Here is a 72089-nt window from a genome sequence, read left to right on the forward strand (position 1 = left end):
ACCATATGAGCCAGAAGATCCACAGCTTCAGGATTGGAGTCACTCCAAGGAGACTTCCCTTAGGCAGAACCCCTAGTGTTAGAAGAAAGTCTTTGAATTACAGCTGAATTGACTGTCTCATGAGAGATCTTCCTTGAGATTTGCCTCAACTGAAGCCAGCCTATAACCTGTTTCCTTCCACCACAGTGAGGTTTATGGGCTGTGACAAAATTTTTCATAATTTATGTGACTGCTTCCTGCTGGGCCTCCATTGGACCCAGTAAGAAAGGGGAGGAAGGTAGGAGGAAGTGAATGGGGACTGCATTTGCAGCACTCACTCCGCTGTAGGATAGGCTTAGCAGGAAATGACCAGATGTCCAAATCAGTGTCCAGAAAAGAACAGCAGCTGAAATCCCATCTAGACTGGCCTTGCTCCAAGTGAGTACATCTGATGGGGAACAATATGGCCCCAGACATTTCTAAGCCGAGAAGGGCAAATCTATGCACGCTGTCCCACATTGCCCACTCTGGCATGTGTGGCAGACATGAAGAATTGATCATGGTGCAATTTTATGATGAGGTTAAGCACAATCTCAGTGCGTTTCTCAACATGGAGCACCAAACAGCTATCGCCAAGTGATCAGAGTTAGGACTCAACTCCCCTCCCCATCCTAGGCTGTATGTATGCTCAGAGTGGTGAGGGTGGCAGGACTGTGGTAGGCAACAAGGTACCATTTATTTATTATTTATTTATTTATTTATTCAATCATCCCGATATAAAAAAGATAAAACCTATTCCTAGCACTGTAGTAGACATTCGAGGATGCAACAGTAAGTAAAACAGGCATGGTCCCTACACATTAAATAAACTGCTAAACAAACATAAATAAATATATTGTAGTGAAAGCTACTGAGAGTTTAGGAAGTTAATAATTAACATGTTCCTCTTCCCCTTATCTTGACTTAGAAACAGCTGAGACAGGCATAGGAGTCAAGGGGATGGAGGTACACTATCACTTTCATTACTAATAAGAAGAATATGGCTTAGGTCTGACCAACTGGGCTTGTTAATGTGCTACAGCTGAATTGTACTTATCACCCTTCTCTGCATAATCCCAGGCCACAGGAACTGATCTGTCCTGTCAGTCTACTTGCAGGTGTAGAAGAGTCCCGACCAGCAATTTCTTCAAGTGGGAAGGGCCAGGCCACACACGGCCAGTTCCTTTCCCCAAACCCACCAATAAGAGAAGTGGTTGCTCCTCCACTAGGGGCAAGGCAAGAGGTGAGGAGTGTTACACCAGTGGAGGGCCCCCTATTTGGAAACACAGGGAAAGGGGAATAAGTGATCCATCCTCCTCAACAAGGGCCATGCCAGGAAAGTAAAGGGCACAATGAGGGAGTATAGGAGGGTACTTTTTTTAGGATCTAGATGTTAGGAAGGCTCCTTTGAGTGAGATATATAAAATGAGCCCTAAGCAATTTGGCTCCAGAATCCAACTTATTTGGGGGGACTAGGTCATGCAGGGTTTGATGTTAAGTTGAGTTTTTTCCTAAGAGCAATGGCACAATTTTGAAGAATTTAAGCAGGGGAGTGAAGTAATCAGCTTTGCATTTTCAAACAGCTATTAACTAGAGGAAGAATTGCCAAAATTAGAAAAAATACATATATAATATGTATTTACACACACACACATATATGTATATATATGGTGCCCAGTTTATACTAAAAAAAAACCTGTCCATTGTTTATCTCTAATTAAAGTTTAACTGAGTGTCCAGTATTTTATTTGGCAACCCCAGAGGAGAAGAAACAGAAAAACCAACTAAGATGTTGTTGCAGGTGTTGGTAATAGAGAAGATGACATGCAGCAGGTTCCAGTTCTATTTGGAAGTAGACTCTTAGAAATAGATTGATGTGGTAGGAGAGAGAGCCTGGGGTCAACGGCCAGGCAGACTCTGGAGAGCCTCTGGATGGACAGAGCTGCCAGTGCATCCAATGCCACTAAATGAAAATAAAATTAGTTTTAACATTTCAGTCTGTTGCTCTCCTCTTGTAAATTTATGCACCCTATGTAGCCATACTCATGACAACAGCTATTTATTAACTGATTTCTATATAATGCGGCATTGAAACTAATACTGAGGGAAAGGGCCTTGTGTGCTGCCAAAAAAAGTAGCAAATAAACCATAGTTCTATTATGGCACATTAGGCAGTGTTGTGCCTAATATGACATTGCTTGTGACTGAGAAAATTATCGAAAGCCTCTGGGATCAGAAGACAATATAAATTAGTTCACAGATGGGAGGGATGCTGTTCTGGTCTTCTGACTGTGTCCCTTAACTTTTCAATTATGTAAAATTTTATCAATATAACCTATCTTATCACATCACTGTTGTGAATATCATGTGAATTACAAATATAAAACATCTTTTATTAATATTCAGGTATTGTTGTGGACTGAATGTTTGTGTACCCCCACCCCAAATTTATATGCTAAAGCCCTAATTCCCAATGTGATATTATTTAGAGATGCGGACTTTGGGAGGTAATTAGGGTTACATAAAGTCATGAGGGTGGGGCCCTCATGGTGGGATTAGCGACCTTGTAAGAAGGGGAGGAAAGATCCTTTGACTGTGCACCCTCTGTTCCCTGCACACATGGGAGAAAGGTGATATGAGGGCATAGTGAGAAGGTGGTCATCTGCAAGACTCCACCAGAAACCAAATTGACTAGAACCTTGATCTTGGACTTCTAGCCTCCAGAACTGTGCATAAATAAATTTCTGTGGTTTAAGCCACTTAATCTATAGTATTTTGTTGTGGTAGCCCTAACTGAATAATATACATACTAATTTTTTTAACAAAAATAATTAGGTATAAGCAGGCAAGAATGTTAACACCAAAGCAAAATCTCTTGCTTTACTTAACTGATTATTTATTTAGAGACAGGTCTCTTGTCTGTTACCCAGGCTGGAGTACAATAGTGCAAGCATGGCTTACTGCACCCAGGAACTCCTGGGCTCAAGTGATCCTCCCACTTCAACCTCCTTAAAGTAGCTGGGACTACAGGCACACACTACCATGATCAACTTTTTTTTTTTTTTTAATTTTTTTTTAATTTTAGAGGCAGGGTCTTGCTATGTTTCTTAGGCTGGTCTTAAACTTTTAACCTCAAGCAATCCTCCCACCTTGGCCTATGAATAGCTGGGATTACAGACCCAAGCTACTGTGCCCGGCTTCTTGCTATTTTCAGTCTGCCAGTGAATTTTCTGAATCTGTAAGCTAGGCCATCTCTAGCATATGTTCTCAAGTCTCCAGTCCTGAAGCAAATTATATTGTGTATATTTCCTTGTCTTTTCCTTTTCTACCTCCCAAACATTCACATTAAGGGCAGCCTTGAGAAGGCAATGTCACAAAAGGTGTGAGTTGCTAGGAAACCAAGGAGCCAGTAGAGCCAAACAGCCTCTAGGTGCTTAGGGATTATGTGGTTTGTGCTGACTGCATGTATGTGAGTAGCTGGGGCCTTTCTCTTTTAGCACCAACTAGAAATCTGCCACATCCAGACTTCTAGTCTGACATCAGATGTAAAAAGATGCTGAATAATGTAATGACTAGTGAGGCTTTCCATTGCGGTGGTCCCCGCTTATTCACAGGGAATACATTCCAAGACTCCCAATGGATGCATGTAACTGAAGGTAGTATCGAATTTAATATATACTGTTTTTTTCCTATACATATGTGTCTGTGATAAAGTTTAATTTATAAATTAGGCACAGTAAGAGGTTAACAACAATAACTAGTAATAAAATGGACCAATTAAAACAATATACTGTAATAAAAGTTATCTGAACATGCTTTCTCTCTCTCTCAAAATATCTTATTGCAGTGTACTCATCTATTTTCAGACTGCTATTGAACGTGGGTAACTGAAACCGTGGAAAGCAAAACCACACAGATAAGGGAGGACTATTGTATGAAAGACAGAAACCCAACTACAGAAAAGAGAATTTGTTATATATAGTAACTGGGAAGTCTAGGAGTGGATACTGCTTCGGTTAGGACTGGATTCAGTAATGTGAATGTCATTAGCTCATTCTTGATCATACCTGTTTTCCTCTGTGCAATAGTCTCATTCTTATCTATTTTATTTTTCTGACTCTAAGTGGGATCCCTTCAGGCAGTAAGGAAGGGATAGTCTGGCTACAGAGCTCTAGGCTCCTATGTTTCCAGGAACCATCACCAAGTAAAGAAAGAGATTTTCTTTGCTAGGATTCGTATGTTAAATCCCAGAGAAGGGATCTGATTACTCGGTTGGGTCACAGGCTCTCCTATTGCACTAATTACTATGGCCAGAGTAGCAGGGTACTCTGATTTGCAGCCCCATTAAGAACTGCATGGAATGTGGGAGGCAATTCTCCAAAGGAAAATGGGATGTGTTACAGGAAGATGAGAGAATTAACTGGGCAGGTCAAAACAGCAGATATCCACTGAAGTACTTGAAAAGACATCTACACAGTTAGCTCTGACTTTTATTCATGTGTAACTTCAATCAAAATTACATATGAAGGATGCCCACTGATGCACTGTTTTTAATAAAGAAAAAATGGAAACAACCCCAGTGTGCATTCATAGAGAAGCAGTAAATAATTGTAAATTCATATAGTATAATACGAAATAGCAATGTAATTACTGACACAGAATGTGGCCTTGACATAAATTAAGGGAAAACAACAAGTTGTAAAGCAGTGTTTAAAGTTTAAATTTTTTGTAAAAATGTTATTTCTGTGAATATTGCCCCAAATTGTTAAGAGTAGCTTTCTTGTAGGAAGTTACTATTGGATTCCCTTTTGGTGGGTTATAAACTCCTAAAATGTGATATTTTAGAATGAGCAATATTAATTTTATAGTTAAACCAATAAAGATTAAATTTTAAAAATTCATTATAAATACTAAAAAAAAGTACAAATATTATCACCCATTTTGTAGGTTGTTTTTCACTTTCTTGATAGTGTCCTTTAAGACACAAATATTTTACATTTCGGTCAAGTCCCATTTATCTATTTTTGCCTTTGTCACTTGTACTTTTGGTGATGTATCTAAGAAACCTCTGCCTACTGGGAGGTCATGAAAATTTACACCTTTGTTTTATTCTGAATTTTATAGTTTTAGCTCTTAAATTTAGGTCTTTGGCCTATTTTGAGTCAATATTTATATATGGTGTGAGGTACAGGTCTGTGTAGTAAAAAATTTGGCCTCACCCAGAGAGAGGACTAGCTTTTGCCCTCAGCTTCTGAGAGTTGATCTATATAATACTTAATGGGAGTGTCCTTGTTTAGGGTGGCAGCTGGCCACATCAGATCTTAGGGTGAGGCTAGCTACACAAGAAAGACCAAATATGTGATTTAGGGTGAGGGCTGGTCATGCTAGAAAGATCAACATGTGATTCAGAGTGTGAGCTTTGGGTCACATGGTGTAAGTCAACTTAGAGACTGAATTCAATCATGTTGGCAGTCTGTCAATCATGTGCACATAATGAAACCCCAATATAAACTCTGGATACTGAAGTTCAGGTGAGCTTCTCTCACTGGCAATACTCTGCATATTGCCACACATTGATGCTGGGAAAGTATACATGCTGACTCCACAGGAAAGGGGACACAGAAGCTTCAGGTTTGGCATCTTCCCAAACTCTGCCCTGTACTTCTTCCTTTGACTAATTTGAATATGCATCCTTTCCCTATAATGAACTGTAACAATCAGTATAACAACTTTCAGTGAAATCCTGTGAGTCCTTATGGAAAATTATGAAAACTGAAAGTGGCTTTGGGAACCTACTAGAATTTGCAGTTGCTGTCAGAAGTGAGGGCCATTTTGTGGATATTGTGCTCTCTAAACTTGTAGTTGGCTCCAAATTATCACAGTTGGTGTCAGAAGAGGGATTCATGGGACCAAACCTGACTCACTGGAGCATGTGGTTTGGGAAGAAAAAGGATGAAAGGGTGGATGTTAATGAACTTTTCATTTCTGGATGGCTACAGAGTCAGCCATGAGATGGAACTATAGCTGTGCTATAATCAGTTACTGAAGGTAAAAGTTACCAACGGAATTTTAAAATGATGGACCCAACTCTAAGAAGTTGTCTCACTGGATGGCTAAGGAAATGCAGAGTAACAAGAAAAAGAAAAAGAAAAATATATGATATTTGGTTACTGTTATCTGTCATATCTAAAATGTGAGTAAGAAGTAATGCAAGAATTTTGGGGTAAATCCTAATGCTGGGCAAAGCTTGGATTCCAGCTGGTTCAAGCTGCAACTATTAGCCTGTAGAGCCTCTACCAATGAATATAGTTAAAATAAAAAGAAAAGAAAGTGTTTGTGTGGACCCCCATCCTGGGTCTAGCTTGGATTCCTTCTGTTCCAAGCTACAGCTGCTAGCCTCAGAACCACTATGAAAGGAAAAATTATGCTGAAACAACAGATAGGGAAATAGGTTAGAATGATTTATAAGAGAATAGGTACAACAAAGGGGAAAGAAAGAGGGGCAAATTGTGCACAAATTTGGCTAAGCAAAGTGGAAAACTTTAAATGGTCGTTAAGAAATGAGGTGAATAAAGCAAATATTAATGTAGCCAAAACTAAGTCCTTAATGTGGTATTCTCAGAGCTTGGGTGGAGAATGGCAGCCCTGCTGCTCTCCCAATATTGAAAGGCCTAAACAAATCAGATATAGCAGGCGTTGGGGGTGGGCTGGGCTGGCTGGGGGAGGTGGTCAGGGAACCACCTGGTCCCAGGAGTGCCAAAGAGAACAGCACAAATCATCAAGCATCGTTGATGATAGCCAGTCATCTTGTGACCAGTAGAAACAAGGAACCAGGTGGTTTTCAGAGGACAGCATGAAAACCTGCACATAGGCCAGCGGGCTTCTCCCCTGGAGATCATGCAATTTTCCTCCCTCTAGATGCTATCTTGGAGAAGAGAGAAAACAGCCAAGTTGCATGATTTGATTTGACTATTTGACTAGATATTTACTCTTTTGTTTTTTTTTTTTAGACGAAGTCTCACTCTGTCGCCCAGGCTGGAGTGCAGTGTCACGATCTGGGCTCACTGCAACCTCCGCCTCCTGGGTTCAAGTGATTCTCCTGCCTTGGCCTCCCGAGTAGCTGAGATTACAGGTGTGCACCACTACACCCAGCTAATTTTTTGTATTTTTAGTAAAGGCAGGGTTTCACCATGTTGGCCAGGCTGGTCTCGAACCCCTGACCTTGTGATTCACCCGCCTCAGCCTCCCAAAGTGCTGGGTTTACAGGCATGAGCCACCGTGCCTGGCTGATATTTACTGTTTTTACTCCATCATGTCTATACTTGGCTTCTATATCATTTGAAGAAGGTATTCTGCTGTTTACTGAAAACTGAACAAAGAAAAAACCCCATAGATAAAAAATTTTTGGTGTTAGTAAACTGAAAAAGGCTGTTTTAAACAGGAAAATATTGAGATAACTTTAATCAGTGAGTTTAAGATTTTACTCTCTCCACTGGAAAGAACACCTAAGAGGACAATGAGATCAATTCTAGAAACAAAGGAACACTGCATATATATAATCTAGCACATATGAATTATACTGCTTATATTTTGACCTATTTCATGTCAAATACATAAAGCATAGGTGATTTGGTGCAGGAGGGTGAAAAGGGGGCAGGCGGATTATTTGTACCCCTCACCAGAAAATCCCTGTGGCACCTCCAGAGGCAGATAGAAGTGTTTGAAACCCAGTGATCCATCTGGGGAAATTGGTCCTTCTGTCTTTAAGTGACTTTACAATAACACAACTGCTTAGTTAGTGCAGGAGCCCATACTGGCAACCAGGGACTTAACTTCTAGGACTTTAACAAGGAATAGACCATGTCAACCTCATTCCTTATCAGCAGGTTGGCATTTTCGTCTGAACAAATACTGTATTACATTTTCAGCCAATTGCTTTTGAAACAAGGGCTTTCTGTTGATCTAATGTTCATTATGAGGTCTAGTTCCAAGATTCTTTTTGCTCATTTTATCATGGTGCCTATTCTCTTTCAACTTCTAGACAGAAATTTTTTACTATGGATATACAGATCTAACGTTGTGTCTCAGGGGTTTTCAACCTTGTTACTCTTGACATTTGGACCAGATATTTCTTTGTGAGGTAAGAGGGCTGTCCTCTGCATTCTAAGATGTTTAGTAACATCCTGGCCTTTACTCACTGCATTCCAGGAGGACTATCACCCCACCTCCACCCCAGTTTAGACAACAAAAAAATCCTCTATATATTGCCAAATGTCCCCTGGGGAGGCAAAATTACCCATATTTGAGAACCACTGCTCTTTCATTATGGTATAAACTGATTCCAAGGTACCCCTCTGGTGTACCCACTCCTGACTGATCTCCAGCCTAATCACTGTGGATGAATACTCTCCAACAATGAGGGGTACTGGAGGAAAGGACTGTGTATTCACGATTCATTACTCCCCTCCCCAACAGTGAATTAGTAACACTCTTGGTTCAGGCTGCTTCACTTCTGTAAGGATGAGTAAATTTGTTGAGAAACAAATTATTCAATGATACTTGTTAAAGCATGGTAAGGAAGACTTCAATTCAAGACCATTACAATAGGTGTGGGGACAATTAAAATGGGATCTTGCAGTCAGGGAGAGAGATTGGACTCCACTCTGAATATGGAAAGGAGAAATTTACAGCCAAGGAGCAGGGTGAGGGTCAGTGGTTGGAAAATTACTAAGGGAGATTCTGGCTAAACTGACCCAACAAGATTCTTGCTGAAGACAGGCCAGGGTGATCAAACATCACCTGGGGATGATGGAGGATGTGTAACATAATCAGATATCAAGGATAATCAGATATTGAAGATGGAGCATTCTGGCTAAACTTACTAAGCAGGGCCCTTTGCTAAAGCTGGATTTTACAAGGAAGTGCACAGATGGGCCCTGGGAGAAGGTTCAGAATCCTGAGTAAAGTTTGACCAAGAGAAGACTCTTTGTCACATTTCAGATGAATCTATCATGAAACAATTAGTGTTTCTGCTGATATTATACAAAATATAAAGAAAGAATATATAGAAAGAGCTGGACATCAGCCTGAGGATATTGTTGAATCTTATTGTTCAAGTCATGTTGATGTGGGTTTTTTTAACTTGGAGTTAAAAGAATACTAACTAATGAAATTAGGCAGCTTAAATGAATTCATTTTGAATAATTAAGGTTTTCACTACTCAATCAAGCCTAATAGCATGATTTTCCAAAGAGTGAATCATACTTAAAGATAATCAGATATGTTCTCACCAGTTCAAGACAGTCTGAGGGGTAAACTTAGCCCAGAGAAGAGATGGAGTTAGAGTCCATAGGGCAAAGTCTTCTTATTCTCAATCTGTTTGTTTGTTCCCTAGATCATATTGTTAATCTTGGAGTTCTGGAAAACACTTACTCTGAACTTACCCATCTCAAATTCTTCTACTGTGTCTCCCTCCTTTAATATACTTTAGCTTTTATTCATTCCTTAATTAAGAAAATATTAATTGAGCGTGTGCAATGGGTCAGCCTCTGCTCTGGGGCCACAGATGCAGAGGTGAGAAAGAAACACATGGCCCCAGCCCTCACAGAGTGTGTGGATGAGATTCAAGAAGATGAAGGCGGAATAGAGGAATGACATTAACAAATTTTTTTATTGTGGTAAAATATACATAACATAAAATTTACAATTTTAACAATTTTTTCTTTTTTTAAATTATACTTTAAGTTCTGGGATACATGTGCAGAATGTCCAGGTTTGTTACATAGGTATACATGTGCCATGGTGGTTTGCTGCACCCATCAACCCGTCATCTACATTAGGTATTTCTCCTAATGCTATCCTTCCCCTAGCCCCCCACCTCACAACAGGCCCCGGTGTGTGATGTTCCACTCCCTGTGCCCATGTGTTCTCCTTGTTCAACTCCCATTTATGAGTGAGAACATGTGGTGTTTGGTTTTCTGTTCTTGTGTTAGTTTGCTGAGGATGATGGTTTCCAGCTTCATCCATGTCCCCGCAAAGGACATGAACTCATTCTTTTTTATGGCTGCATAGTATTCCATGGTGTATATGTACCACATTTTCTTTATCCAGTCTATCACTGATGGGCATTTGGATTCGTTCCAAGTCTTTGCTATTATGAACAGTGCTGCAATAAACATATGCGTGCATGTATCTTTATAGTAGAATGATTTATAATCCTTTGGGTATATACCAAGTAATGGGCTTGCTGGGTCAAATGGTATTTCTGGTTCTAAATCCTTGAGGAATTGCCACATTGTCTTCCACAATGGTTGAACTAATTTACACTCCCACCGCTCCCTTTTTCTCTAGATTCCTCCTCTCTGGGAAGGGCATCTCTGAAAGAAAGGCAGCTGTCCCAGTCAGGGGCTTATAGATAAAACTCCCATCTCCCTGGGACAGAGCACCTGGGGGAAAGGGTGGCTGTGGGTACAGCTTCAGCTGACTTAAATGTTCCTGCCTGCCAGCTCTGAAGAGAGCAGTGGAACTCCTAGCACAGCGCTTGAGCTCTGCGAAGGGACAGACTGCCTCCTCAAGTGGGTCCCTGACCCCTGTGCCTCCTGACTGGGAGACACCTCCCAGGAGGGGTTGACAGACACCTCATACAGGAGAGCTCCAGCTGGCATCTGGCAGGTGCCCCTCTGGAACAAAGCTTCCAGAGGAAGGGACAGGCAGCAATCTTTGCTGTTTTGCAGCCTCCACTGGTGATACCCAGGAAAACAGGGTCTGGAATGAACCTCCAGCAAACTCCAGCAGACCTGCAGCAGAGGGGCCTGACTGTTAGAAGGAAAACTAACAAACAGAAAGGAACAGCATCAACATCAACAAAAAGGATGTCCACACAGAAACCCCATCTGAAGGTCACCAACATCAAAGACCAAAGGTAGATAAATCCATGGAGATGAGAAAAAAACAGCGTAAAAAGGCTGAAAATTCCAAAAACCAGAACACCTCTTCTCCTCCAAAGGATCACGACTCCTTGCCAGCAAGGGAACAAAACTGGATAGAGAATGAGATTGACGAATTGACAGAAGTAGGCTTCAGATGGTGGGTAATAACAAATTCTTCTGAGCTAAAGGAGCATGTTCCAACCCAATGCAAGGAAGCTAAGAACCTTGAAAAAAGGTTAGAGGAATTGCTAACTAGAATAACCAGTTTAGAGAGAACAGAAATGACCTGATGGAGCTGAAAAACACAGCATGAGAACTTTGTGCAGCATATACAAGTATCAATAGCTGAATTGATGAAGCAGAAGAAAGGATATCAGAGACTGAAGATCAACTTAATGAAATAAAGTGTGAAGAAAAGATTAGAGAAAAAAGAATGAAAAGTAACAAACAAAGCCTCTAAGAAATATGGGACTATGTGAAAAGACCAAACCTACATTTGATTGGTTTAACTGAAAGTGACAGGGAGAATGGAGCCAAGTTGGAAAACACTCTTCAGGATATTATCCAGAACTTCCCCAACCCAGCAAGCCAGGTGAACATTCAAATTCAGGGAATACAGAGAACACCACAAAGACACTCCTTAAGAAGACCAACCCCAAGACACATAATCATCAGATTCACCAAGGTTGAAATGAAGGAAAACATGTTAAGGGCAGACAGAGAGAAAGGTCAGGTTACTCACAAAGGGAAACCCATCAGACTAACAGCGGATCTCTCTGCAGAAACCCTACAAGCCAGAAGAGAGTGGGGGCCAATATTCAACATTCTTAAAGAAAAAATTTTCAACCCAGAATTTCATATCCAGCCAAACTAAGCTTTATAAGTGAAGGAGAAATAAAATCCTTTACAGACAACCAAATGCTGAGAAATTTTGTCACCATCAGGCCTGCCTTAAAAGAGCTCCTGAAGGAAGCACTACATATGGAAAGGAAAAACCAGTACCAAGTTGTAAAGACCAACAACCGTATGAAGAAACTGCATCAACTAATGGGCAAAATAACCAGCTAGCATCATAATGACAGAATCAAATTCACACATAACAATATTAACCTTAAATATAAATGGGCTAAATACCCCAATTAAAAGATAAAGACTGGCAAATTTGATAAAGAGTCAAGACTCATTGGTGTGCTGTATTCAGGAGACTCATCTCACATGCAAAGACACAGATAGGCTCAAAATAAAGGGATGGAGGAATATTTACCAAGCAAATGGAAAGCAAAAAAAAAAAAAAAAAAAGAGCAGGGGTTGCAATCCTAGTCCCTGGTAAAATAGACTTTAAACCAACAAAGATCAAAAATGACAAAGAAGGGCATTATATAATGGTAAAGGAATCAATGCAACAAGAAGAGCTAGCTATCCTAAATATATATGCACCCAATGCAGGAGCACCCAGATTCATAAAGCAAGTTCTTAGAGATCTACAAAGAGACTTAGACTCCCACACAATAATAGTGGGAGACTTTAACACCCCATTGTCAATATCAGACAGATCAATGAGACAGAAAATTAACAAGGATATTCAGGAGTTGAACTCAGCTCTGGACCAAGTGGACCTAACAGACATCTACAGAACACTTCACCCCAGATCAACAGAATATACATTCTTCTCAGCACCACATGGCACTTATTCTAAAATTGACCACATAATTGGAAGTAAAACACTCCTCAGCAAATGCAAAAGAACGGAAACCATAACAAAGAGTCCCTTGGACCACAGTGCAATCAAATTAGAACTCAGGGTTAAGAAACTCACTCAAAATCACACAACTACATGAAAACTGAACAACCTGCTTCTGAATGACAGCTGGGTAAATAATGAAATTAGGGAGGAAATAAAGAAGTTCTTTGAAGCCAATGAAAACAAAGAGACAATGTACCAGAATCTCTGGGACACAGCTAAAGCAGTGTTAAGAGGGAAATTTATAGCACTAAATGCCCACATCAGAAAGTGGGAAAGACCTAAAACTGACACCCTGACATGACAATTAAAAGAACTATAGAAGCAAGGCAAACAAATTCAAAAACTAGCAGAAGACAAGAAATAAGATCAGAACAGAACTGAAGGAGATAGAGACACAAAAAACCCTTCAAAAAATCAATGAATCCAAGAGCTGGTTTTTTGAAAAGATTAACAAAATAGATAGACCACTAGCCAGACTAATAAAGGAGAAAAGAGACAAGAATCAAATAGACACAATAAAAAAATGATAAAGGGGATATCACCACTGATCCCACAGAAATACAAACTACTATCAGAGAATACTATAAAAACCTCTCTGCAAATAATCTAGAAAATCTAGAAGAAATGGATAAATTCCTGGACACATACACCCTCCCAAGACTAAACAAGGAAGAAGTCAAATTCCTGAATGAACCAATAACAAGTTCTGAAATTGAGGCAGTAATTAAAAGCCTACCAACCAAAACAAAAAACAAAACAAACAAACAAAAAAACAAAAAACAAACAAACAAAAAAACAACCCAGGAACAGGTGGATTCACAGCCGAATGCTACTAGAGGTACAAAGAGGATCTGATACCATTCCTTCTGAAACTATTCCAAACAATAGAAAAAGAGGGACTTCTCCCTAACTCATTTTATGAGGCCAGTATCATCCTGATACCAAAACCTGGCAGAGATACAATGAAAAAAGAAAACTTCATGCCAATATCCCTGATGAACATTGATGCAAAAATCTTCAATAAAATACTGGCAAACTGAATCCAGCAGCACATCAAAAAGCTTATCTACCATGATCAAGTCGGCTTCATCCTTGGGTTGCAAGGCTGGTTCAACAAATGCAAATCAATAAACGTAATCCCTCACATAAACAGAACAAATGACAAAAACCACATGATTATCTCAATAGATGCAGAAAAGGCCTTTGATAAAATTCAACACCGCTTCATGCTAAAGACACTCAATAAACTAGGTATTGATGGACCATATCTCAAAATAATAAGAGCTATTTATGAAAAACCCACAGCCAATATCATACTGAATGGGCAAAAACTAGAAGCATTCCCTTTGAAAACCAGCACAAGACAAGGATGCCACCTCTCACCACTCCTATTCAACATAGCATTTGAAGTTCTGGCCAGGGCAATCAGGCAAGAGAAAGAAATAAAGGATATTCAAATAGGAACTGAGAAAGTCAAATTGTCTCTGTTTGCAGATGACATGATTGTATATTTAGAAAACCCCATCTTCTCAGCCCCAAAACTCCTTAAGCTGATAAGCAACTTCAACAAAGTCTCAGGATACAAAGTCAGTGTGCAAAAATCACAAGCATTCCTATACACCAATAATAGACAACCATAGAGCCAAATCATGAGTGAACTCTCATTCACCATTGCTACAAAGTAAATAAAATACCTAGGAATACAACTTACAAGGGACGCGTAGAACCTCTTCAAGGAGAACTACAAACTACTACTCAAGGAAATAAGAGAGGACACAAACAAATGGAAAAACATTCCATGCTCATGGATAGGAAGAATCAATATAGTGAAAATGGCCATACTACCCAAAGTAATTTATAGATTCAATGTTATTCTCATCAAGCTACCATTGACTTTCTTTGCAGAATTAGAAAAAACTATAAATTTCATATGGAACTAAAAAAGAGCCCATAGAGCCAAGGCAATCCTAAGCAAAAAGAACAAAGCTGGAAGCATCATGCTACCTGACTTCAAACTATACTACAAGGCTACAGTAACCAAAACAGCATGGTACTGGTACCAAAACAGATATATAGAGCAGTGGAACAGAAGAGAGACCTCAGAAATAACACCACACATCTACTACCATCTGATCTTTGACAAACCTGACAAAAACAAGCAATGGGGAAAGGATTCCCTATGTAATAAATTGTGCTGGGAAAACTGGCTAGCCATATGCAGAAAATAGAAACTGGACACCTTCCTTACACCTTATATAAAAATTAACTCAAGATTGATTAAAGACTTAAACATAAAACCTAAAACCATAAAAACCCTAGAAGAAAACTTAGGGAATACCATTCAGGACATAGGCATGGGCAAAGACTTCATGACTAAAACACCAAAAGCAATTGCGACAAAAGCCAAAATTGACAAATGGGGTCTAATTAAACTAAAGAGATTCTGCACAGCAAAAGAAACTATCATCAGAGTGAACAGGCAACCTACAGAGTGGGAGAAAATTTTGGCAATCTATTCATCTGACAAAGTCTAATATTCAGAATCTACAAGGAACTTAAATAAATTTACAAGAAAAAAACAACCCCACCAAAAAGTGGGCAAAGGATATGAACAGACACTTCTCAAAAAAAGACATTTATGCGCCAACAAACATGAAAAAAAGCTCATCATCACTGGTCATTAGAGAAATGCAAATCTAAACCACAATGAGATACCATCTCACACTAGTTAGAATGGCAATCTTTAAGAAGTCAGGAAACAACGGATGCTGGCAAGGATGGGGAGAAATAGAAACTCTTTTACACTGTTGGTGAGAGTGTAAATTAGTTCAACCATTGTGGAATACAGTGTGGCAATTCCTCAAGGATCTAGAACCAGAAATACAATTTGACCCAGCAATCCCATTACTGGGTATATACCCAAAGGATTAATCATCATTCTACTATAAAGACACATGCACACATATGTTTATTGCAACATCATTTACAATAGCAAAGACTTGGAACCAACCCAAATGCCCATCAATGATGGAGTGGATAAAGAAAATGTGGTACATATACACCATGGAATACTATGCAGCCACAAAAAAGAATGAGTTCATGTCCTTTGCAGGGACATGGATGAAGCTGGAAACCATTATTTTCAGCAAACTAACCCAGAAACAGAAAACCAAGCACCACTGTGTTCTCACTCATAAGTGGGAGTTGAACAATGAGAACACATGGACACAGGGAGGGGAACAGCACACACTGGGGCCTGTCGGGGGGTAGGGGGCAAGGGGAGGGATAGCATTAGGATAAATACCTAATGCATGTGGGGCTTAAAACCTAGATGATGGGTTGATGGGTGCAGCAAACCACCATGGCACATGTATAACTATGTAACAAACCTGCACATTCTACACATGTATCCCAGAACTTAAAATAAAATTAAAAAAAAAGAAATGGAATTTCTGGATTATATGGCAATTCTTTCATTTTTTGAGGAACTACCACACTGTTTTCCATAGCCACTGCACAATGGTTTTACATTCCCACCAGCAAAGCACAAGGGTTCTAATTTCTCCACGTTCTTTTCAACACTTATTTTCCGTGTTTTTACATTATAGCCATCCTGGTGGAAGTGAAGTGGTATTTTATTGTGGTTTTGGTTTACATTTCCCTGGTGAGTAGTGATATTGAGAATCTTTTTGTGTGCTTATTGACCATGTGTATAATTTCTTTGGAGAAATGTCTATTCACATCTTTGGGAGGATCAACATTTTAACTCATGCTTACTCTTAAGCTCTATAACTTTACACACCAGCACCCTGTGTGTTAATTTTAACACAGACTTAGGTTGCCTTTTAGAAAATTTTGGTATAATAGAGAAGTTTCTCTAGCTCTGCATCCTTGATTATTACCATCTTATTCTAGGCTAAGAACAAATGTAACAAGAAATTGTCTGTGCCCACACAAGGACTCAAGTGCAATGGAAACTTTATGGGGCTGATTGTTCTTCAGTTCAGGGAGTTCTTCCAGACCAGGCCCACCTACAGCCACTCTCAACTTCCTGGACTCCTAGCTCCCCTGGGGTCCTCATATGCTTGACCTTGAAGCTTACCTCCCGCCTTTTGTTTGACCCATTAAGATTTATTAATCTGAGGGAGGAGCCAAGATGGCCGAATAGTAACAGCTCCGGTCTACAGCTCCCAGCGTGGGCGACGCAGAAGACGGGTGATTTCTGCATTTCCATCTGAGGTACCAGGTTCATCTCACTAGGGAGTGCCAGACAGTGGGCGCAGGTCAGTGGGTGCGTGCACCGTGCGCGAGCCGAAGCAGGGTGAGGCATTGCCTCACTTGGGAAGCGCAAGGGGTGAGGGAGTTCCCTTTCTGAGTCAAAGAAAGGGGTGATGGATGGCACCTGGAAAATCGGGTCACTCCCACCCGAATACTGCGCTTTTCTGACGGGCTTAAAAAACGGTGCACCACGAGATTATATCCTGCACCTGGCTTGGAGGGTCCTATGCCCACGGAGTCTTGCTGATTGCTAGCACAGCAGTCTGAGATCAAACTGCAAGGCGGCAGCGAGGCTGGGGGAGGGGCACCCGCCATTGCCCAGGCTTGATTAGGTAAACAAAGCAGCTGGGAATCTCGAACTGGGTGGAGCCCAACACAGCTCAAGGAGGCCTGCCTGCCTCTGTAGGCTCCACCTCTGGGGGCAGGGCACAGACAAACAAAAAGAGACCAGAAACCTCTGCAGACTTAAATGTCCCTGTCTGACAGCTTTGAAGAGAGCAGTGGTTCTCCCAGCACTCAGCTGGAGATCTGAGAACAGGCAGACTGCCTCCTCAAGTGGGTCCCTGACCCCTGACCCCTGAGCAGCCTAACTGGGAGGCACCCCCCCGCAGGGGCAAACTGACACCTCACACGGCAGGGTACTCCAACAGACCTGCAGCTGAGGGTCCTGTCTGTTAGAAGGAAAACTAACAAACAGAAAGGACATCCACACCAAAAACCCATCTGTACATCACCATCATCAAAGACCAAAAGTAGATAAAACCACAAAGATGGGGAAAAAACAGAACAGAAAAACTGGAAACTCTAAAAAGCAGAGCGCCTCTCCTCCTCCAAAGGAACGCAGTTCCTCACCAGCAACGGAAAAAAGCTGGATGGAGAATGACTTTGACGAGCTGAGAGAAGAAGGCTTCAGACGATCAAATTACTCTGAGCTACAGGAGGACATTCAAACCAAAGGCAAAGAAGTTGAAAACTTTGAAAAAAATTTAGAAGAATGTATAACTAGAATAACCAATACAGAGAAGTGCTTAAAGGAGCTGATGGAGCTGAAAACCAAGGCTCGAGAACTACGTGAAGAATGCAGAAGCCTCAGGAGCTGATGCAATCAACTGGAATAAAGGGTATCAGCGATGGAAGATGAAATGAATGAAATGAAGCGAGAAGGGAAGTCTAGAGAAAAAAGAAAAAAAAGAAATGAGCAAAGCCTCCAAAAAATATGGGACTATGTGAAAAGACCAAATCTACGTCTGATTGGTGTACCTGAAAGTGATGGGGAGAATGGAACCAAGTTGGAAAACACTCTGCAGGATATTATCCAGGAGAACTTCCCCAATCTAGCAAGGCAGGCCAATGTTCAGATTCAGGAAATACAGAGAATGCCACAAAGATGCTCCTCGAGAAGAGCAACTCCAAGACACATAATTGTCAGATTCACCAAAGCTGAAATGAAGGAAAAAATGTTAAGGGCAGCCAGAGAGAAAGGTCGGGTTACCCTCAAAGGGAAGCCCGTCAGACTAACAGCGGATCTCTCAGCAGAAACCCTACAAGCCAGAAGACAGTGGGGGCCAACATTCAACATTCTTAAAGAAAAGAATTTTCAACCCAGAATTTCATATTGAGCCAAACTAAGCTTCATAAGTGAAGGAGAAATAAAATACTTTACAGACAAGCAAATGCTGAGAGATTTTGTCACCACCAGGCCTGCCCTAAAAGAGCTCCTGAAGGAAGCACTAAACATGGAAAGGAACAACCAGTACCAGCCACTGCAAAATCATGCCAAAATGTAAAGACCATCGAGACTAGGAAGAAACTGCATCAACTAACGAGCAAAATAACCAGCTAACATCATAATGACAGGATCAAATTCACACATAACACTATTAACTTTAAATGTAAATGGACTAAATGCTCCAATTAAAACACACAGACTGGCAAATTGGATAAAGAGTCAAGACCCATCAGTGTGCTGTATTCAGGAAACCCATCTCACATGCAGAGACACACATAGGCTCAAAATAAAAGGATGGAGGAAGATCTACCAAGCCAATGGAAAACAAAAAAAAGGCAGGGGTTGCAATCCTAGTGTCTGATAAAACAGACTTTAAACCAACAAAGATCAAAAGAGACAAAGCCATTACATAATGGTAAAGGGATCAATTCAACAAGAAGAGCTAACTATCCTAAATATATATGCACCCAATACAGGAGCACCAAGATTCATAAAGCAAGTCCTGAGTGACCTACAAGGAGACTTAGACTCCCACACATTAATAATGGGAGACTTTAACACCCCACTGTCAACATTAGACAGATCAACAAGACTGAAAGTCAACAAGGATACCCAGGAATTGAACTCAGCTCTGCACCAAGCAGACCTAATAGACATCTACAGAACTCTACAACCCAAATCAACAGAATATACATTTTTTTCAGCACCACACCACACCTATTCCAAAATTGACCACATACTGGGAAGTAAAGCTCTCCTCAGCAAATGTAAAAGAACAGAAATTATAACAAACTATCTCTCAGACCACAGTGGAATCAAACTAGAACTCAGGATTAAGAATCTCATTCAAAACTGCTCAACTACATGGAAACTGAACAACCTGCTCCTGAATGACTACTGGGTACATAACGAAATGAAGGCAGAAATAAAGATGTTCTTTGAAACCAATGAGAACAAAGACACAACATACCAGAATCTCTGGGATGCATTCAAAGCAGTGTGTAGAGGGAAATTTATAGCACTAAATGCCCACAAGAGAAAGCAGGAAAGATCCAAAATTGACACCCTACCATCACAATTAAAAGAACTAGAAAAGCAAGAGCAAACACATTCAAAAGCTAGCAGAAGGCAAGAAATAAGTAAAATCAGAGCAGAACTGAAGGAAATAGAGACACAAAAAACCCTTCAAAAAATTAATGAATCCAGGAGCTGGTGTTTTGAAAGGATCAACAAAATTGATAGACCGCTAGCAAGACTAATAAAGAAAAAAAGAAGAATCAAATAGACGCAATAAAAAATGATAAAGAGGATATCACCACCGATCCCACAGAAATACAAACTACCATCAGGGAATACTACAAACATCTCTATGCAAATAAACTAGAAAATCTAGAAGAAATGGATAAATTCCTGGACACATACACTCTCCAAAGACTAAACCAGGAAGAAGTTCAATCTCTGAATAGACCAATAACAGGAGCTGAAATTGAGGCAATAATCAATAACTTACCAACCAAAAAGAGTCCAGGACCAGATGGATTCACAGCCGAATTCTACCAGAGGTACAAGGAGGAACTGGTACCATTCCTTCTGAAACTATTCCAATCAATAGAAAAAGAGGGAATCCTCCCTAACTCATTTTATGAGGCCAGCATCATTCTGATACCAAAGCCAGGCAGAGACACAACAAAAAAAGAGAATTTTAGACCAATATCCTTGATGAACATTGATGCAAAAATCCTCAATAAAATACTGGCAAACCGAATCCAGCAGCACATCAAAAAGCTTATCCACCATGATCAAGTGGGCTTCATCCCTGGGATGCAAGGCTGGTTCAATATACGCAAATCCATAAATGTAATCCAGCATATAAACAGAGCCAAAGACAAAAACCACATGATTATCTCAATAGATGCAGAAAAAGCCTTTGACAAAATTCAACAACCCTTCATGCTAAAAGCTCTCAATAAATTAGGTATTGATGGGACGTATTTCAAAATAATGAGAGCTATCTATGACAAACCCACAGCCAATATCATACTGAATGGGCAAAAGCTGGAAGCATTCCCTTTGAAAACTGGCACAAGACAGGGATGCCCTCTCTCACCACTCCTATTCAACATAGTGTTGGAAGTTCTGGCCAGGGCAATTAGGCAGGAGAAAGAAATCAAGGGTATTCAATTAGGAAAAGAGGAAGTCAAATTGTCCCTGTTTGCAGATGACATGATTGTATATCTAGAAAACCCCATTGTCTCAGCCCAAAATCTCCTTAAGCTGATAAGCAACTTCAGCAAAGTCTCAGGATACAAAATCAATGTACAAAAATCACAAGCATTCTTATACACCAACAACAGACAAACAGAGAGCCAAATCATGAGTGAACTCCCATTCACAATTGCTTCAAAGAGAATAAAATACCTAGGAATCCAACTTACAAGGGATGTAAAGGACCTCTTCAAGGAGAACTACAAACCACTGCTCAAGGAAATAAAAGAGGATACAAACAAATGGAAGAACATTCCATGCTCATGGGTAGGAAGAATCAATATCGTGAAAATGGCCATACTGCCCAAGGTAATTTACAGATTCAATGCCATCCCCATCAAGCTACCAATGACTTTCTTCACAGAATTGGAAAAAACTACTTTAAAGTTCATATGGAACCAAAAAAGAGCCCGCATCGCCAAGTCAATCCTAAGCCAAAAGAACAAAGCTGGAGGCATCACACTACCTGACTTCAAACTATACTACAAGGCTACAGTAACCAAAACAGCATGGTACTGGTACCAAAACAGAGATATAGATCAATGGAACAGAACAGAGCCCTCAGAAATAACGCCACATATCTACAAATATCTGATCTTTGACAAGCCTGAGAAAAACAAGCAATGGGGAAAGGATTCCCTATTTAATAAATGGTGCTGGGAAAACTGGCTAGCCATATGTAGAAAGCTGAAACTGGATCCCTTTCTTACACCTTATACAAAAATCAATTCAAGATGGATTAAAGACTTAAACGTTAGACCTAAAACCATCAAAACCCTAGAAGAAAACCTAGGCATTACCATTCAGGACATAGGCATGGGCAAGGACTTCATGTCTAAAACACCAAAAGCAATGGCAACAAAAGACAAAATTGACAAATGGGATCTAAATAAACTAAAGAGCTTCTGCACAGCAAAAGAAACTACCATCAGAGTGAACAGGCAACCTACAAAATGGGAGAAAATTTTCGCAACCTACTCATCTGACAAAGGGCTAATATCCAGAAGCTACAATGAACTCAAACAAATTTACAAGAAAAAAACAAACAACCCCATCAAAAAGTGGGCAAAGGACATGAACAGACACTTCTCAAAAGAAGACATTTATGTAGCCAAAAAACACATGAAAAAATACTCAGCATCACTGGCCATCAGAGAAATGCAAATCAAAACCACAATGAGATACCATCTCACACCAGTTAGAATGGCAATCATTAAAAAGTCAGGAAACAACAGGTGCTGGAGAGGATGTGGAAAAATAGGAACACTTTTACACTGTTGGTGGGACGGTAAACTAGTTCAACCATTGTGGAAGTCAGTGTGGCGATTCCTCAGGGATCTAGAACTGGAAATACCATTTGACCCAGCCATCCCATTACTGGGTATATACCCAAAGGACTATAAATCATGCTGCTATAAAGACACATGCACACGTATGTTTATTGCGGCATTATTCACAATAGCAAAGACTTGGAACCAACCCAAATGTCCAACAATGATAGACTGGATTAAGAAAATGTGGCACATATACACCATGGAATACTATGCAGCCATAAAAAATGATGAGTTCATGTCCTTTGTAGGGACATGGATGAAATTGGAAATCATCATTCTCAGTAAACTATCGCAAGAACAAAAAACCAAACACCGCATATTCTCAGTCATAGCTGGGAATTGAACAATGAGATCACATGGACACAGGAAGGGGAATATCACACTCTGGGGACTGTTGTGGGGTGGGGGGAGGGGGGAGGGATAGCATCGGGAGATATACCTAATGCTAGATGACGAGTTAGTGGGTGCAGCGCACCAGCATGGCACATGTATACATATGTAACTAACCTGTACAATGTGCACATGTACCCTAAAACTTAAAGTATAATAATAATAAAAAAAAGATATATTAATCTGACTCCAAATATTTTCCTCATTTTCATTGAGGTAGAAACTCTATCAGATCCAGTTAGTGGGAAATATTCTTGGACTCTAAATATCATACTGCAGCCAGGAGTTGTTGAACTCCTGTGTCCAGCATGGGGCCCTGGAAGGCCACTTGCACAGATAAAGTGTGATTAAAATGGTTGGAGTGGTGGGTGGCGGATGGGACAGATGACTTAGACAGGGTTGCTGTAGACTTTTCTGTGGACTCTTACTCCATTTGGGGAGAAAGATTGAGCAGAAATGTCACATCTACTCAGACTAGTCAACTACCCAGCATTTGTGGCTCAATATTCTTTCTTTTGCCATATCTGTTCTTATTACAGCATTATGCTCAAATATTAAAGATATTTCCAAAGCATCTTAAATTTCTTTTAATAAATTACTTGATTTTCTAAGTGCTTTTGCAATGTTGTGTTATTTTTAGCAAATATGTCCTCTTGGGTTTTTTCATACATGTTGACAATATGCTTTGAAAAGAAAGATAAAAATTCCTTGCTTAATGAGCATTACATTTGTTTTTCCAGGATTGCCTCTTGCAAGAATTTTTACCCATATTTGCAATTTTCTTCAATAATAGGGAAACAGTACTTGAACTCTTTAGCTCATCTTAATGTGGGTACATGTTCTAAAAAAAAAATATATTGATGGTGCCCAGCATAAGCCATTGGATGTTTCCTTTCTCACTTTGTGAAAGCTTGTATGGCAGTCATTCAGCTTTTCTAGCTAATAGACCCAGCTGGGGTCCCTGCCTACAGAGCCAGCATCAACTCCCAGACATGAGAAAGAGCCAGCTTTCATGTGATTCCACTCCCAGCCTTTAGGCCACCCAGGTGATGACCTGAGGCAGAATTGAGGTGTTTCCATTGAACCCAGCCTTAACTGTAGATTTATGAGGTAAATAGTGATTGTTGTTGTTTTAAGCCACTAAGTTCTGGGTACTTTGCTACACAAAAATAAATAACCAATGAAGTGATACATATGACTTCTGCTCACTGTTCATTGCCTGTGACTAGTCACATTGCCCTGCCTAATTGCAGGAGTCTGAGAAGTACACATTTCTTAGTGCTTAGGGAGGAGAGGACAACCTGACATTGGTGAGCATTAGTAATGCGTGCAACAATGACTTTGTTTTCAATTATTTAGAACAGTTTTTTCTGATTATTAGACAATATGTGGTCACAATGGAAAATTTGGAAAATATAAAATGGTATAAAGAACTAAGTGCAAATCACCCAAATGCCACTATCTAGAATTGATGATCGCTGCTTCCTGTCATTTTCCTCTGTTTACATTTAAAAAACAAAATTGGAATCATTCACTTAAATTTTGACTTTTTTACATTAAAAGCACTTATGTGTTCCTGACATTAAACATTTGTTTTGTGCTAAAATATGTATAATAGCCAGGTGCAGTGGTGCATGCCTGTAGTCTCAGCTATTCAGGAGGCTGAGGTGAGACAACCACTTGAGCCCAAGAGTTCAAGGCCAGCCTAGGCAACATAGTGAGACCCATTTGTTTCTTTCTTTCTCTCTCTCTCTTTTTTTTTTCAAGACAGGGACTTAATCTGTCACCCAGGCTGGAGTGCAGTGGCACAATTATAGCTCATTGCAACCTTGGACTCCTGGGCTCAAGTGATCCTTCCTCTTCTGCCTCCACATACCACCACACCTGGCTAATTTTTAAAAATTTATAGTAGAGACGAAGTCTTGCTATGTTGCCCAGGCTGGCCATCTCTTTAAAAATAAATAAATAAATAAATAAATAAATAATTTTTAAATGTACAACATAAGATTCACCATTTTAAAGTGTACAATTCAAAGCCATCTAACACACTCATAATGTTATACAACCATCATCACTATCTACTTCCAAACATTTTCATCACCCCTAAAGGAAATTCTGTGCCCATTAAACCTTATTCCCCAATTTTTCCCCTTTTCTGTAGCAACCACAAAATTTATTTATGTCTCTATGGATTTACCTACGGGAGACATTGCATATGAATGAATCATATAATATGTGGCCTTTTTGTGACTGGATTATTTCATTAGCATACTGTTTTCAAGGGATATCTATGTCGTAACCTGTATCATACTTCATTCCATTTTAAGGCTGAATAATATTTCATTGTATGGTTGTACCACATTTTGTTTATCCACTCATTATTTGATGGACATTTGGGTTGTTCCTACTTTTTGACTATTGTGGATACTGCTGCTGTGAACATTTATGTGTAAGTTTTTGTCTGAACATCTGTTTTCAATTCTTTTAGATATACGGCTAGGAGCAGAATTGCTGAATCATCTGGTAATTCTATGTTTAACTTATTGAAGAACTGCCAAATTGTTTTCTACAGTGAGTCCACCATTTTACATTTCCACTAGCAATGTGTGAGTGTTCCAATTTCTCCACATCCTTTCCAACACTTGTTATTGTCTACGTTTTTGAATATAGTTATCTTGGTAGAGATGACATGATAACTCTTTGTGGTTTTAATTTGCATTTTCCTAACCACTAATGGCATTGAATGTCTTTCCATGTGTTTGTTGGCCATTTGTATATCTTCTTTAGAGAAATGTCAATTCAAGTCTTTTGCCTTTTTTAAAATTGGGTGGTTTTGTTGTTGCTGTTGAGTTATATAAATCATTTACATATTCTGGATATTAAACCCTTATCAGATATAGGATTTATAAATATTTTTTCCTATTCTATGGGCTGTCTTTTCACTCTCTTGACAGTGTGCTTTGATACACAAAAGCTTTTAATTTTATGAAGCCCAACTTACCTATTTTTTCTTTTGTTGCTTATCATTTGGTCTCATATCTAAGAAATCATTGCCAAATCTAAGGTCATGGAGATGTACAACTAAGTTTTCTTCTAAGAGTTTTATAGTTTTAACTGTTGTATTTAGCTCTTTGATCCATTTGCAGTTGATTTTTGTACATGGCATGAGGTGAGTCCAACTCCATTCCTTTGCATGTGGCAATCCCGTTGTCCCTGCATCATTTGTTGAATAATGTTAAGTGCTTTTTGAAAACATGTTTTGGGTGACTGCATATGTTACATACTGCATCACCATTTGCTTACTTATTCCTCCTTTGTTTTGTGGTGTTCTAGAGATGCAGATAATTTACTCCTTGACCACATCTTTCTTTAGAAAACATGTTCAGCTCACAGCTTCAAAAAAGAGAACCCCTAGAGACATCATAAATATTGATTTTGGACATGGTAGACACTTGGCCAAAGCTGGGCCCGTCAGATCTTTACTCTGGGAATTTAGCACTGGGATACTGATACTATGTGATCTAGATGTGTGGGAAACAAGTTTAAAGGTAACATAAAGTCTGGGTTCCATAATTTTTTTTTACTTTATGAACCATCTGGTTTACAACATCTGGTTATCATAATAACTGAGATTATTATGATAATTTCTGTATTAAAAGGACAGAAGAACCAGCTATAAAGCAGAAAAAAAGGATGCAGACACATTTAAAATAGAAACTACAAAAAATGGAGAGATTTGCAGTTTGTTAAATTTCTAATTCTCGTGAATTCCATAAGAATCTCTGCTTCCTTTACTTTCCCTGGTTTTCTGGAATTAGTTTGGGTGAATGTCTTTTCCTTTGCAAACAAACTTTCCCTGACTTAGACAGACCTTATACTGGTTAGGAATCTTGATTGCAAGAGACAGAAAACCCAACTTAACTGGCTTAAGCCAAAGGACTCATACTGGCTTATATACCCGAAAGTCCATGGTATAGCTTGATGTAGGGACTAAAAGATGTCATGTAGACATGGTTCTCTGCATCCCCCAGTTCTACCTTCTGTGGTGTTCACTTAATTCCCAACCTTAGGAACTCTCATCTTCAATCATTCTGGCTACGAACAGTCTAAAAAGAAAGAACACTTTCCTACAACTCCTGAGCAAGTCTTGGATTCACTCTGATTGTGACCACATTGCGTGAGTCATGGCCCATCCTTGAACTAACCCCAAGGGGTCTTTTGCCAAGTCTGAGTCATATGTTCACTCCTGGGTAGGGAAAAACCTCATTGGAACCACATTGACTGAAAATGAGGAGGGAGGTTTTCTTAAATTCTGGATTCTGTTACAAAATAGAAATGATGCTGAGTAAACAAAGAAACAATAGACGCCAACACAGGCATTTAGATACATTCTAATTTTTTATTATTGCCCGTAATACTTATGTGCAGCCTTGTCCATAAGTATTTGTTCACATCTCTCATTATGTCTTTAGGATATTGTTTAGCTCTGTTGTTGCATTGCAAATCACCCCTAAACTTAGTGGCTTAAAACAAAGACAATGATTTATTTCTCACTATTCTGTGGGCTGGCTGGGCTCAGCTGGGAAGTTCTGCTCCTTGTGGTATAGTTGAGGTTGCTCATGGAGCTGCATTCAGCTGATGAGTGGCTGGGGCTGTCCCATCCAAGACAGTCTCTTCTCCTCCGGGGCCTCTCTCCGTGTGGCTTTTCATCATTCTGCAGTGTAGCCTGAGCTTATTTATAGCGTGGTGACTGGCTTCCAGGATGTAGAGAGTGGAAATTCCCAGACAGTCCTCTTAAGGCCTAGGCCTGGAAGTCCCAGTGCCTTACTTCTGCTTCACCTTGTCAGTCAAAGCAAGTCACGGGGCCTTCCCAGATTCAGAGGGAGAAGGATATAAATATACTCCCAGAAATAGAAATGCCAGATGAAAGAGTATGCATATTTTAAGGTTCATGATACACGTTGTGAGATTTGTTCCCCAGACAGCTTCTACCAATGTCCAACACCCCCACCAGCAGTGTATAAGATCATGTGTTTCACCACACAAATGCAAACACTTAGTAATTTCACAGGTTTAAAAATAACAATGTGATTATTGTCTTATTAATATTTGAGGGGTTAAACTTTTTCATATGCTTCTTAGCCATTAAAATAATTTTAATTATTTAATAACATATGTCTATGTTATTAGATTATGATACAGCATACCAATGTGTGCCATCATCTAGTTTAATAAAAAGCATCTTACTGTGAAATGTTCTGTGGGTTCCTCCCTAATTCTATTCCATTCTCTCCCTCTCAAAGGTAACCATTATTATAAATTTTTGTTTATACACCCATGCCCTTATTTTATCTTTTATAACAGCTTTTTTGCAATATCATTCACATATCATACAATGGACCCATTTAAAGTGTACAATTAATGTTTTTTGTACATTAACAGAGTTGTACAACCATCACCACGATACATTTTAGAACATTTTCATTATCCCCTAAAGAAACCCTATACTTCTTAGCAGTTATATTCATTCTCCCCTTTCCCCTAACTCCCACCCTAGGCAATCACTAATCAATTTTATTTCTATTTAGATTTCCTATTTGGGATATTTCATAGAAATAAAATTATAGAATATGTGGTCTTTTGTGTCTGGCTCCTTCACTTAACATGTTTTCAAGGGTCATCTATGTTACAGACTGTATCAATATGCCATTCCTTTTTATTGCTGAGTAATATTCCATTGTGTGAATACATCACATTTTATTTGTTCATTTGTCTGTTGATGGACATTTAGGTTGTTTACATTTTTGACTATTATGAATAATGCTGTTATGAACATTCAAGTACAAGTTTGTGTAGTCTTATATTTTCAGTTCTTTTGGAGTATTTCAATACCTTGGAGTGGAATTGCTGGGTTATATGGTAACTCTGTATTTAAACTTTTGAGTAACTGTCTTTCAGAGTGTTTCACACTTTGCCAGACTGTTTTCCAAAGTGATGACAGAATTTTACATTTCCAATAGAAGTATGAGGGTTCCAGTTTCTCCACATCCTTATCAACCCTTTGTATTATCTGTCTTTTTGATTATAGCCATCCTAGTGGGTATGAAATGGTGACTCACTGTGGTTTTCATTTACATTTCCCTAATGACTAATGATACTGAGTATCTTTTCCTGTGCTTAATTTCCCTTCTTTTGTGATAGTTTAATCATGTGTTTGTATTTTTAGATAATATGTTAATTAGTTTTACATGTTTTAATGTAATTTTTAAATTGATATATAATAGTTGTACATAATTTGGAGGTACATGTGATATTTTGATACCTGTATGCAATGCGTAGTGATCATGTTTTGAAATTAATATTAAAGGAATTATTTATGCAAGTATAATGTATGCAGTTGTACATCCTTCTGTAAGATACTTATTTAACTAAATTTAACACTTCTGGGGTTCTCCATATTGAGGCATGTGACTGTAGTTTATTTCACTTATGTGTATATTCCATTATGTGAATACAGCAAAATTTATTTAGTCATTCTTTTATTAATGAACTTTTAGGTTAGTTCCAATTTGTCATTATTATACATGAGGCTACTGTGAATATCTTTGCATACAGACACACGGGTGCAATAATTTTTCTAGGGCATAAATTGAAGTGAAATTCCTGGGCCATAAGACATACAAAAGTTCACCTCTACTAGGTAAAGCTAAATAGTCTTCCAACATGGTTGTACAAATTCACACTCCCCCAGTAGTGTGTGAGCATTTCTGTTACTCCATCATCTCTCCAACATTAGACATTGTCAGGCCTCTGAGCCCAAGCCAAGCCATCGCATCCCCTGTGACTTGCACGTATACGCCCAGATGGCCTGAAGTAACTGAAGAATCACAAAAGAAGTGAATATGCCCTGCCCCACCTTAACTGATGACATTCCACCACAAAGGAAGTATAAATGGCCGGTTCTTGCCTTAAATGATGATATTCCACCACAAAAGAAGTGAAAATGGCTGGTCCTTGCCTTAAGTGATGACATTACCTTGTAAAAGTCCTTTTCCTGGCTCATCCTGGCTCAAAAGCTCCCCCACTGAGCACTTTGTGACCCCCACTCTGCCCGCCAGAGAACAACCCCCTTTGACTGTAATTTTCCTTTATTTACCCAAATCCTATAAAATGGCCCCATCCTTATCTCCCTTCGCTGACTCTCTTTTCAGACTCAGCCTGCCTGCACCCAGGTGATTAAAAGCTTTATTGCTCACACAAAGCCTGTTTGGTGGTCTCTTTACACGGATGTGCATGAAATTTTGTGCTGTGACTCGGATCGGGGGACCTCCCTTGGGAGATCAATCCCCTGTCCTCCTGCTCTTTGCTCTGTGAGAAAGATCCACCTACGACCTCAGGTCCTCAGATGACCAGCCCAAGAAACATCTCACCAATTTCATATCCGGTAAGTGGCCTCTTTTTACTCTCTTCTCCAGCCTCCCTCACTATCCCTCAACCTCTTTCTCCTTTCAATCTTGGCACCACACTTCAATGTCTCTCTTCTCTTAATTTCAATTCCTTTCATTTTCTGGTAGAGACAAAGGAGACATGTTTTATCCGTGGACCCAAAACTCTAGTGCCGGTCACGGACTAGGGAGGGCAGCCTTCCCTTGGTGTTTAATCATTGCAGGGACGCCTCTCTGATTATTCACCCAGGTTTCAGAGGTGTCAGACTATGCAGGGATGCCTGCCTTGGTCCTTCACCCTTAGTGGCAAGTCCTGCTTTTCTGGGGAAGAGGCAAGTACCCCAACCCCTTCTCTCTGTGTCTCTACCCCTTCTCCACCTTTCTGGGGGGCAAGAAACCCCCAACCCCTTCTCCTTCACCCTTAGCGGCAAGTCCCACTTTTCTGGGGGAGGGGCAAGTACCCCAACCTCATATCTCTGCACCCCAATCCCTTATTTCCATGCCCCACCCTCTTATCTCTGTGCCCCAATCCCTTATTTCCACCCCCCGACCTCTTATATCTCTGCACCCTGATCCCTTATTTCCATGCCCTGACCTCGTATCTCTGCACCCCAACCCCTTCTCTCCTTTTCTGGAGGGCAACAACCCTCCACCCCTTCTCCGTGTCTCTACTCTTTTCTCTGGGCTTGCCTCCTTCACTATGGGCAAGCTTCCACCTTCCAGTCCTCCTTCTTCTCCCTTAGCATGTGTTCTTAAGAACTTAAAACCTCTTCAACTCTCACCTGACCTAAAATCTAAGCATCTTATTTTCTTCTGCAATGCTGCTTGACCCCAATACAAACTCGACAGTAGTTCCAAATAGCGATAAAATGGCATTTTCAATTTTTCCATCCTACAAGATCTAAATAATTCTTGTCATAAAATGGGCAAATGGTCTGAGGTGCCTGACTTCCAGGCATTCTTTTACACATGAATCCCTCTCTAGTCTCTGTTCCCAGTGCAACTCATCCCAAATCTTCCTTCTTTCCCTCCCACCTGTCCCCTCAGTCCCAACCCCAAGTGTTGCTGAGTCTTTCTAATCTTCCTTTTCTACAGACCCATCTGACCTCTCCCCTCCTCCCCAGGCTGCTTCTCGCCAGGCTGAGCTAGGTCCCAATTCTTCCTCAGCCTCTGCTCCTCCATCTTATAATCCTTTCATCACCTCCCCTCCTCACACCCGGTCCTGCTTACAGTTTCGTTCCGTGACTAGCCCTCCCCCACCTGCCCAGCAATTTACTCTTAAAAAGGTGGCTGGAGCTAAAGGCATAGTCAAGGTTAATGCTCCTTTTTCTTTATCCCAGATCAGATAGCGTTTAGGCTCTTCTTCATCAAATATAAAAATCCAGCCCAGTTCATGACTCATTTGGCAGCAACCCTGAGACACTTTACAGCCCTAGACCCTAAAAGGTCAAAAGGCCGTCTTATTCTCAATATACATTTTATTACCCAATCTGCTCCCGACATTAAATAAAACTCCAAAAATTAAATTCCAGCCCTCAAACCCCACAACAGGATTTAATTAACCTCACCTTCAAGGTGTACAATAATAGAAAAAAGTTGCAATTCCTTGCCTCCACTGTGAGACAAACCCCAGCCACATCTCCAGCACACAAGAACTTCCAAATGCCTGAACCGCAGCTGCCAGGCGTTCCTCCAGAACCTCCTCCCCCAGGAGCTTGCTACAAGTGCCAGAAATCTGGCCACCAGGCCAAGGAATGCCTGCAGCCCAGGATTCCTCCTAAGCCGCATCTCATCTGTGCGGGGTCCCACTGGAAATTGGACTGTCCAACTCACCTGGCAGCCACTCCCAGAGCCCCTGGAACTCTGGCCTAAGGCTCTCTGACTCCTTCCCAGATCTTCTTGGCTTAGCGGCTGAAGACTGACACTGCCCAATTGCCTCGGAATCCCCCTAGACCATCACAGACGCCGAGCTTCGGGTAACTCTCACAGTGGAAGGTAAGCCCGTCCCCTTCTTAATCAATACGGAGGTTACCCACTCCACATTACCTTATTTTCAAGGGCCTGTTTCCTTTGCCTCCATAACTGTTGTGGGTATTGACGGCCAGGCTTCTAAACCTCTTAGAACTCCCCAACTCTGGTGCCAACTTAGACAATACTCTTTTAAGCACTCCTTTTAGTTATCCCCACCTGCCAGTTCCCTTATTAGGCTGAGACACCTTAACTAAATTATCTGCTTCCCTGACTATTCCTGGATTACAGCTACATCTCATTGCTGCCCTTCTTCCCAATCCAAAGCCTCCTTTGCGTCCTCCTCTTGTATTCCCCCACTTTAACCCACAAGTATAAGATACCTCTACTCCCTCCTTGGCGACCGATCATGCACCCCTTACCATCTCATTAAAACCTAATCACCCTTACCCTGATCAATGCCAATATCCCATCCCACAGCATGCTTTGAAAGGATTAAAGCCTGTTATCACTTGCCTGCTACAGCATGGCCTTTTAAAGCCTATAAACTCTCCTTACAATTCGCCCATTTTACCTGTCCTAAAACCAGACAAGCCTTACAAGTTAGTTCAGGATCTATGCCTTATCAACAAAATTGTTTTGCCTATCCACCCCATGGTGCCAAACCCATATACTATCCTATCCTCACTACCTCCCTCCACAATCCATTATTCTGTTCTGGATCTCAAACATGCTTTTTTCACTATTCCTTTGCATCTGTCATCCCAGCCTCTCTTTGCTTTCACTTGGACTGACCCTGACACCCATCAGGCTCAGCAAATTACCTGGGCTGTACTGGCACAAAGCTTCACAGACAGCCCCCATTACTTCAGTCAAGCCCAAATTTCTTCCTTATCTGTTACCTATCTCAGCATAATTCTCATAAAAACACACGTGTTTTCCCTGCTGATCGTGTCCGATTAATCTCCCAAACCTCAATCCCTTACAAAACAACAACTCCTTTCCTTCCTAGGCATGGTTAGTGCGGTCAGAATTCTTACACAAGAGCCAGGACGGCACCCTGTAGCCTTTCTTTGCAAACAACTTGACCTTACTGTTTTAGCCTAGCCCTCATGTCTGTGTGCAGCGGCTGCCGCTGCTTTAATACTTTTAGAGGCCCTGAAAATCACAAACTACGCTCAACTCACTCTCTACATTTCTCATAACTTCCAAAATCTATTTTCTTCCTCATACCTGATGCATATACTTTCTGCTCCCCGGCTCCTTCAGCTGTACTCACTCTTTGTTAAGTCCCACAATTACCATTGTTCCCAGCCCCGACTTCAATCCGGCCTCCCACATTATTCCTGATACCACACCTGACCCCCATGACTGTATCTTTCTGATCCACCTGGCATTCACCCCATTTCCCCATATTTCCTTCTTTCCTGTTCCTCACCCTGATCACGCTTGATTTACTGATGGCGGTTCCACCAGGCCTAATCGCTACACACCAGCAAAGGCAGGCTATGCTATAGCACAAGCCACTAGCCTGCCTCTTAGAACCTCTCACTTCCTTTCCATCGTGGAAATCTATCCTCAAGGAAATAACTTCTCAGTGTTTCATCTGCTATTCTACTACTCCTCAGGGATTATTCAGGCCCCCTCCCTTCCCTACACATCAAGCTCAAGGATTTGCCCCCACCCAGGACTGGCAAATTAGCTTTACTCAACATGCCCCGCGTCAGATAAGTAAAATACCTCTTAGTCTAGGTAGACACTTTCACTGGATAGGTACAGACCTTTCCTACAGGGTCTGAGAAGGCCACCACAGTCATTTCTTCCCTTCCATCCGACATAATTCCTTAGTTTAGCCTTCCCACCTCTATACAGTCTGATAACAGACGAGCCTTTATTAGTCAAATCAGCCAAGCAGTTTCTCAGGCTCTTAGTATTCAGTGAAACCTTTGTATCCCTTACGGTCCTCCGTCTTCAGGAAAAGTAGAACGGACTAAAGGTCTTTTAAAAACACACCTCACCAAGCTCAGCCACCAACTTAAAAAGGACTGGACAATACTTTTACCACTTTCCCTTCTCAGAAGTCAGACCTGTCCTCAGAATGCTACAAGGTATAGCCCATTTGAGCTCCTGTATAGATGCTCCTTTTTATTAGGCCCCAGTCTCATTCCAGACACCAGACTAACTTAGACTGTGCCCCAGAAAAACTTGTCATCCCTACTATCTTCTATCTAGTCATACTGCTATTCACCATTCTCAACTACTCACACATGCCCTGCTCTTGTTTACACTGCCGGTTTCCACTGTTTCTCCAAGCCATCACAGCTGATATCTCTTGGTGCTATCCCCAAACTGCCACTCTTAACTCTTGAAGTAAATAAATAATCTTTGCTGGCAGGACTATGCTGAATCTCCTTAAGCACTCTCTAATCAGGTATCTTGGGTCGTCCCAATTCTTAGACCTTTTATACCTGTTTTTCTCCTTCTGTTATTCCATTTAGTTTTTCAATTCATACAAAACCGTATCCAGGCCATCACCAATAATTCTACACAACAAGTGTTTCTTCTAACATCCCCACAATATCACCCCTTACCACAAAATCTCCCTTCAGCTTAATCTCTCCCACTCTAGGTTCCCACGCCACCCCTAATCCCACTTGAAGCAGCCCTGAGAAACTTCGCCCATTCTCTCTCTCCATACCACCCCCCCAAAAATTTTCACCACCCCAACACTTCAAAACTATTTTGTTTTATTTTTCTTATTAATATAAGAAGGCAGGAATGTCAGGCCTCTGAGCCCAAGCCAAGCCATCGCAACCCCTGTGACTTGCACGTATATGCCCAGATGGCCTGAAGTAACTGAAGAATCACAAAAGAAGTGAATATGCCCTGCCCCACCTTAACTGATGACATTCCACCACAAAAGAAGTGAAAATGGCCACTCCTTGCCTTAAGTGATGACATTACCTTGTGAAAGTCCTTTTCCTGGCTCATCCTGGCTCAAAAGCTCCCCCACTGACCACCTTGTGACCCCCCACTCTGCCGGCCAGAGAACAACCCCCTTTGACTGTAATTTTCCTTTATTTACCCAAATCCTATAAAACAGCCCCACCCTTATCTCCCTTCCCTGACTCTCTTTTCGGACTCAGCCTGCCTGCACCCAGGTGATTAAAAACTTTATTGCTCACACAAAGCCTGTTTGGTGGTCTCTTTACAAGGACGCATATGAAAGACATTATCACATTTCTTAAATTAGTCTAACTTGTGTGAATAAAATTGTATCTCAATCTGGTTTTAATGTACATGTACCTGATTACTAATGAGATTGAGCATCTTTTCACATTTCTGTGGACCATTCGTATTTTTTCTTTTCTGAAGTGCCTAAGTGTTTCGTCCATTCTTCTGTTGTGTTGTCTTTTAAAAATTGATTTGTAGTTCATTTTATAGTGTGAATACCGACACTTTGTCAATCGTATATGTTACAAGATTTCCAAACACTGTCCTCTCCTTTTATTCTCTTTATTATATATTTTGGCGAGCAAAAGTTCTTAATTTTAATGGAACTAAGTCTGTAATCATGTTATGTGATTTTGTGTTTTTTTTCTTAAATAAATTTTTTCCTTCAAGTTCATAAAGCTATACTCTCAAATTATCTTCTAAGTGCTTTATATCTCTGCTTTTCATATTTAAAGATGTGCTTGAACTGAAATTGATTTTAATGTATGGTGTAACCTAAAGTAACCTAAGGATGAAACTGAATTGTTTGTAACTCAAAGGATAAATTCTTGAGGGGGTGGATACTCCATTTTCCATGATGTGCTTATTTGCAATTGCAAGCCTGCATCAAAGCATTTCATGTACCCCATAAATATACATACTTACTATGTACCCACAAAATTTTTAAAAGTAATAAAATAAAAGCCTATTACAATTTTTGTTAAAATTAATTTGACTCTACAGATTAGGGAAGAATTGACATCTCTATAAAATTGAATTTTCTGACAAATCAACATAGCATATTAAGTACTCCTTTATTTTTGTCTTTTTGAATATATTTCACAGATGTATCATTCTCCCCATTCAGCTTTGCACGTCTTTATTATATTATCTCTTTTTTTTTGTCTTATAGACAGAGTCTCACTATGTTGCCCAGGCTGGCCTTGAACTCCTGGGCTCAAGTGATTGCTCCACCTCTGCCTCCTGAGTAGCTGAAACTACAGGTACATACCACTGTGACCAACTAACACCTCATGTGTTTTATGCTATTATAAGTTATGTTTCTTTAAAATTATATATTCTGATTGTACTAATGTTTTAGTTTTATATATTGCATTTTTGTCAAAATTGTTCAGCTCTTTAATTGGCTTGTATTTTTGTGTAGATTCTCTGCGAAAGACTACGTAGACATCACATCAACTGTGAATAATGACTATTTTGTTTTATCATATCCCATCTATACTCTTCAACTTCCTTCTATTGTATTGGTTAAAACCTCCAGTACAAGATTAAATACAAAAGTTGATGGCAAGTGCCCTGTATTTTTTTTTCTCTCCTGAATTTAAAGGGAATTTTTTCAACATTTCACCATTTAAATATAACATAACATTTGCGGTAGGTTTTTAGTATATGCCATTTATCAGAAAAGGAAATGTCTTTGTATTACTAGTTTGATAAGAATGTTTATCAGGAATTCATGTTGAATTTTATACAACATGTTTTTCTGTATTTTCTTAAGATGATCGTATTATATTTATTCTTTAAATTAAGATTGTAGGCAGAGCTTGCAGTGAGCTGAGATAGTGCCACTGCAGTCCCGCCTGGGTGAAAGAGCGAGACTCCATCTAAAAAAAAAAAAAAAAAATATATATATATATATATATATATATGGTAGTTAATTGTAATACTTGGTTTCTATTGTCAAGCCAAACTCTCATTCCTGAAATGAAATTAATTTGGCCATATGTTATCATCTTTTCCTACTATGTTATTAAATTTAGTTTGCTTATATTTTGTTTAGGATTTTTGTATCTGTATTTATGATTTAAATTGGGTTTTAATTTTTGTTTCTCACATTATCTTTGTCAGTTTTTACTGTGCAATTATGCTGCCCTCATCAAATGAGTTGGGAAATGCTCTGTCTTTTTCATACTTCAGGATATCTTGCATAGTTTTAAAATGTTTGTTCTTTAATGTTTGCTATAAATCACTAAAAAAATCCACATAGGCCTGATGTGTTTTGTGGGAAGATTTTTTGGGGTAAATTTTTAGAGACAGAGTCTTGCTATGTTGCCCAGGCTGGAATGCAGTGGCTATGTACAGACACAGTCATAGCACAATACAGCCTCAAACTCCTGGTCTCAAGGGAATCTCCTGCCTCAGCCTCCCAAGTAACTGAGGCTGCGGGAGTATACCATCACACCCAGCCTATGGGAAGATTTAAAAGTTTCTATTCAATTTACTTCATACTTTTAAGACTATTGAAGTTCTCTGGGTTTTTTCTTTTGAGTCAGTTTTGTTGGTTTATATTTTTCTAGGAATTTGTACATTTCATTTAAATTTTCAAGTGTATTGATACTCTTTATAATATTCTCTAATTTTCTTTTGGTATCAGAAGTATCTGAAGTTACATCTTCATTTTTATTCCTTAGATTTATTTTACGTCTTCTCTTTTTTCTTCCTTGATCAATCTAGCCAGTTTTGTTTTTGTTGATTATTTTGATTATATTTTCATTTTATATTGACCGTGAGTGATATAAGTACTGTGACAATCAAGACACAGAATATTTTTATTACTGTAAAATGGCCTTATGCTGTCCTTTGTAGTCAAACCCTACCCCATCTCTAACCCCTGATATTACTACTGAGCTATTTTCTCTCCCTATAGTTTTGCCTGTTTCAAAATGCTATTTATTGTTTATTATTTACTTATTTTTAAATTTTTTCTGAGTACATAATAGGTATATTTATGGGGTATGTGAGATATTTTGATACAGGCATGCAGTGCCTAATAATCACACCATGGAAAATAGGGCATCCATCCCCTCAAGCATTATCCATTGTGTTACAAACAATCCAATTGTACTCTTCTAGTTATTTTTAAATGTACAGTTAAATTTTTATTGACTAGAGTCACCCCGATGGGCTATCAAATACTAGGCCTTATTCATTCATTTGAACTATTTTTTCTTACCCATTAATCATCCCCAACTCCTCCCCACCCTCGTATAACTATCACGTTTTCTTTATCCATTAATCTGTTGATGGACCCTTAGGATGCTTCTAAATCTTGGCCATTGTGAACAGTGCTGCAACAAATATGGGAACTCAGGTATCTCTTTGATCTGCTGATTTTCTTTCTTTTGGAAAATATATATATACTCAGTGGAATGCTGGATCATATGGTAGCTCTATTTTCAGTTTTTTGAGGAACCTCCAAATAGTTCTCCATAGTGGTTGTACTAATTTACATTCCCACCAAAGGTGTACAAGGGTTCCCTTTTATCCGCATCCTTGCCAGCATTTGCTATTGCCTGTCTTTTGAATATAAGCCATTTAATCTGGGATGAGATGATATCTCATTGTAGTTTTGATTTGTACTTCTTTGATGATCAATGATGGTGAGCACTTTTTATATGTCTGTTGCCATCTGTATGCCTTCTTGTGAGAAATGTATATTTAAATCTTTTGCCTATTTTTAATTGGATTACTAGATTTTTTCCTATAGAGTTACTTGAACTCCTTATATGTTCTGGTTATTTATCCCTGTCAGTTGGTGTATTAGTCTGTTCTTGTACTGCTATAAAGAAATACCTGAGACTGGGTTATTTACAAAGAAAAGAGGTTTAACTGGCTCATGCTTCTGCAGGCTGCCCAGGAAGCATGGCTGGGGAGGCCTCAGGAAACTTACAATCATGGCAGAAGGTGAAGGGGAAGAAGACACATCTCACATGGTCACAGCTGAAGGAAGAGAGAGCGGGGAGGTGCTACAGACTTTTAAGCAATCTGATCTTGTGAGAATTCCATCGTGAGAACAGCAGCAAAGTGGGATATCTGCCCCCGTGATCCAGTAACCTCCCACTAGGCCCCACCTCCAACATTGGGGATTACAATTCAACACGAGATTTGGGTGGGGACATAAATCCAAACCACATCAGATGGGTAGTTTGCAAATGTTTTCTCCCATTGTGTGGGTTGTCTCTTCAGTTTGTTGATTGTATCCTTTGCTGCACAGGAGCTTTTTTTTTTAACTTGATGTGATCCCATTTGTCCATTTTTGCTTTGGTTGCCTGTACCTGTGGGGTGTTGCTCAAGAAATCTTTGTGCAGACTGATGTCCTGGAGAGTTTATCTAACACTTTCTTGTAGTAGTTTCATTGTTTGAGGTCTTAGATTTAATTCCTTAATCCATTTTGATTTGATGTTTCTATATGATGAGAGATAGGGGTCTAGTTTCGTTCTTCTGCCTATGGGTATCCAGTTTTCTTAGCACTATTTATTGAAGAAACTGTCTTTTTCCCAATTGCATGTACATGGTACCCGATATGGTTTGGATCTGTGTTCCTGCTCAAATCTCATGTCAAATTGAAATCCCCAGTGTTAGAGGTGGGACCTAGTGTAGCAGGAGGTGATTGGATCATGGGGGCCAAGTTCTCATGAATGATTTAGCACCATCTCCCTTGGTACTGTATACTGAGTGAGTTTTCACAAGATCTTGTTGTTTAAAAGCATGTGGCACTTTCCCTCTCTCTCTCAGTCCTGCTGCTGCCATGTACAATGCTTGCTCCCACTTTGCCCTCCACTACGAGTAGAAGTTCCCTCAGGCCTCCCCAGAAGCAGTGGCTGCCATGCTTCCTGTACAGCCTGAAGAATTGTAAGCCAATTAAATCTCTTTTCTTTATAAGATACCCAGTCTCAGGTATTTCCTTATAGCAGTGCAAGAATGAACTAATACAATAACTTCATCGAAAATGAGTTCACTGTAGGTGTGTGGATTTGTTTCTGGGTTCTCTATTCTGCTCCATTGGTCTGTGTGTTTGTTTTTATTCCACTACCATGCTGTTTGGCTATTAGAGATCTGTAGTGCAATTTGAAGTCAGGTAATATGATTTTTCCAGTTTTGTTCTTTTTGCTTAGGATAGCTTTGACTATTCTGGGTCTTTTGTTGTTCCGTATAAATTTTAGGATAGTTTTTTTCTATTTCTGTGAAGAATAACATTGGTATTTTAATAGGAATTGCATTGAATCTATAGATTGTTTTGGGTAGTATAGACATTTTAACAATATTGATTCTTCCAATCCATGAACATGAAATATCTTTTCATGTTCTTTGGTGTTCTCTTCAATTTCTTTCATTGGTGTTTTATAGTTTTCATTATAGAGATCTTTCACTTCTTTGGATAATTTCTAGGTATTTAATTTTATTTGTGGCTATTGTAAATGGGATTACTTTTTAAATATCTTTTTCAGATTATTCACTGTGGGTATATAGAAATGCTACCGATTTTTTAATGTGGATTTTGTATCCTGCAACTTTACTGAATTTATCAGTTCTGATAATTTTTTGGTGGAGTCTTTAGGTTTTTCCAAATATAAGATCATATCATTTTCAAACAAGAGTAATTCGACTTCTTCCTTTTCAATTTGGATGCCTTTTATATCTTTCTCTTGCTTGATTGCTGTAGATAGGACTTCCAGTACTATGTTGAATAACAGTGGTGAAAGTGGGCATCCTTATCTTTGTTGTGTTCCAGATTTCAGAGGAAAGGCTTCCAGTATTTCCCCATTCAGTATGATACTAGCTGCGGGTCTGTTAAATATGGCTTTTAATCTGTTGAGGCATGTTCCTTCTATACAAACTTTTTGAAGGCTTTTATCATGAAGGGATGTTGAACTTTATCAAATGCTTTTTCAGGATCAGTTGAAATGATCATATGGTTTTTGTCCTTCGTTCTGTTGATATGATATATCACATTGATTGATTTGCATATGTTACATCTGAGGGATATATCCCACTTGGTCACGATGAATGATCTTTTTAAGTGTTGTTAAACTCAGTTTGCTAGTATTTTGTTGAGGATTTTTGCATTAATGTTCATCAGGGATATTGGCCTGTAGTTTGGATTTTTGGTGTGTCTTTGTCTAGTTTCGGTGTCAGAGTAATACTGGCCTTATAGAATGAGTTTGGAAGTATTCTTTCCTCTTCTATTTTTCAGAATAGTTTGAGTAGGATTGGTCTTAGTTCTTCTTTAGATGGTTGGCAGAATTCAGCAGTGAAGCCATTGGGTCCTGAGCTTTTCTTTACTGGGAGACTTTTTATTATGGCTTCAATCTCATTACTTGTTCTTGGTCTGGTCAGAGTTTAGATTTATTCATGTTTCATTCTTGGTAGGCTGTATGTGTCTAGGAATTTGTCAATTTCTTCTAGATTTTCCAATTTATTGGCATATAGTTGCACATAGTAGCCTCTAATGACCCTTGGAATTTCTGTGGTGTCTGTCAGTTGTAAAGTCTCCCCTTTCATCTCAGATTTTACTTACTTGGATCTTCTCTGTTTTTTTCTTAGTCTGACTAAAGGTTAAACAACTTTTTGTGTCATTGATCTTTTGTAATTTTTTTTTTTTTGAGATGGAATCTCGCTCTGTTGCCCAGGTTGGAGTGCAGTGGCGTGATCTTGGCTCACTGCAAGCTATGCCTCCCAGGTTCACGCCATTCTTCTGCCTCAGCCTCCCAAGTAGCTAGGACTATAGGTGCCTGCCACTACGCCTGGCTAATTTTTTTTGTATTTTTAGTAGAGACAGAGTTTCACTGTGTTAGCCAGGATGGTCTCGATCTCCTGACCTCATCATTTGCCCACCTTGGCCTCCCAAAGTGCTGGGATTACAGGCGTGAGCCACTGTGCCCAGCCATCTTTTGTAATTTTTAAAATTTCAATTTTATTTATATCTGCTCTGATCTTTATTATTTATTTTTTTTCTACTAATTTTGGTTTGGTTTGCTCTTGCTTTTCTTGTGCTTTAAGATGCATTGTTAGATTATTTATTTGAAGTTTTTCTTCTTTTTTGATGTAGGTATTTATAGCTATAAACTTCCCTCTTAGTGCTGCTGCTCTTGCTGTGTCCCATAGCTTTTGGCATGTTGTGTTTCCATTTTCACTTGTTTCAAGAAATTTTTCAATATCTATCTTAATTTCTTCATTGAACCACTGGTCTTTCAGAGCATATTGCTTAATTCCCATGTATTTGTATAGTTTCCAAAATTCCTCTGTTATTGATTTCCAGTTTTATTCCATTGTTGTAGACAAGATGCTTGATATTATTTCAATTTTTGGAATGTTTTAAGACATGTTTAGTGGCCAGACATATGGTCTGTCCTTGAGAATGATCTGTGTGCTGAGGCAAAGAATGTGTATACTGCATCCATTGGATGAAATGCTCTATAAATAGCTATTAGATCTATCTGTTCTATAGTGCAGATTAAGTTTGATGTTTCTTTGTTGATTTTCTTTCTAGAAGATCTGCCCAATGCTGAACGTGGGATGTTGAAGTCAAGCTATTATTTTATTGGGGCCTATTCCTCTCTTTAGCGCTGATAATATATGTTTTATATATCTGAGTGCTCCACTGTTAGGTGCATATATATTTACAATGGTTCTATCCTCTTGCTGAATTGACCCTTTTATTATCATATAATGATCTTCTTTGTCTCTTCTTATAGTCTTTGTCTTGAAATCTATTTTATCTGATATATGTGTAGTGACTCCTGCTCTTTTTTGGTTTCCATTGGCATGGAATATATTTTTTCATCCATTTATTTTCAGTCTATGTGTGTTGTTATAGGTGAAGAGTGTTTCTTGTAGGAAACAGATCTTTGAGTCTTCTTTTTTAAATCCATTCAGACACTGTATGTCTTTTGGTTGGAGTGTTTAGTCCATTTACATTCAATGTTGTTATTGATAAGTAAGGACTTACTCATGCCACTTTGTTATTGGTTTTGTGGTTTTCTCTTCCTTCCTTCTTTTCTTTCTGTCTTCATTTTAGTGAAGGTGATTTTCCCTGGTGATATGATTTAGTTTCTTGCTTTAAATTTTTTGTATATTCATTGTATTTTATTTTTGGTTTGAGGTTACCATGAGGCTTGCAAATACTATCTTATAACCTATTATTTTAAGGTGATAACAACTTAACACTGTTTGCATAAACAAACAAGCAAGCAAGCAAAAAGAAAACTAATAAAGACTCGATGGCTTAAATTAATACTATGGCCTTTTAAGTTTTTGTTGCTACTATTTATATCTTATCCCTCAGCTTTTGTTTGTCTGGGAAAGTATTTATCCTTCATGTTTGGAGGTTAATTTTGCCAGATATACCATTCTAGAGTAAAATATATTTTTTTGTCCTTCAGTACTTTAAATATGTCATGACACTCTCTTCTGGCCTGCAAGGTTTCCACCATAAAGTCTGCTGCTGGATGTATTGGAGCTCCATTGTATGTTATTTGTTTCTTTTCGGCATGTTATTTGCGGCAAGTTAGGCAAATGCCAGGCCATTTTTAAATGACCCCACAGTGAAATTACAAACCACCAGAGCCCTGAACCCAGCTACTTTACTTCTTCCTACCAAAGAACCAAAATAACCTATGCATAATTGTTTAGAAGTTATTGATCAAGTATTTTCCAGCCATCCTGATTTAAAGAATATAGCCACGCTGCATGTAGATTGGACATTTTTCATAGACGGGAGCAGCCTGGTAACCAATGGAAGAAAGAATGCTGTATATGCTATGGTGACCTCTTAAGAGGTAGCAGAGGCAAGGACTTTACGTAGGAACCTCTGCACAGAAGGCAGAGCAAATCACCCTTATAAGAGCCTGCAGTTGTCCCAAGGTAAAAACACCAACATCTATGCTGACTCTAACTCTAAATATGCATTCATGATAGTCCATGCTCATGGGGACATTTGGAAGGAGAGGGGATCACTGAAGGCTGTCAATACTGAAATTAAATATGCCACACAAGTACTGGAATTACTAGAAGCAATAAAGGCTCCACAGGTGGTTGCCGTAATGCATTGTCTTGGCCATCAACACAGCAATTCCAAAATAGCAAAGGGAATGCCTTTGCAGACCACACTGCCTGGCACTTAGCCAGCATTGAATTCCAGACACCTCTAATTCCTCAAATAGATTTAACAGGCTTTAGGCCCCAATATAGTCCTTGAATGAGAAAAGTGCAGAAAGCAAGGGAGTTGCTTTAAATAAGGAAGGCTTGAAAGTAAATAACAAGGGCCTAATTTGGATACCGGCTCAACTTGTCCATCCAATGTTAAAGTGTATCCATGATAGCACACACTATGGGTGAGAGTGTTTGTTAGCCTTCATTCAGTGGTATTAGAGAGGGAAAGGGCTAAAAGCTAATTTGGAAAATACAGTCCAGTGCTGTTATCTGTGTGCTAGAAATGAACCTAACAATCACAGTTGAGGACAACCCAGACATCAAAACAGAGGAAAATACCCACTGGAAAATTGGCAAATAGACTTTCCTCAAATGCCACCCTCCCGTGGAGGATACAAATACCTCTTAGTTCTAGTAGACACCTTCTCTGGCTGGGTAGAGGCTCACAGAATGAGCAACTGAAGTAATTAAAGTTTTCTTAAAGGAAATCATACCTCAGTATGGGCTTCTGGACATAATTCAAAGCGATAATGGGCCCTCATTCACATCTGACATAACTCAATAAGTAAATAAGGCACTTGGAATAAAATGGAAACTACATTCGGTGTGGAGACCTCAATCTTCCGGACAGATGGAAAGAATGAATCTAACACTGAAAACAATCATTGCCAAACTGTGCTGGGAAACCCAGTTAAAGGGAATTCAGGTACTCGGCATTGCACTGCTCCGGGTAAGGGTAACCCCCAAAGTGGGATTAAGTCTCGTCTCTACAAAATTATATTTGGGAGACCCTTTGCTGCTAATCCATCTCGGGTTACTGAGGCACCCCTTAACAGGGAGTTAACTATTAAAAACTGTGTTACTCACTTGGGACAAACTCTTAACCTTTTGCATAAATTTGCTTTCAACAGGAGCATTGTGAACTCTGAAGAACTGTGCCACACATTCCAGCCCGGTGATCAAGTGCTATTAAAAGAATGGAAAGAAACAGACCCTGCTTCCCAGCTGCAGGAGAAATACAAAGGGTCCTATGATGTGCTGCTAAGCACCAGTTCAGCACTGAAACTGGTGGACATCAAGCCATGGATCCACTACACATGATTTAAAAAGTTCCTGCAAGAAGAAACATCCACGACAGAGGACACCAAGGCCACTGAATGGGAGATGGAACCCCTGGAAGGCCCAAGATTTCTGTTCAACAAATGACAAGATTTTCCCTTATAATATTTTTCCTTTCTGCTCCTTTTGTTGTTAATGCCTCTACCTCTAACGTTTTCCTACAATGGGCACACAGTTATGCAGATGGCTTACAACAAGGAGACCCTTGCTGGGTCTGTGGTTCGTTACCTGTCACTAACACCATGGAGCTACCTTGGTGGGTCTCCCCGCTACAAGGGAAAGACTGGGGTTTTTTTACAAAGCTTTATAGGGGATCTTAAACAATGGACAGGGGCACAGATGACTGGGGTAACTAGAAAAAACATTTCAGAATGGCCTATAAATAAAACTTTAAATGAGCCGGGGCATGATAAACCATTCTCAGTAAATGAGACAAGGGATAAAGTAATAGCCTTTGCCATCCCCTTGTTGGATACCAAGGTGTTTGTCCAGACTTCCAGACCTCAGAACACTCAATATAGAAATGGGTTTCTCCAGATATGGAATGGGTTCATTTGGCTGACAGCCACTAAGGGACACTTAAGCCAGGTAGCTCCCTTATGCTGGGAGCAAAGAAATCACTCCCTTGATAACTGGCCAAACACAACTCGTGTTATGGGATGGATTCCACCTGGACAGTGCCGACATACTATACTGTTACAACAAAGGGACCTATTTGCCACAGACTGGTCTCAGCGACCTGGCTTGAATTGGTATGCTCCCAACGGAACCCAGTGGCTCTGCAGCCCAAACTTATGGCCTTGGCTTCCCTCAGGTTGGTTAGGACGCTGCACTCTAGGTATTCCCTGGGCACAAGGACGCTGGGTAAAAACCATGGAAGTCTATCCTTATCTTCCACATGTGGTTAACCAAGGGACTAGGGCCATTGTTCACAGGAATGATCACCTACCCACAATCTTTATGCCCTCAGTAGGTTTAGGAACTGTAATACAGCACATAGAGGCTCTAGCCAATTTTACCCAACGGGCCCTAAATGACAGCCTCCAAAGTATTTCTCTCATGAATGCTGAAGTGTATTATATGCACAAGGACATCTTACAAAACCGAATGGCCCTAGATATGTTAACTGTGGCTGAAGGAGGAACCTGTGCCCTCATCAAAACTGAATGTTGTGTGTATATTCCCAATAACTCTAGAAACATTTCCTTGGCCTTAGAGGATATGTGTCGGCAAATCCAAGCCATCTCCAGCTCTGCACCGTCACTCCATGACTGGATAGCATCTCGGTTTAGTGGAAGACCTTCCTGGTGGCAGAAAATCCTCATTGTCCTTGCCACCCTCTGGAGCGTAGGCATAGCACTGTGTTGTGGACTGTATTTTTGTCGCATGTTTTTCCAACACATTCCCAAAACTCATTCGATTATATTTCAACAGGAACTTCCTTTGAGCCCCCCAAGTCAGGAGCATTACCAGAGCCAAAGAGACATCTTCCACTCTAACGCCCCCTGACAACAACCCTATTCAGCAGGAAGTAGCCAGAGAGACTACGTCGCCCATTTCTCTTTAGTCTGCTATGTTACAGTTTACACTTTTGTACTAATCTTTAATGAATTAATGCTTAAAAAAAGTAACTGACATGATAGGAATCATGCACAAATTGTGGGGACTGTGGCAGGCCAGGTCTCCGTTAGCAACCAGAACAGTCAGTTTCCACTAACCCTCTACTGTAATTCTGATGAATGTGTAAATTAAACATTAGTAGTTGGAGAAACTGGTGCCTTAATACAAGGGCTGAAATGTGAAGACAAACCCATTAAGACCCCACCTGGGTTTTCTCAGACCTTAAACCCTGATAAAATAATGAAGGCATTTTTACACACACCTTGTACAAGGGCCCATTTAAGATTAAGTAATCTTTCCAAGGTTCTAAAGAAACTTTCCAGACCCCAGACCCTAGTTAAAGATTAGATTGGGTGAAACACTCCTAATGGCAGGTGCACATCCACATGTAGGCATATAGCTTGAATGTATATAAGGCCTGAAGAAAAACTTGTAATTTTGAGTGGTCTGGTGAACTTCCCTGACCTTCTCCCTGTGGCCGGTTACAGAAGTAAACCCTCTTCTTTACCAGTCTGTCCACATCTCATTAATTAGACCATGAGACCAAGCAGCCAGACCCGTTTTGTCCAGGTACAGGTGGAGCAGTCAGAACATACACATTTATCAATTAAGTTCACCATCCTGTATAGACATGATTCGTGGTGTCCCAAAACAATTATGATAGTAACATGAAAGATCACTGATTACAGATCATCATAATAGGTGTAACAATAATGAAAGCTTGGAATATTACAGGAAGCACCAAAACATGACAGAGACAGGAAGTGAGCACATGCTGTTAGAAAAATGGTGCTGAATGCAGGTTGCCTCAAACCTCCCTTTTTTTTTTTTTAAATGCAGTGTCTGTGAAATGCAATATAGCAAAGCGCAATAAAAAAGGCATGCCTGCATATATCCTCTTCTTCATATGTAACAAGATAATATAGAAACTTCACTGTCCCTTTTTTACTTACTGGCAGAGACTGCTGGTTATTACCAGTATCTATTCTCTACCTCTTCCTTCATAATAAAGCCTCAGACTTACAGCAGAGTATATGGCTGCCCAGAATAAAGAATATATTTCATAGTTTGTGTGGCAGGAACACTTAGTCCTGTGACTAAATTCTGGCCAATGAGATGTAAACACCAGTACAATATGGCTGCTGGTACACGTTCTTTTCTTCTTTTTCTGTCATCCTCATGCCTGGGATGCAGATATTATTTCTGAAGTTCTATTCCCTATCTTTGCCTATGAAGACAAGGGCCACATCACAGGGAAGATAGAGCACTGACCTAGGTGGGTCTCAGGCCCTCAAGAGCTTCATGGAGCAGAGCTGCTACACTAACTCCCTACATCCACCATTATAAACAAGACAGAAATGACTCATCATCAAATAAAATCATGGAATCAAAACTTTTAAGTGTTGATCTTGTAATTTTTTTCATTTTGTTCTTCTTCATAAAGTGTGCAACATTGTGTTTGAGAGTGCCAGTTTCAAATCACATGTGTTTTCAAATGACATGAAGAATAGCTATAAAGACAGTTGGTTTATTATACTAAATTTGTAAATTTAGTACAAAGGAAAGAGTGTACTATTGAGAGGTGACAGCATGCTGGCAGCCCTTACAGCCCTTGCTTGCTCTCGGCGCCTCCTCTGCCTGGGCTCCCACTTTGGTGGCATTTGAGGAGCCCTTCAGCCCACTGCTGCACTGTGGGAGCCCCTTTCTGGGCTGGCCAAGGCCGGAGCTGGCTCCCTCAGCTTGCAGGGAGGTGTGGAGTGAGAGGCGCGAGCAGGAACCGGGGCTGCAGGCGGAGCTTGTGGGCCAGCTGGATTTCTGGGTGGGCGTGGGCTTGGCGGGCCCCCACTTGGAGCAGCCAGCCGGCCCTGCCGGCCCTGGCAATAAGGGACTTAGCACCCGGGCCAGCGGCTGCGGAGGGTGTAATGGGTCCCCCAGCAGTGCCAGCCCACCAGCACTGTGCTCGATTTCTCACTGGGCCTTAGCTGCCTTCCCGCGGGACAGGGCTCGGGACCTGCAGCCCGCCATGCCTGAGCCTCCCACCCACTCCATGGGCTCCCGTGTGGCCCCAGTCTCCCCGATGAGTGCCGCCCCCTGCTCCACGGCACCCAGTCCCATCGACCACCCAAGGGCTGAGGAGTGCGGGCGCACGGCGTGGGACTGGCAGGCACCTCCACCTGCGGCCCCAGTGTGGCATCCACTGGGTGAAGCCAGCTGGGCTCCCGAGTCTGGTAGGGAGGTGGAGAACCTTTATGTCTAGCTCAGGGATTGTAAATACACCAATCAGCACCCTGTGTCTACCTCAGGGTTTGTGAATGCACCAATCAACACTCTGTATCTAGCTACTCTGGTGGGGCCTTGGACAACCTTTATGTCTAGCTCAGGGATTGTAAATACACCAATCGGCACTCTGTATCTAGCTCAGGGTTTATAAACACACCAATCAGCACCCTGTGTCTAGCTCAGGGTTTGTGAAAGCACCAATCGACACTCTGTATCTAGCTACTCTGGTGGGGCCTTGGAGAACCTTTGTGTCCACACTCTGTATCTAGCTAATCTGGTGGGAGGTGGAGAACCTTTGTATCTAGCTCAGGGATTGTAAATGCACCAATCAGCTCCCTGTCAAAACAGACCACTGGGCTCTACCAATCAGCAGGATGTGGGTGGGGCCAGATAAGAGAATAAAAGCAGGCTGCCTGAGTCAGCGGTGGCAACCCGCTTGGGTCCCCTTCTACACTGTGGAAGCTTTGTTGTTTCACTCTTTGCAATAAGTCTTACTACTGCTCACTCTTTGAGTCCACACTGCTTTTATGAGCTGTAACACTCACCACGAAGGTCTGCAGCTTCACTCCTGAAGCCAGCGAGACCACAAGCCCACCGGGAGGAAAGAACAATTCCAGACGCGCTGCCTTAAGAGCTGTTAACACTCACCGCGAAGGTCTGCAGCTTCACTCCTGAGCCAGCGAGACCACAAACCTACCAGAAGGAAGAAACTCCCAACACATCCGAACATCAGAAGGAACAAAACTCCAGACGCGCCACCTTAAGAGCTGTAACACTCACCGTGAGGGTCCGCGGCTTCATTCTTGAAGTCAGTGAGACCAAGAACCCACCAATTCCGGACACACTATTACTGGGACTGGAAGGTTCCCCCAAGACACAGCAACGGGTTTGTTGGCTGTCAGGTAGAGACCCATAGCTGGGCTTTTATGAGGGAAATACTCTTGGAGACCATCGGCTAACACCCCTCACCTCCAATTTACAAATGAAGACACCGTATCCCACAGAGTTTCAGGTAGCCTGCCTTAAACGGCAGAACCTGTTTTACAGTCTAGCTGCAGCTTCATTCCATGATTGGGTCAAATCATGTCTTCTTTAGCCTCAGTTTCTTTACCTGTGATAGGAGATACATGACAATCTTGCAGAGATGTTATAAATATTAAATAGGCATTTTCATATCCCTACACAATCCCTAGCACAGAGGTGCTCAAAAATAGCCCTTTCCTCCCTTGACTGCCCTGCCCCAAGATTTTGTGGCACCCAAACTTCCACATGCCTCCTTCTTCAGCTGTTATGTCCTCCTAAATAGTCTCAAAGGATTGTTTGCTGAGGGATTTGGCTCTTCAACTTCTAGACACAGGATCAAATTCCTCCCATGTAAATCTGCAGCATTAATTCTTAAGTAAGATCTCCACAAACGTGATAAACTCATGATTAAGGACTAGCTTCAGCAACAACAGTGGTAAAGCTGATATCAGCAGGTGTTTGAAGCCCAGTGCTTGGCTGAGTGTTCTTCGTTAATCCCTGATTTCAAAGAAAGAAATTATCTTTGCCTATTTACTTTGCCTGAGTGGTTTGCTCAGGTCAGCAGAATCCTATTAATTATAGAATTGGACAAATATTAGCTCTCTCTAAAGCTTCTTGCTGTGCTGAAACTTTATGTCTTAGAGTGTTAGTTTAGATAGTTTCTGAATTGGATTGGAGGCATTATACAGGCTTAGGCTATATGGTAGTTTTATACGCTCTCTTAAACTCAATGTATTATGGTTTATTACCTCCATAAATTTTCCTAACATCAGCTTTTCCTTAACCATCTTCTTTGGCCATTTGCATCTTACTAATGACTACTTTCTTTGTTTCTAAATAGTGAGTCCGTTTAGGGTAGGCCTCAAATTGTGAGCTTTGTCCTCTGCAATACTTAAAACAAGTGCTTTGCTTATAGTAGGTGCTGAATGAATAAGTGATTGGATAAAGAAACAAATTAACAACACATGGACACAGGGAGGGGAACAACACACACTGGGGCCTGTCAGGGGAGGGTGGGGGAAGGGAGGAGAGCATTAGGGAAAAGAGCTAATGCATGCTGGGCTTAATACCTAGGTGATGGGTGATAGGTGCAGCAAACCACCATGGCACACGTTTACCTATGTAACAAACCCGCACATCCTGCACATGTACCCCAGAACTTAAAAAAATAAAATATAAGCACATAAATATTCAAAAAAGGAACACTGAAAATAAATATCCATTAAATCTTAAAAAAAACAAATGAACAAGCAAATAGGTTTTTCTCAGGGTTTTGTTTCATATATTAAATATATTCAGCCATGTCACAAAAGAAATTTGTGGATTTAAGAGATCATAATCCCATCATGAAAGACCTTTCTTTAAACTCTATTTTTAAGAACTGAGTTCAATATTAATTAAGAATAAGCTTAGCAGAGACTGAGAGGAAGCTTAAAATAATAGTGACTTGAACAAAAGTGTAATTCAGTATAATTTTTTCTCATATTGAGGAAGCTCAGAGGTCTATCTCCAGGACTGGTATGGCCCCATGATGACAGGCACTCAGGCTTCTTTCACCTTCTAGTACTGCTAGCCTCAAAATGTGGCTTCTACTTCATGGTCTAAAGTGGTTGCTCAAACTCCTGCCATCATGTCAGAATTCTCACCTGATGGAAAAATGAAGAATACACTCTCTTCTTTAAAAATACTTCCTATTCTACCAGAGGTACAAAGAGGAGCTGATACCATTCCTTCTGAAACTATTCCAATCAATAGAAAAAGAGGGAATCCTCCCTAACTCATTTTAAGAGGCCACCATCTTCCTGATACCAAAGCCTGGCAGAGACACAACAAAAAAAGAGAATTTTAGACCAATATCCCTGATGAACATTGATGCAAAAATTCTCAATAAAATACTGGCAAACCAAATCCAGCAACACATCAAAAAGCTTATCCACCATGATCAAGTGGGCTTCATCCCTGGGATGCAAGGCTGGTTCAACATACACAAATCGATAAATGTAATCCAGCATATAAACAGAACCAATGACAAAAACCACATGATTATCTCAATAGATGCAGTAAAGGCCTTCGACAAAATTCAACAGCCTTTCATGCTAAAAACTCTCAATAAATTAGGTATTGATGGGACGTATCTCAAAACAATAAGAGCTATTTATGACAAACCCACAGCCTATATCATGCTGAATGGGCAAAAACTGGAAGCATTCCCTTTGAAAATGGGCACAAGACAGGGATGCCCTTTCTCACCACTCCTATTCAACATAGAGTTGGAAGTTCTGGCCAGGGCCATCAGGCAGGAGAAAGAAATAAAGGGTATTCAGTTAGGAAAAGAGGAAGTCAAATTGTCCCTGTTTGCAGATGACATGGTTATATATTTAGAAAACCCCATCGTCTCAGCCCAAAATCTCCTTAAGCTGATAAGCAACTTCAGCAAAGTCTCAGGATACAAAATCAATTTGCAAAAATCACAAGCATTCCTATACACCAATAACAGACAAACAGAGAGCCAAATCATGAGTGAACTCTCATTCACAATTGCTTCAAAGAGAATAAAATACCTAGGAATCCAACTTACAAGGGATGTGAAGGACCACTTCAAGGAGAACTACAAACCACTGCTCAACAAAATAAAAGAGGACACAAACAAATGGAAGAACATTCCATGCTCATGGATAGGAAGAATCAGTATCGTGAAAATGGCCATACTGCCCAAGGTAATTTATAGATTCAATGCCATCCTCATCAAGCTACCAATGACTTTCTTCACAGAATTGGAAAAAACTACTTTAAACTTCATGTGGAACCAAAAAAGACTCCACATTGCCAAGACAATCCTAAGCCAAAAGAACAAACCTGGAGGCATCATGCTACCTGACTTCAAACTATACTACAAGGCTACAGTAACCAAAACAGCATGGTACTGGTACCAAAACAGAGATATAGACCAATGGAACAGAACAGAGCCCTCAGAAATAATACCACACATCTACAACCATCTGATCTTTGACAAACCTGACAAAAAACAAGAAATAGGGGAAGGATTCCCTATTTAATAAACGGTGCTGGGAAAACTGGCTAGCCATATGTAGAAAGCTGAAACTGAATCCCTTCCTTACGCCTTATACAAAAATTAATTCAAGATGGATTAAAGACTTAAATGTCAGATCTAAAATCATAAAAACCCTGAAGAAAACCTAGGCAATACCATTCAGGACATAGGCATGGGCAAGGACTTCATGTCTAAAACACCAAAAGCAATGGCAACAAAAGCCAAAATTGGCAAATGGAATCTAATTAAACTAAAGAGCTTCTGCACAGCAAAAGAAACGACCATCAGAGTGAACAGGCAACCTACAGAATGAGAGAAAATTTTTGCAATCTACTCATCTGACAAAGGGCTAATATCCAGAATCTACAAAGAACTTAAATTTATGAGAAAAAATCAAACAACCCCATCAAAAAGTGGGTGAAGGATATGAACAGACACTTCTCAAAAGAAGACATTTATGCAGCCAACAGACACATGAAAAAATGCTCATTGCTGGCCATCAGAGAAATGCAAATCAAAACCACAATGAAATACCATCTCACACCAGTCAGAATGGTGATCATTAAAAAGTCAGGAAACAACAGGTGCTGGAGAGGATGTGGAGAAATAGGAACACTTTTACACTGTCAGTGGGACTGTAAACTAGTTCAACCATTGTGGAAGACAGTGTGGCAATTCCTCAAGGATCTAGAACTAGAAATACCATTTGACCAGCCATCCTGTTACTGGGTATATACCCAAAGGATTATAAATCATGCTGCTATAAAGACACATGCACACGTATGTTTATTGCGGCACTATTCACAATAGCAAAGACTTGGAACCAACCCAAATGTCCATCAATGATAGACTGGATTAAGAAAATGTGGCACATATACACCATGGAATACTATGCAGCCATAAAAAAGGATGAGTTCATGTCCTTTGTAGGCACATGGATGAAGCTAGAAACCATCATTCTGAGCAAACTATCGCAAGGACAGAAAACCAAACACCACATGTTCTCACTTATGTGTGGGAATTGAACAATGAGAACACTTGGACACAGGGTGGGGAACACCACACATCAGATCCTGTTGTGCAGTGGCGGGAGTGAGGAGGGTTAGCATTAGGAGATATACCTAATGTAAATGATGAGTTAATGGGTGCAGCACACCAACATGGCACATGTATACATATGTAACAAACCTGCATGTTGTGCACATGTACCCTAAAACTTAAAGTATCATTAAAAAAAAGAAAGTTCCCTTAAACAAATGTGCTCAACATTAGCTAGTTTTCTTTTCAATTGCCTCTTTCTTCTAAAAGTAGTGTGTTAAAAATTAGAGGGATTGTGTTTCCCAGTTGACAGAGGATTAATTTTATGTAGGAATTGTCACACTTGTGTTTTGAAAGAAAAAAATAACTTCTTAAAAAGTGTCAGTTACACATTGGGGCTGTGCAATGACAATCATGTCTGGGTTCAACAATTCATTTTTTAAAAACAGCTGGGGGAAAACAGTGTTATTTCTTGTCCTAATATTTAAATATCAGCTGCTAGAATCAATAGGAAGGAGGGAGGCCAGGAAGAAGGAGGACAATCTTTGGAATACCCTGAATTCCAATGATGACCCAGAATCTTATAGCATGTCATGCTTTGGGGACTTAAGTTGTCTGGAAAGCTGTGAGTCTCAGTTTTCCTGGGATATGGGACTTCGATGGATTTAGGAAACAGAATCTTTATATTTGTCAGACTTCTCAAACCACAATACTTTTTTGGCATTTGCCCAACATTTTAATTTAATAAGAATGTCTTGAATCTTTAAAAGTTTAGTATTTTTAATCTTTAAAAACATTATCTTTAACTAAAATATCTTTCCAAGTATTTGAAATAACATTTACATGATAATGTATTTCCTCCAGTTTGGAAGTTCCTTCCCTTTCCCCAGTGCCTCTCTGCCTTTGTCAAGGTTGGCACCTCTTGCCTTTGAAATATAGGAAAATTAACAAATCATGGAGCTAAAAGTAGGAGATGAAAGGGTATAGAGACAAAATATCTGATGGTGACAATCTTTAATTTCAACTGAAGCCAGTTCTATTCCCAAACTGTTCCCAAAATACTTTGTCTTCTGGAGAAATGTAGTCATCAAAGTCTAAACACAAACTGGGAGTAAAGGCTAAAATTTTATTCATTTAAAAATGCTACTTCACAGTGTATTTCAGCAACTAACACTTCAGATTAAATTGGTATATAGTTTAAAATATGCACCTATCTCTTCTTGTTAAAAAAATGCCTATGCACCTATTCTTAGTAGCTTTAAGGGAGGTTTGAATCAATGAGAACGACTAGGCTTTCTGGCAAGGCAGCTGTCATTCAATGAATCTTCTAGTTACTCGGTATTCAGTATGATGTGATCAACTAGAAATGAAATCAGTCAAGTAGGGCTTTGTATCTGGAGGCAAGGGACAGCAGTGAGGAGAAGTAGTTCCCAGGGGGATGATGATACGGACATGGAGGCAGGAGAGCAGGGTCCCTGGTGAGGGCTCCACCCTCATGCCTGGACCTGCGGCCCTAAATGAGAACAGGCATTCCTGTTTTTCACCCAAATGCTGCCTTTTGGCCTGCCACACTACCCTATCCTGTGTCCATATAAACCCCAAACCCCAGGTTCCACAAGCAGAAGGGTGGCAGAGTGGAAGAGCAGCAGAGCAGTACAGCAGAGAAGGAGAGAAGAGAGGAAGCATATGAACGTTGAGAGGAGTCTGGCTGTGGACAGTCAGAGAGATCAGCCGCAAGATGGCCAAACTCCAGGGGAAGATCATCTTCCCACTCCATCCCCTCTCCAGCTACCCATCCTGCTGAGAGTCACCTCTAACACTCAATAAAATCCTCGTATTCGCCATCCTTCAAGTCCATGTGGACTTGATTCTTCCTGGACACTGGACAAGAATTTGAGACATACTGGGTGCAGGAACCCAGAAAGGCCGTCACACTGAGCTGTTTAATACTTAAGTCATCCCCAGACAGCAGGGCTAAAAGAGCATTGTAACATCCCTAGACACTGCCATGAGGCTGGAGCCCAAAAGCACTTGCCCTGGCTCCTGCACCTGCTCACCTGCCTACTCCAATCCCGTAAGGGGTTTGAGCACATGATGGCAAATGTGTCACACACCTGTCACAAGTCCCATGAAGGGGTCCAGAAAACTCTCCTGTCTCAATGACAGGATGCAGGTAGTGTCTACCCTGCTTCTGCCCAGTGGGGAAATCCATTTTCAGCTTAGATCCCAGTGAGGAAGTGACACTCCTGTCACAAAGATGGTAAACAGACTCTCCCTTTGCTCTGGTTAAGTGACAGATGCCACCCAAATGTAGGCAGAGTGCACAGAGAAGAAGAGAGAGAGCCTGGCACAGGGCAGCCATTCCTGAGAGAATAGGTAGAGAGCCAGCATTTTTGGTAGGCAGAGCTTATGGAGGTAATGAGAACCTTAACAATGCTACAATGAAGTCTCAATTCTGCTTTACACATAGAAATACAGAAGAAATCAGGGCCAGTACTGAGAGGGTGGAGAGGAACAGAGCATGGAGCATACAAAAGGAAACCAGCACACTGAAAAATAAAGAAGGGGTATCTCTTGTAGTGCCACTCAAGGTGTGGATTGGTGTGGGGCCACAGATTGCTAGTTACTAGTCTGCAATAAGAGAAATACAGAAATTTAGAGAAAGCATTTAGAAAACATTATAGGAATCTGACACTGTTGCAGAACCTAAGCATGGTCCCGAATTCTTATAATTTATCTTGTAGAGCTATCTGTTTGGGTCGAAGGTAAAAAGAAAATATAAGAGACATATATCTAATATTATTCAAGCCGTACAGAAAGTCATGAGTCTGTTGAACAAGGTGCTTGGCAGAATGGGTATTTCAAAACAACTCGAACCATGTATTTCCTCTGCTCTCACACTGCAACAATCAACACAGAAGAGTTTTGTGGCTAAATGTGGGGATTTTGGCCCACACATCAAGCAGCAGACAACAACTGGGTGTCCTCCAATTCAATTCCCACATAATCTACCTGGAGACAGTGTCAGATCCCACAGGGTTGTGGCTCATTCTTGCCCCTGCAAGATGGCTTCAAGTCGGGATTCCCATGACCCTCTCTCTGGGTTTGATTAATTTGCTTGAGCAGCTCACAGAACTCAGGGAAACATTTACTTACATTTACTGATTTATTATAAAGGATATTACAAAGAATACAAATGAAGAGACACGTAAGGTGAGGTACAGGTAAAGGAGTGCAGAGCTTTCATACCCTCCCAGGGTGTGCCACCCTCCAGGAGGAACCTCCACATGTTCAGCTGTCTGGAAGCTGCCTTCAATTCCTGTTTTCTTAGGTTTTTATGGAAGCCTCATGACGTCAACATTCCTTCTCCCAGGGTATGGGGCAGGACCCTTTCTGGAATGAGGGTCTTATGATTCACACTCAGAAAGATCAGGGAAGATTATTAGAGTCCTCACTAGGGGAAGGTGAAAAAAGGTCAGAAATATTCTGTTTCCTGAGGCCTAACATACCCAACATTATAACAAAAGACTATAACAAAGGTTATGGGAGTCATAAGCCAGGAACCCTGGATGAAAAAGTATATGTAAAACACCACAGTGGGTAGTTAGGAGTTAAAATAAGAGAAGGCATGACCCCAAGGGATAATAGTCAGGGTAGAAAAATAGTGGACTCCTCCCACTGAACAGGATATAAATCACTATCTGGCCCTTTACAGAAAATGTTTGCCCTGTTCTAGGCTGTTGTTTATCCTATTATTCCCCAATTTATCTCACGTTACACACAGTCACAATGTCCTCTCACATACAGTCTCTCTCCTTTAGACTTCACAGTGACCCATAAAAGTAGGCAGTTTTCCCCATTTTATAGATGAGGAAACCAAGGTATAGAAAGGTTAAATGAATTGCCCAAGATTATGCAACTGACTAAGAGGCAGAGATGAGACTCCAGTTCACATTTTCTGACTTCAAGTCTAGTGTTTTCCCACCTAGCCTCCACTCCTCAGGCTCCAACATGAAAGATATACACCTAAAATTACCCACTCCTTACAGAAAGCCATGCAACTATTGAGGGATGTCCTTGCTTGAATGGATGGGTATTTAGAAGTTAAAGTAAGGACAGGCATGATGTCTTTCAGAGCATTGAAGAAACCTGGAAAGGTCTAACGGTGATAGAGAAACTGAGGCGCAGGTACTGGAAGACTTTTTTGACACTACAATGTCTCTGTTGCAACTACTGCATTCTGCCAACGCAGTGTCAAAAAAAATCTCCTATAATATGTAACAAATGCCTTAATCAAACTTTCATTAACAAAACCAGGAAGTGGGCTGGTTTTGGCCCAAGCACCATAGTTGGTCAACCTCTGAACTAGAAGCCTAGAGACTTGAATTGTAATCCTAGCTCTGTTTTAATCTTGGTAGGTAACCTAGTCTAAGTTATTTCCAGTACCTGAGCCTCAGTTTCTCTATCACCGTTAGACCTTTCCAGGTCTCATCAATGCTCTAAAGACAGAAGAGTGAGGCAGAAGACAAGGAACTTTGCAAAAGGATTTTAATGAACAACATTTTGATTAAAAGCAAACATTATAGCAACACATAGGATAACAAGAAGAATTAATTGAGGTGTAATACACGGGTATGGATAGGATAAAGCTCAAAAACCTGCAAGGAATTGTGTAGCCTCCATAGTTCCCAAATGGATCAAACAGAGTGAAGGTGACACAGGATTGACTTCAACCTCTTTTGTTATCAGGAAATATCCCTCAGCCCAAAATCAGAGAGTGTCCTGAAACTCAGGGGCCTGAGCGTCTCTGGCTCCAAACCACATGAGCAGGGCTTAAGGCCTATGTGGAAGGGAGCCTGTGGTGGAAGTTGTCAGTGTCCTGCTGGTAAGCCCTCAGTACTCACTTTGCCTGTAGATGGATAGCTTCATGCCCCTAGCTCTCACAACTCTCCTTTTTTGGCCTCAGGTACATTTTTGCCTGCATGTGGGCAGATCACACATGCTAGCAGTTGACCTTCTCATGAGGTTAACCCTCACCCAGTGAAAGATGGGTGCTGGTGGATAAATACTCCAGCTCTCTTGCTTTTTGGACGAGCCAACTCTGAGATGTCTTCTACACTATTTCCCAGATATTCACACAAGGATTGAGTACAGTTTCCCAAGCAGTAAACTCATTAATGCATCTTTCATTGGCCCCTGTCTCTTGCCTGTCTTACTTTTTCCCTCCTTTACCAGCACTTCCTGAGATCAACTCTCCAATAGGTTACTTGCAGATGCCTGTGTTTTGGCTTCTGCTTCTTGGAGAATTAAAAAAAAAAAAAGACAAAGCTCTTTAGGTATGTTATCATTAAGAGATAACCAAAAGCTTTAAAAAATAGATTTCCTTCAGTTTCAGGACCATAAGAAAGTCACCTAAGTGCCAGAATAACAAGTCCATGCTTGTATGGTAGGCTTGCCAGCCTTCAAGATCCAAGAGGAATTATCATCCATCCATCAATTATTTATTATCTATTCATCATTTATCCACTAAGCTAGCCAGCCAACCAGTTATTTTCTCTATCTACCTATTCATCAGACAAATATTGAGTTGCTGCTCTCTTTCAGATATTATGTTAATCACTGGGAACATGAAGATATTTGATCTTCACTCTTTGGAAGTTAAAAGTCAGTCCAATTGAACAAAGAATTAAAAGTTACACAACAAATGGATCAATCGAGATATAATGCACCATTTGGAGAGCATAGAGCAAGAGTTGTGACTTTACGCTGGTTGTCTTTACCCTTATTTTCCAATAATGTATAATTTGTTCCACAAACATTACCCAGGAATTGGAGTTACCTCTTCCCTCTGACTAAGTTCTTGGCTGAGGTGTCACCTGCTCCTCATATGGTCTCTCTTGTTTCTCACCTCCTCTCATTGTTATCAGGAACTTATTCCCTGAGCTCTAAACATCACACTGTAAAAATATATGAAATAGAATATATATTGGTATGAATGTCTTTAGAAAATATGGTCTGTCATATCCTTCTAGTGCTCCAGTGCCCAGGGGCTCTCATTCTATTCCCTGCTTCAAGGGAAGCCCCATGGCCTGCTATGTTAGCCCATTTTCTATTATGATAGCTGAATACTGCAGACTGGGTAATTTACAGAGAAAAGAAAGTTTTTTTCAGCTCATAGTTCTGGAGCTGCTAAGTTCAAGAGCGTGGCACTGGCATCTGGTGAGGGTCATCCCATGGCAGAAGGCTGGAAGGTAGAAGTTGGTGAATGAGACAGAGAGAGCAAATAGGTACTTAACTTACCCTTTTATGAGGAGCTCATTCCTGTGATAACTAGCCCACCCTCCAATAATGATATTAGTCCAACTCTTAAAGGATCTACCTCTTAGTACTCTTATAATGGGAATTACTTTTTTTTTTTTTTTTTGAGACAGAGTCTCACTCTGTCACCCAGGCTGGAGTGCAGTGGCGCAATCTTGGCTCACTGCAAGCTCCACCTCCTGGGTTCATGCCATTCTCCAGCCTCAGCGTCCCAAGTAGCTGGGACTACAGGCACCTGCCACCACGCCCGGCTAATTTTTTGTGTTTTTTCAGTACAGACAGGGTTTCACCGTGTTAGCCAGGATGGTCTCGATCTCCTGACCTCATGATCTGCCCACCTCCGCCTCCCAAAGTGCTGGGATTATAGGCATGAGCCACTGCGCCCTGCTGGGAATTAAATTTTAACATGAGTTTTGGTGGGAACATTCAGACCCTAGCATTCTATCCCTGGTGCTGTAAAACTCATGTCCTTCTCATATGCAAAATACATCCACTCCATCCCAACAGCCCCCAAATTGTTAACTTGTTCCAGCATCAGCTCAAAAGTCCAAACTCCAGAGTCTCACCTAAATCAAATATAGGTGAGACTCTGACATAGTTTGGCTCTGTTTCCCCACCCAAATCTCATCTCAAATTGCAATCCCCATGTGTCAAGAGAGGAACCAGGGGGAGGTAATTGGATCACGGGGGTGATTTCCTCCATGCTGTTCTCAAGATAGTGAGTGAGTTCTTACAAGAGCTGATGGTTTTAAAGTGTAGCACTTCCTCATTCTTGCACTCACTCCGTCTTGCAGCCTTGGGAAGTAGGTGTTTGCTTCCCCTTTGCCTTCCACCATGATTGTAAGTTTCTTGAGGCTTCCCCAGCCATGCAGAACTGTGAGTCAATTAAACATCTTTCCTTTATAAATCTTAGGTATTTATTTGTAGCAGTGTGAAACAGACTAATACAGACTCAAAGCATGATTTGTCCCAAGGTAAATTCCTCCAGCTATTGAGCCTGTGAAATCAAAACAATTTATCTACTTCCAAAATACAATGGTGGGACAGACATGGGATAGACCTTTCCATTCCAAGAGGAAGAAATAGGCAAAAAGAAAAGAGTAACAGGCCCTAAGTTAGTGTAAAACCCAAAAGGGCAGACATTAATTTTTAAAGCTGGAGAATATGATCACATGGGGCAAGAAAAAAAAAAAGCTGGAGTCTTTGACTCCATGTCCTGCTTCCTGGGCACACTGGAGGGGTTGAAGTCTTGTGCCTGCAGCTATCCCAGGCTGGCATTGCATGCAAGTAGCTCTACAGTTCTGGGGTCTTTAGGGTTGCCTTAACCACATGCTTTCACTGAGTATTGCTCCACTAAGGGCTCTCTGTTTTGACTCTCCACTCCCACACTCGACTGTGGCAGGTGTCTGCCTAGGTTTTCACACATGGTTTGCAGCATCCTTTGCCATCCAGATAGAGGAAGCCATGCCTTCACAGCTGTTGCATTCTGCACACTTGCAGAATTAGCACCACGTGAACAGTACCAAGGCTTACCATTTGTATCTTTCAGAGCAGTGGGTTGAGCAATATTTGAGCCCATCTGAGCCACAGCTGGGGCAGACAAGGGGTGCTACACCAGAGCGCAGGGAGCAGAGTAGCAAGGTGGCCCTGGACATTGAGCCTGCAGAGGGTACCCTGTTCCCATTCCCCAAAACCATTCTGCCTTACTAGAGCTTTGGAACTGTGATGCAAAAAAAGGCAGCCTTGAAGATCTCTGAAATGCCTTCAGAGTCTTTCTCCCATTGTCTTGTTGAATAGCATCTGCCTTCCTTCTATCCATGCTAATCTCTTTAGCAAACAGTCATTTGGCCATACCCATGCATACTTTTCTGTTCCTTACATAGCCACGCTGTGAATTTTCCAAGTCTTTTCACTCTGCTTCCCTTTTAGTCATAAATTCTGTCTTTAAATTATTTCTCTCTTCTAGCATCTTACTTGAAGCAGTTAAAAGTAGCCAGGCAGCAGCAGCAGCCTAAATGCTTTGCAATTTAGACATTTCTTCTGCCATATATAATAGTTCATCACTCTTAAATTCCAAACCTTCCATAAAGCAATTTTAGGCTTGGATAAAGTTCAGCCAAGTTCTTTGCTACTTTACAACAAGAATGACCTTTGCTCTAATTTTTAATATCCTGTTCTTCAGTTCCATCTGAGACTTTGTCAAAGAGACTTTTACTGTCCCTATTTCTATCAACATTTTGGTCACGACCACTCAAGTCATCTCTAAGAAGATTCAGACTTTCCCTAGTCTTCTTCTGATCCCTCTTTATAATCGCTCTTAATGCTCCATTCACAGCAATGAAGGTTTTTCTAGCCTGCTTCCCCAAATTCTTACAGCCTCTGCCCATTACCTAGTTCCAAAGCTGCTTCCACATTTTTAGGTATTGTTATAGCAATGGTCCCACTTCTATGTATCATGCTGATACATGATTGAAGGTTCCTGAGGCCTCCCCAGCTATGTGAAACTGTGAGTCAATTAAACCTCTTTTCTCCATAAATTACCCAGTCTCAGGTAGCATCTTTATAGCAGTGTGAAAACAGACTAATACAGCCTCCATGCCAGTCAAAGTCAAGGTGAATCTAGAATGGGGCTGAGTAAATAGCATGACCAACTGATATAGTTTGCCTGGAATGGTCCTGGATTTAGCCCTGAAAGTCATGGGAAAACATGAGGATTAGTCATCCTGTCAGTGCGATAGCGTAGCACTCTGTTCTCTAGTTTCCTTTTTAATGCTGTAGTGGTTTAAGATGCCACAAATTCTTTGATACTCCTCCATTGACAAGTGGGGTCCAGATTCCCTCCTCTTGAGTATGGGCAGCTCTATGAGTGTATAGAATACAGGGGAAGTGATACTGTAGCAGTATCTTGGCTCAGGCTTTAAGGCACTGTCATTGTCCCCTTGCCAGGTCTTGGGATACTTTCATTTGGAGCCCTCAGCCACCATGTAAGAAGCCCAATTACTCTGAGACTGCAGTGCTGAAGTAGTCACACATGGGTACTCCTGTTCACAGTCCCAGCTGGGCACAGCCTTCCATCCATCACTGTGGCACCAGACATAGTGAAACTGTCATGGATATTCCAGATCAGAATCACATGAATACCACTAGTGAGGTCACCAAGTGATCTCAGTTGAGGTCATATGAAATAAGAGAATTGCCCCACTGAGTCTTAGTCAAATTTTTGGCCACTAAATTATCTTATAAGGTATAATAAAATGGTTGTTTTTTTTTTTTAAGCCATCAGGTTTGGGAATGGTTTGTTATGCCATAGAAGATATCTGAGGCAAATGCTAAAACTGGCCTAAATAAACCATATGTATTTTTTCTACTTGCTATTATAAGCAATAGCCTGTCTTCAGATAATGTTCTGCATAAGATCTATGCCATCTTTGACTGACTTCAGCAAGCCTTTTCTGAATGGGCAAATAGTATAAGGGGAGATGAGATGCTGGCTTTGACTACCTACATCCATTCTTCCTGTGTCCTTAGCACACCACCTTGGCACACTTCCTTCCCTGTGAATTGGCTCATCTCTGTGCCGTGTGCTTCAAGGTCTACTTCTTGGTGAGATGCACATCTTTCATTCGTCTTTGGCAGTTTTTTGGCAGTAACAAAGGGCACCCCTCTAGGCTGCAGTCTCCACCAGTGAAATCTCATACACCCTCACATTCATCTAGAGGAGAAACACTTGACTGCTCCTTTCCAATTTGGCCCCATGATTGGAAATATGATTGATGAATCTGTAGATTTCTGGAGAACAAGGGCTGTGTTTTAAATGTTCTTGGGTTCTGGTAGCTTCTCTTTGGATGAATGAATATATTCTCACTATTGTGGCAGTATCAGGCAGCTTTGCTTCTGCTACTTCCCTTGCCTGATCTTTTCACTTTTAGTGTCTTTTTGTTTCTAGGAAAGGTAGTGTTGGGGTTCAGAAAATGACTCCCCAAAGTATCTGCCTTGGCATGCTGAGTACTTTGAACTAAAGGAGATTGGAAGGCCTCAGAAGCAAAGTCTCTCTTTGACCTTCTTCTGCTCTCCTTGTCTCCTGCCCCTCTTTCTCCTCCAAAGCAAGTCATAGCGAGTCAAAACTTAGAAATGTCACTGTTTTTCTTCTCTCTTGTCCTTTGAGGACCCTCATTCCAGGGGGTCCTGCCCCATACCTGGGAGGAAGAAATGCTACAGAGAGAGATCAAGAAGAACATAAACAGAAAGGTCTTGCTGGGTCCCCACTGACCTGACAGTCTATTACCATTAGATAATATCCTTTTTATCCAATCACATTTTATATGATTGTCCATTCTTCATAAAAATCTAACCGTAAAAACAGACAGTTTTCCATGTGTCTTTGGGTCTTCATTTCTGAAGTCTCCTGTATCATGTACAATTTTGATAAAATAAATTTGCTATGTTTTTCTCTTATTAACCTGTTTTTTGTTACAGGAGTGTTGGCCATGATCCTTATAATGCATGAGGAAAGGTAGCGCCCCTTTTCATCTTTACAGTAGGTCTCAAGAAAGAGCAGAGTCTACTGTTGTTAGCAGAGGATTTTAAGGTAAAAAGGGGGTGAAAGGATTTTGCATCATTTTGAGACTCCTCAGTTCTCACTGAATAATTAGCTTCTGATTCTCTTCCTACTTAAAACTTTTGAATGTTCATGGATTGTGGAAAAGGAGAAGGTGACACAAATGCTCATTTGTGATGCATAGAGGTGGCAGAAGGAAATGTCAGGGATCAGGCTCACAGAAGCAGCTGATGGGTGTCAGCTCTGTGGGAACATTCTACCTAAAGAATCTCAGAATGTTGGAGCTGTAAGGGACTGGTGGGGAAAAGAAGTATAAGAACACGGTGATATTGATGGTTGATGGAATTAGGATAAGTACTCTACATCCCAGTCAAATGCCCTTGAACTATACCATCTTATAACAATGTGGCTTTCTCGGTCAGGATGGTGGTCCACATGCATTTGTCTTCCCATTCTCTCTCTGAACTCTATTGAAATTATGACACAGAAGTTCCAGAGGAAATAAGCCCCCAAGAGTGTGGAGCGTGGGAGTGAGTTATTAATGAATGTCTGGATGGCAGACAGTGAATGGGAGCACACTGACAGGTAAACAGATGGAGGAACCCACCACTGCCAGAATGAAGGCTGCAGCTCAGCCTGGAGCTCATCTCCCCCAGGGTCCCAGTAATATTGGAAGTGGAGAGTCACCAGGTAGAAAGAGCTAGTGTGGTAGGTGGGATGGTAAACTGTGGAGAAAGTGTAAATTGGAAGATTGCCTGTGGCAAAGCTATGCAAGTTTCCCTGCCCCCACGACTCACATGCATAAATGCTCCCCTCGCCCACCCATGGAGCTGCAGGAGAACTAGCAGCTAGGGGTTCATCTCCAGGACAAACGTGGGAGCACTGTCAGCTAAAGATATCACAAGAGCTCCTTGGGGAGAGAGCAGGAGCTTCCAAAGTGGGGGGCTGGTGTCTCACTGCAAAGCCCTTCTGATTCTCAGAGGGGGTTTTCATGATCTCATATCCTAAAGTGAAGCTGCCGTCAGATGACTATATGCGCTCACATTTACCGTGAAGCCTCTTAGAAAAGGACGGACACAACTGAGGAAGGAGTCACCAGCCATTTGCATTAGTCTGCATGAGCCTTTATATTTTAAGATGAATGGGTGACCAAAAACTCTTAGCCCTTTGCAAGCAACCATTTGCACAAGAAAGGGAAACAAAGAGGAAATGATAGAAAAACTGAGTATGGAGAAGTAAACATTTAAAAGCAATCCCTATTTCAGCCAGGAGAATATTTACAAAAAGAGAAAGGAATCAGGAAGTGAGAGTTCTTGGATATTAAAAATGCTTGCTATACATCAAAATAAATAATGATGGTAATGAAGTATAACTCACTGAATGAAATAAGAGTCCATGAGTCTGCACAGACTTTAAACAGATGGACAAGTAGAGAGATATAGAGAGAGACAGAGAGATAGAGAGTTATAGAGAGAAGGAAAAGAACTTCCTAACAGTGGAATGACAATGAATAACTATAGAATAAATGATGGAATTAGAAAATCCTTATTTTGCAAACACTGTAGTATTAATTCATTCAGGCAAGAATCATTTATGGATATTAAAACTCATGTGTAAAAGTGTGATAAGGAATAAGATTTTTATCACCCCACAAATTACTTACAAAATTACAAAAGGGAAATAGTAATTCAACAATGACAAAAGCTGGTAGTTACCACTTGAACTAAGTGATCAAAGTCAACATCACAATAATGAGTCAACATCATGTGCCTCTTGCTATGCTGTACAAGGAAAGACATAGTATCACTCTGTGATATTCCTGTTACAAATGCACAGTCTGAATCTAAGCACAAGGAAACATCAGACAAATCCATATTAAAGGACACTTTGCAAAATAAATGGCTTGTGTTTCCCCACAATTTCAACATCATGAAAGACAAAGAAAAGGTGAGAAACTGTACTAGATTAAAGAAGACTGAAGAGACAACCAAAACTAAACGTAAAGCATGATCCTGGATTTAAACCTAGACCAGAAAAAAAAACTGTAAAAGATATTATTGAGATAATCGGAAAAATTTAAATAAATCTGCAGATTAAGCAATAGTGTATCAATTTAAGTTTTCTGTTGTCGAAAATTCACATTGGAGTATTTTAGTGGGAAAGCGATTCAATATTTGCAATTTATCCTCAAATGTTCAGAGTAAGAGAGAAATAAAGCAAATGTGACAAAATGTCAACAATTAACAAACCTGGGTAAAAGGTAAAAGGTAATTCTTTATACTATTCTGGCTACTTTTCTGTAATTTTAAAATGGTTTCCAAACAAAAACTTTTGTAGTAATGTCAAAAGGCAAGTAAAAACTGAGAATAAATATTTGCAACATATATTACAGATAAAAGAGAATTCCTGTCCACCAATCTATGTACATAAATATACATAAAGAGCTCTTAAAAATGAAGGAAAAAGAAAGTAGAAATCTAACTAAAAAATAGATAAATGACATGTGCAGACAGTTCACAGAAAAAGGTTTACCAAAGGCCCTTACATTTAAAGAAATGCTCAACTTTACTCATCTTAAAAGAAATGTTAATTAACCGTACTGGTGTACCATTTTATCTATTAGATTAGTGAAAGTTAAGAATTTTAACACTGCCTGTTGTCAAAACTGCTGGGGTATCAGGCACCAAAATATATCATTTTGGGGACTGCAAAGTGGTGGGATCCCTATGGAGGGGAATTTGTCAGTATCTAATAAGACCACTATTCCTACCCATTTAGCCTTTGATCCAACAATTCTGCTTTAGGCATTTATCCTGAGAATATATTTCTAAAAATATGAAACAACATTTTACAAGATTATTCATTATAGCACTAATTATAATGCTAAAAATACTGGAAACAACCTAAATATCCATTGTATTATTTTTCCAGGCTGCCGTAACAAAATACCACAGACTAGGTGGCTTGAACAGATGTTTATTTTCTCACAGTTCTGGAAGCTGGGAAGTCCAAATCAAGGTGTCAGGAGGATTGGTTCCTCCTGAGACCTCTCTCCCTGTCTTGCAGATGGCTTCCTTCTTGCTCTGTCCTCACATGGCCTTTCCTCTGGTGTCTCTTCCTCTTTTCATAAAGAAATCAATCTATTGGATTAGGACCTCACCCTTATGTCCTCATTTAACCTTAATTACCTCTGTAAAGGCCCTACCTCCAAATATAGTCACATTGTTGGGTAAAGGGGACTAGGGGACTTCAGTATATGAATTGGGGGAGGGACATAATTCAGTTCATAACACCCGTCCACATGAAAGTGATTTGACTAGACCATGAGATAGTCACACAGTGGAATACCATGCAGCTATTAAAGAAAAAGATATGAGGAAATGCTCTTTGAATTGATATGGGACTATTCTTAGATGATTAAAAAAAAACCCAAGAGGCGAAATATTCTATATGTTATGTAAGAGAGAAGTGTGTGTGTGTGTGTGTGTGTGTGTGTATGTATATGTATATAGACATATATGTATGTATAGGTATATAGACATACACACACATACGCTGTACTGAGAATAAACTTATACGTCTATGTATATATGAGTACTGGGAATACTCAGAGGTTATATACATACAGTATGTGTGTATAATCTCTGAGTATTCCCAGAAGATTTGCTATTTGTAGCAATCAAATTGGGTTACTGACTGCTTATAGCAGCAGTCTTTTAACATGTAGTTCTTTCTAATTAATGAATCAATTAATTACTTTCTGTAGCTTAATTGAACTTAGAACTGTGAACTGTGAGTCTTAAAACTTAATTCTAATTAACCAAGATTTTATTGATCTAATGTTACTTCTAATTAGTTGTCATTGCCACATATACTAATATTTTTTAAAGGACTTGGGGATGTAACTTGAAAGACAGTATTTTTAGGACTTAGGAATGCCTTGGTTTGCAGGTAACAGAAAACTTCACACTTCACTAGAAGTTGCTTAAACAAATGGAGGTTTATTTTCCTCTCTAACAAATGTGTCATATATCAGCAGCCCAGGTGAATGCTAAATGTAGACAGACTATATCTTTCCACTCAGCCATTCTTAGCATGTGAGCTTGTTGCCTCATGATCACAAGATAGGTCTGCTGCAGTTCCAGGTATCATATCTGTATTTCACACACACACACACACACACGATGGAACAGTGACATCTTAACTCTGTCCCTTTTATCAGGAAAATCAGGAAAGCAAAAACCTTCCTAGAATCCCCCAGTGAGCTTTATCTTACATCTCTTTGGCTAGAACTAGTCATGTGGCAACTTGTAGCAGCAAAGAAGGAGTAATAGTGGAAACAATGTTGTCATGGCTGACATAAACCAATCAAGATTCATCACCTGTGGCTCAGCACATTGCACTCAACTTCTAGAGAAGGAAAAAGTGAGAGACTGTTCTTTTCTCAGTGAAAATCTATCTTTCTTTATCTCTGCCTGTCACCTTATTTTTTTCTGTCTTTTTACTTTTTTAGCGAGCTAGTGAGCCACTTTTAATTCCTCTTACATCTGTCTTCCCAGTATGCATTTTTAGGGACCCTCTTTCCAGACAGTCCTGCAATAACTCTGCCCTCCTCACTGAAATCCACGTCTATGGCATATTCTTATTACATAGATAACCCTTTCTAGTTTCTGTAGCAACAGGGATAATTCAAACATAACCAATAAAACATCAAAATGATTTTTTGAAATCCCACAAGTTTTCATCGGACAAAACAGTGTTGTTGGAGCTGGCACTAAAATAGAAAGACTGATTGGTGATTGTTGTCTACATATGGATTCCCCAAGAAGCCCTGGGACCAGGAATTGAGTGCAAGTAATTTATTTGGGAGATAATCACAGAGGGCACTGGTGTGAGAAAGTGGGACAGGAAAAGGAAGGCTTCAATGAAAGGTACAAGATGAAGCCAGTTATCACTGAGGACAGACCTAGAAGTCAGTATAGACCATGCCTCCAGGGTCATCCCACCTGAGGGCAGAAGGAAGTGTAGTATTTATCCTTCAACTCTTGTTGTTGGGCTGCGGCCTGGGGATAGGCATTAATTCACTGGGACTTGTGTCTTCCTAAGTTTGGACAGAGTGGGCTCCAACCACACAAATAAGCCCGTAGGTGGCTGGAAGTCAGGCAGTTGTACACTACAATGGTAAGGCCAAGGCACAGAATATGCCTTGGAATTGTCCCACTGTGGAACAGGGAAGCTGGGTATTTATTTGCCAACTCTAACCCTCATTGGTTAAGAAATGCTTCTGGGGTTGGTAAATACCCAGCACTTCCAGGCTGCCCTGAGCATAGCTGAGCAAGACCCACACTTGTGCCACAGAAAGCTCTTCCTCAGGCATGGAAGCAGAAAGGCTCAGGCTTGAAGAGGGAAGCTGTCACCATGCATAGAAAATTCACATTGCAGCTTTAGGGAAACTTAAGTTGGACTGATGGGATATGAGACTGGTAGGATGTGGGGAGTTTGCTACCCACACCATCCTGTAATTAATTCCTCCCTTACAGGTAGTCATGTGACACTTTACAAATTCCTTCATGATAGCCCTGATTACTCCATACTTGTTTGTTTGTGTAGTATGTATTAAGCACATCATATGTTTCTGTTTTGCACTCAGTCCTCACAACAACTCAAGAGGCTGGTACTATAATTATCCTCATCTAATAATGAGAAAACTGAGTCACAGGGATTAACTAATTTTTTGTTTATTTGCTTATTTCTGCTTCCAGACCATGAGCACGTGAAAGGCATGGTCTTTGTGTTTTTTTTTGTTTGTATCCAACACACTGACTGGCATTTCAGGAGTTTGTATCCAACACACTGACTGGCATTTCAGGAGTACTTGATACATATTACTTGAGTCAGGTTATTCAGAAGACTCAAAGTCACAATGGAACATGGTAAGAAGTGCATGGCTTTAATCAATGCCATTTTTAGAACTGCTCTTCAATAATTAATCAATTTGGTGGCAAACAGGGTTTCTACTAACATTTCTAGAAGTGGGCATCAAAGATTTGTCAAGAAAATGACGTTATTTTAATTGTTAATTTTCAAAAACAGAGGGGACAATATTTTAAAACTTTATCCTATTCTGTTTTATTAATCTTGAAATGTTTTATTTTATCTCATTTGTGGATTTATCTTGTGGCCAACGCTCAAAGCATTGCTAAAAGTGGACGTTGCTCAGTCAGGATAGGCTAATATGTGCTGCTGTAACAAGCAACCCTAATATCTCAGTGGTTTCAAAGAACAAAGATTGACTTACACTCACACTCATGTCTGCTTTGTGTTAGCTAGGAGCTCTGATCTGTGTCATCTTAATTCTGGGACCCGGGTAGATGGAGCATCCACTGTCAGGAACATTGGCGGTTGCCAAGGCAGAAGGCAAGAACATTATGGAGGATATCATTCTGGCAGTGAATTTCTCAACCTGGAGATGACAGACATCATTTCTGATTACAATTCACTTCCTAGAACTAATCACATGGCACCACTACACCATAAGGAAGACTAGAAGTGCAATCCTGCTGTATGTCCTGAAGGAGAGGAGTCTGGACATTGATAAACAGTACTAACAATTATCATAAGCACTCATTTTCATCATTATTTAGCCTGACACTGATTGGATAGTCTCCAGCTCCTCTTCCCTGCTCTCCAACTTCCTCATAGCAACCACTATAATATTTCTCAAATATGTTATGTCATAAAAAATAAACAAAACCCCTTGATATACCTTCATTGCTACCAGGGTAAAATCTGCCTTGTCCTTGACAAGACCCCCATG

General features: G+C 40.4%; 1 long non-coding RNA gene across 1 annotated transcript; it reads left to right on the top strand.

The window, feature by feature from the left end:
- Positions 1-3410: 3410 nt before the first annotated feature.
- Positions 3411-45488, top strand: LOC107970461 (uncharacterized). Its single transcript, XR_010155446.1, has 2 exons — positions 3411-3674; positions 45176-45488. It is a non-coding gene; the product is annotated as an uncharacterized LOC107970461 (long non-coding RNA).
- The last annotated feature ends 26601 nt before the right edge of the window (positions 45489-72089 follow it).

This window comes from Pan troglodytes, chromosome 2 (genome assembly GCF_028858775.2).
Source record: "Pan troglodytes isolate AG18354 chromosome 2, NHGRI_mPanTro3-v2.0_pri, whole genome shotgun sequence".
Lineage (NCBI taxonomy): Eukaryota > Metazoa > Chordata > Mammalia > Primates > Hominidae > Pan > Pan troglodytes.